This window comes from Neophocaena asiaeorientalis, unplaced genomic scaffold, assembly GCF_003031525.2.
Source record: "Neophocaena asiaeorientalis asiaeorientalis breed wild unplaced genomic scaffold, Neophocaena_asiaeorientalis_V1.1 scaffold67, whole genome shotgun sequence".
Lineage (NCBI taxonomy): Eukaryota > Metazoa > Chordata > Mammalia > Artiodactyla > Phocoenidae > Neophocaena > Neophocaena asiaeorientalis.
In genome coordinates this window covers 2,976,704-3,048,792 of record NW_020173731.1, presented here as the reverse complement: position 1 = coordinate 3,048,792, position 72,089 = coordinate 2,976,704, and the positions used below count along the sequence as shown (strand labels likewise).

General features: G+C 40.2%; 1 protein-coding gene across 1 annotated transcript; it reads left to right on the top strand.

The window, feature by feature from the left end:
* The first annotated feature begins 12,936 nt into the window (after nucleotides 1-12,936).
* Nucleotides 12,937-71,510, top strand: CENPF (centromere protein F). The gene is made up of 20 exons (XM_024751105.1): nucleotides 12,937-13,053; nucleotides 15,696-15,894; nucleotides 16,904-17,100; nucleotides 21,635-21,756; nucleotides 22,171-22,262; nucleotides 24,747-25,038; nucleotides 26,160-26,362; nucleotides 34,745-34,870; nucleotides 36,039-36,167; nucleotides 38,950-39,072; nucleotides 45,160-45,295; nucleotides 47,472-50,866; nucleotides 52,161-54,902; nucleotides 56,130-56,282; nucleotides 59,414-59,590; nucleotides 59,928-60,089; nucleotides 62,363-62,525; nucleotides 63,746-64,222; nucleotides 65,662-65,840; nucleotides 70,533-71,510. The coding sequence occupies exons 2-20, from the start codon at nucleotides 15,733-15,735 to the stop codon at nucleotides 70,734-70,736; spliced, it is 9,234 nt and encodes a 3,077-aa protein (XP_024606873.1). The 5' UTR covers nucleotides 12,937-13,053; nucleotides 15,696-15,732; the 3' UTR covers nucleotides 70,737-71,510.
* The last annotated feature ends 579 nt before the right edge of the window (nucleotides 71,511-72,089 follow it).

Below are 72,089 nucleotides of genomic sequence, written 5' to 3'. Positions count from 1 at the left end.
CATGTGCCTAGAGCCCGTGCTCCGCAACAAGAGAAGCCACCGCAACAAGAAGCCCACGCACTGCAACGAAGAGTAGCCCCCCGCTCGCTGCAACTAGAGAAAGCCCGCGTGCAGCAACGGAGACCCAACACAGCCAAAAATAAATAAATAAAATAAATTTTTAAAAAGAAACAAGTATATAAAAGGGACTTATCTGACAGTCCAGTGGTTAAAACTCCATGCTTCCGCTGCAGGGGACATGGGTTCGATCCCTGATCAGTTACTAAGATCCCGTAGGCCACTCAGCATGTCCGAAAAAACAAAACAAAACATATATACCCATGTATATTAAAGCAAACTTTTGGAAACATTTATATTGTTTATCTGAATATTAAAAATAATATGAGCAGAATAGTTGTTGGTTTATACTTATATACTTTCTTCAGTTTCTTAGCTGTATCATTTGCTAATACTCTGTTACTGACATATTTCTGAAGAATATATTGTTTTCAATATGATCTTTTTTTTTTTCATTAAATTGCCACAATCTTTTCCAATGGACTCTTCTCTGGAGCCCACAATATTTTCAACTGAGAAATTATTCTTCAGGTGGTGAGACTCATGGTAAGCTCAGAATAAATTCTGCTAAATGGACGGATTCTCAATTCTATTTTTAAAATTTTGAAATGCGTAAATTTTTCAGCCAAGGTTTTTTTCACAGGTGCCTTATGTTTGCCTCCAGACAAAACTTGTCAGTAACTTGTCTCTATTTATACTTCTTTAAAATATTTTGTGTAATTTAGATGCTTCAAAATTGTTAGCTTTTGCAGTTTCGTTCTCTCTGAGACAGAGTATACATTTATGAAATGAAAGAAAGAGGCTCTGTCAAAAGATTATTCCACAAGTCTGAGTATTCCAAGGCACAATGGTAGAATTTCAAAGATAAAACTTGTAAATTGATTATGCTCTCATTGTTTAATTTGTTCAATATTTTCCCAGTTTCCAAATTTTGTTTTTAAGAACTGTAATTCTCCAAAAGCTTCAAAGAACATTTCTGCTCTATTTCTTATTTAGCAAGAAATTTATTGATAAGAGACAGACTGTATGTAGAACTTGTACTCATATGATCCTCACAAAACAAATAACTTTATCTTTAAAATTAAACTTCTTGGGACTTCCCTGGTGGTGCAGTGGTTAAGACTCTGTGCTCCCAATGCTGGGGGCCCGGGTTCCATCCCTGGCCAGGGAAATAGATCCCACATGAATGTCACAACTAAAAGTACACATGCCACAACTAAGGAGGCGGTGAGTCACAACTAAGGAGCTCACCTGCTGCAACTAAGACCTGGTGCAACCCAATAAATAAATACTTAAAATTAAACTTTTTAACTGAATTTACAATAGTATTCACAATAAGATCTGAAGAACTTTTTTTTACTTTGATTCCATGAATTTCATGAAAAAATGAACAATTACTAGAATTAATTTTTTAATTTGAAATAATTGGTGACACAAAAAATGAGTCATTTAACTGTCTGCAGAGTTCTTCTATTAATTAAACCAAACACATTAATAGCTATTTCTTCATCGTTCATACTTATCCAAGATAATCTTAAAATAACGTCTAAGATTTAAAGCAAATTCTGGGGTTTTAAAATTTTTTTTGGCTGCGTTGGGTCTCCATTGCTGTGCGTGGGCTTTCTCTAGTTGCGGCGAGCAGGGGCTACTCTTCGTTGCGGTGTGTGGGTTTCTCATTGCGGTGGCTTCTCTTGTTGCAGAGCACAGGCTCTAGGCACGTGGGCTCAATAGTTGTGGCTCGCCGGCTCTAGAGCACTGGCTCAGTAGATGTGGCACACCGGCTTAGTTGCTCCGCGGCAGGTGGGATCTTCACGGACCAGGGCTCGAACCCGTGTCCCCTGCATTGGCAGGTGGATTCTTAACCACTGCACCACCAGGGAAGTCCCTGGGGTCTTTATAGCATATTTATGCCTTCTAGTTTTAGTTACTACAGGTCCCATGGTAGATGGTAAATGTTGGCAAACATTTTATGTATGTTGTACATTTAGTACCAACTTTACTGAAAAATAAAAATTCTGTACTCAATTTTCACTAAACATGTGTTTTTGTTTTGTTTAGCTTTGTTTCTTGAGCTCATTGCTGCTGAGAGGGTTCATTGTAAAATCTTTAAAAATTGTTACAGCAATAAAGTAAATACAGGTTTCCCCTGCTTTACAGAAGTAGAGTGTTCCTACGAAATCTTTCGTAGGAAGATAAATCCAGCTAAAGCACAGATGCTCACAGACACAGTTCAAAGCTATGGCGGCTTCATGCTGAGATGCTGAGTGTGGTCCCTGGGGAAGGAGTTGGTGACGCCTCACCCAACGCTCCAGGTATGCACCGCCTCTCTATGGGCTTCTGCAAAACAAACACAAAATGCTATTTTTGCTTCTTGCCCTTTTTTTGTGAAAGCAAAAATCCTCTTCAGATTTGTTTCAGTTAGCAAAGAAAGGTACTAGAAGTGGCGTAAACCGAACGTTCGAAAAGCGGAGGATAGCTATAAATTGTAGATTTACAACAATTTGGCTAGTATAAGCAAAAACCACTTCAGCAGGATGGCTCACACTTCTCTGTACAAGCTCTACTGCAGGCATGCTTCACCCCCACTTCTCACGTTTATTTCTCATGCACCAAATTTCTGATTTCCCACGTTTCAAAGTGATACCACCCACTGGGAGACTGGCAGCCTACTTGACTTCCTCATCTCGCAGGCCTCCCTCTGAACTAAGGCACAACGACTCATCCACCAGATGGCCACCAGGGGCAGAAGCAAACACTTCTCCCACATCACTGGGGACCAGAAGTTAGTTGTCCCAAGCCACCTGCCCTTATGCAGCCACACTTTATCAGCCAGCATCCTGTATGCTATCCTTAAAGTGGTGGAGTTAGTTACCAGTGTCAAGACAGGTTTTGAAAAAGTGAGGGGGGGTTATCACTCATGGTTCAGATATAACCACTTGTTAAATGCTGGACTCTGCTTACTGCACATGCAGCTCACATGCTACTAAATAAGGCCATGGTAGAATATGGAAGTACAAAGTGATCTACCAAACCCAGCCTGGCTTATTTTAATACAATTATTTTTAACAATGTTTCCTTAAAAACAGCAGCAACGACAATTCTGGGACACATGTTAAACCAGAGGGAGGCCAGGACAATTGAAGTAAATCAGAAAGTATATTCATCTTATCTACTGACCACAGGGGTGCTTCATAAAATGGATTTCTGTACTCCACTCGAAACCTGTTAAATCAGAACAAGGTTTAGCCTCAAAATTTGCATTAAAAAAAGCTCTCCATGATATTCTTGTTTGTTTGTTTTTAAATTTATTTATTTAATCTTTTATTTTATTTTTTAATTGAAGTATAGTTGATTTACAATGCTGTGTTAGTTTCAGGTGAACAGCAAAGTGATTCAGTTATACATACATATTTCCTATTTTTTTTTCAGATTCTTTTATAGGAATATTGAGTATAGTTCCCTCCATGATATTCTTAGGGACACTAAAGTTTTACTCCTGGTTTAGGGAATTCCTTCACCTTTCATTCCAAGGTGTCAAGCCCCCTTGTCAGAGAGGGCTGGAGAATCAAGCGCTTTACTCCATGGCTAATCTAACACCTGGATCAAAGCTATTATTGAAAATGAGCTAGAAAAAAAAAAAAAAGAAAATGAGCTAAAATTGAACTTAAATTCAGTCACGTGATAAAAATATTATGTCCTTGAGCAGACTTGTCTTGCAAGTTGAAAGATTTATTTTTGGCTATATCATCTCTTTTTTTTTTTTTTTTTTTTTTTTTTGCGGTACGCGGGCCTCTCACTGCTGTGGCCTCTCCCGTTGCGGAGCACAGGCTCCAGACACGCAGGCTCAGCGGCCATGGCTCACGGGCCCAGCCGCTCCGCGGTATGTGGGATCTTCCGGGACCGGGGCACGAACCCGCGTCCCCTGCATCGGCAGGCAGACTCTCAACCACTGTGCCACCAGGGAAGCCCCTCGTCCCCTTTTGGGGAACTTGGACCTATACCAGCCACTTTCTTTCTTTGAGGTTCAGGTTTACAGCTAAGGAATAGATAATATAATGAACATTGATTTTAATACTTTGGAAGAAATAAACACTAGGTGAGCCTTTTTCCCCATAAAAAATGCTACTAAAATTTTTAAAACATATAAATTATTTCATTTCATTCATAAAAATTACTATTGTAAGGGTTGTAAGAATGTGTTTTGAGTTTCTGTAAGGTGGCTGATACCAGAATGATGATGTTTTATCTGTTTACACCATTTTCTTAATTTGCATTTAACAGGGGTGGGGTGTTGGGTTAGTAACTAGTTGTCTGAATTTTTAGAAATATCTTGATCTCACTGACCTCAACTACAAAATGATCTAGTCTGGTGGATGGTCAATGCTCATTCTAGTTTCCTGAGTTTGTCTTTTACACTTTTTTGAATGTTTGGAATTTTTTTATCAGGTGCACATGTTATTGTTTTATTATTTTGTTAATAAGAAAGATTTTATACGCAGTAGGATTATGAGCTATTATTTTTTCCTTTTATTTTCCTCTACTTTAAACAAGCAAGTGTTATTTTGAAAAGAGAGTAAACAAGAACATTAGATACACTAAGGGAAGGTGGAGTGGGAGGTAGAAGGTTAATGTAGTAAACCAGGATGTATGAGACAGCAGTAATGGTTAAAGACTTTCTAAGGCATAGTATAGGGGATCACCTAGTGGTGCGAATAGAAAAAGCTTTTCAAAAGCTTAAGATCCTTTTCCTTGTGCTTCAGTACATGTTACTGAGCAAGTGTCCATGCAATGAATTTATTTAAAACATATGAAGATTTTGAACACATTTTTTGTGATCAACTTTATTTAAATCATGCTAATATGTTGAATATTTAAATATTTACCCCGAAGCCTCTCTTTCCTAGAGGGTTCAAAAATCCCCTAATATTAAGCTTTGAAAATTAATTCTTGTCCCAAAGAATGTGTTAATTCACGGTTCCATGGTCAAACAAAGTTTAGATATGCACAAACTAAGCATGAAAGCATGCCCCTTACCTATCAGAAACCCCTGGTCTAAAACCATCAACACCAGGCAAATGCATTATGATTGCACTTCTAATTTCACAGATGAGGTAGCTGAGGTTCTATATAAATAATAGAAGCTTTAAAACATTTGGGACCACGATGGAGTTTTCACCTGTTGAAAATAATAAATCATACGTGTATGGCAACTTCTGTTTAGGTTGAGTTCTGCCAAAAGCAGAGATTATGATAAGGATTTGAATGGAAGTAGTTTATTTGGGTGATGATTCCAGGAAGGGAAGTAGGGAGCAGCGAAAGTGAGACAGGGGAAGCGGAGAAGCCAAGAGAAGGGTGACAAATTGCAGTTGTTACTGTAGATGCCAGTGGCTTGATTCTCCCAGCATCTACCAGAATTGCCCATGGGGAAGATGGAACCCTTGGATGTTTATCTGATGCCTCCTGACCCCATTCATTGAGGATTGCTCCTGGGTACAGTGACTGTCCCCATGTTTCCAAGCTGTGCTGTGACCTCCCTCAGCTTCAGAGAAAGCCCTGGAGCAGAGAGGTGGAGTGACCTATGGCTTGTTGAGGTAGAAGGAGTCTGAGGCCACAGAGAACTGTCTACCACAACTGTGGCTGAAATCAGAGCTGGGCCAAGGGGATGTCATAAAGTATCTGCTATAGACCACGGCTTACACTAGTTAGATCCCTCTGTCCCCCTATTAAATTCGCTTTGTCATTGTGCCTTCAAAGTGGTGGCCACATTTCTAGAAAGGACTTTGTGCAGGAGAAACAGTGGAATAAGCTAATAGTGCCTGCTGGTCCCAAGGCCATGACTGAGATTCATCAACTTTCTTCTCTACCACTTATTCTAGATGACCTCATCCTTGGCCAGCATTGGCTGGTCGAATTTATTTGGCTGGTAGGGGATCCCAGAACTTCATCTGAGTGGTCAGGCCTTAGATTGCCTTGCCCTTGTCAGGCTGCGGTGGCCGCAATTGCTTGTTCACTATTATTATCAAATACACAAACACATAAGGGTACCCCAGTGAACCCCCTGAGTTCCAGACACATTCTTCCCTGTCCCCTTAACATAGTAACATTTCTAGCTTCTCATGATAATCAAGGTTGAGTAACCTCACCAGTATTGTAACTCCTTTCTTTGCCTGCTGTTCCACCCACATAAGGAAAACAAAGAGACGAGTTGTAGCTTCAGATTTTGTGGAACCCTTTTGTGTCACTGGGAGTAGTGTTCCCCACTCCCCACTTTACCCAGTAGAGCCCACACTAGAATGGGAAACACAAATGGGTTATTATGAGTGATAACGAGAAGGGCTAATCCTTGTTCCACTTTCTGGCATCTGGATCTGGATTTTCGAGCTATGAGGGACACAGCTTGATATATTGGTTCAGTACAGATAGTGCGTTATGGAGGATAGTTCCCCAGTTCTATAGGATGTTGCCTTAGCTGAGCTGTTAATAGGCTATTCCAATATGGTATTTTTTTAAAAGATTTTTTTGATGTGGACAATTTTAAAGTCTTTGTTGCATTTGTTACAATATTGCTTCTGTTTTGCTTTTTTGGCCGCGAGGTGTGTGGGATCTTAGCTACCGGACCAGGGATCGAACCTGTACCCCCTGCATTGAGAAGGTGATGTCTTAACCACTGGACCGCCAGGGAAGTCCCTCCAATATGGTATTTGTATTGGTTTCCTGAAGCTGATATAACAAAGTACCAACAACTTGGTGGCTTAGAACAACAGAAATTTATTGTTTCACGTTTCCAGATTCTAGAAGTTTGAGATGCTGTTGGCAGGATTGGTTCCTTCTGTTGGCTGTGAGGGAGACTCTGTTCCATGCCTGTCTCCTAGCTTCTGGTCATTTAGCAGCCATCTTTGGTGTCCCTTGGCTCGTGGCAGCGTAACTCTATTCTTTACAGGGTGTTCTCTCTGTGTCTCTGTCTCTGTGTCCAAATATCTCCTTTTGATAAGGACATAGTCATATTGGATTAGGGCCCATCCTAATGACCTCATCTAACTTAACGGATTATATTTGAAACGACCCTGTTTCCGATTAAAGTCACATTCTGATGTACTGGGAGTTAAGACTTCAACCTATGAATTTATGGGGGACACAATTCAACTCAAACAGTATTAGACCAGCTACTTCCAGAAAAAAGTAGCATATGGTAGAACCAGCAAATCCCATGGTCATGTACACATTTCTCAATAAAATAGGTCCCTTGGCACAAGGCAATCTTATGCAGGATTCTATGACTGTTATCAGGTATTCTATAAGCCCTTCATAGAGTATTTCTGGCAGAGGCACTGCAGAAAAAGAAGATAAACCCATATCAGGAGTGGGTATCAATTCCCTTAGACAGGAAGGGCTCCAGTACAATTGACTTGCCATCAAGAAGCTGGTTGGTTGTTTTTACTTGGGATACTGAGGACACAGTGTCGGTCTGATGATGACAGGTTGATTATGCAGCAGAAATAGTGGTTAGACCAGCTTTTTTGAGAGGGAGCCCATGCTGTTGGGCCCATCTATAGCCACATCCCTGACACCATGGCTATTCTGATGATGGGACCATTGTGCACTCGGGTGACTGAGGGCATCCACTGGACAATCCACCAGACCAATCATCCTGTCCATCTGGTTGTGTCTTCTCTGTGGTGGATGCTCTCTAGAGGGCATTGACATAAGACCCAAAGACTCAAACTCTTTGTTCTCTTTTCTGTAAGGTCTACCCAAAACCCTCTTCTCTAAAACTCTATGTCTCTAATAATTTCATCCTGCTCCTTCCAGGCCCCTGACATGTCAGCCAAATCATTTGCCCAGAGGTATATCCTGAACTTGGGCTACCTTTTCTTCCATGTGAAGCAGACAATCAACTGTTCTGCTCACAGCTCTGCACACTGGAATGCCCCCCTGTGGTGCTGTAGGGAGCATCGATTTGTTTTCAGGACACCCCAACATATGAAGCCAACCCATCTGTGAACGAGGATCAGGCATTTTCTCCTCTTTGGCTTGTTTGGGGAACCCACAATGAGACCATAGATGTGCATTGAGACAAAGCATTGGTGAAACAGAACAGGTGACTTGTGGCCACTTATTTATGTAAGTTATTTGTGGCTTGGGCTCCATCATAGAATGGCTTGCTGCTGCACCCACTAGAACCCCTGACTTGGTGGATCTGACAATACTCAGCTAGTGATGGACATACCTGATATTCCAAGGTCAGGTGCTCAGTCTTTAATAAAGCCGGTAGCACATCAGGAGTCTTTTTTCAAATCGTGAGTCATTCTCTACTGGAGGAAACATGGCTTTGCTCCAGGATGCTGGGGAGTCTGTGCAATGAATTTCTCCTTGAGGCTTGCCAGAGGCTTGGCCTTATTGGCCACAGTTATCTCTAGTATTATTAGGTTTGCAGATGATATGGCCAAACGCAGGGCCCCGCCTTGATTTTGCACGGTAGTGGCTCTCAGCTTTCTGCTGGGCCAATGCTTGAATCTTTCTGGTAATATAAATCAAGTGAAACCCAAGTGTGTTGGCCATTTATCTGTCACCTAGGAATACAATCCCAATCAAAATTCCAGAAGGCTTTTAGAAAAATTATATTCTTATTCTGAATTTTTTTGAAAGATAAAGGCCCTAGAATAGATGACACAATTTTAAAAAGATCATAATGTAAATCAAGTATATACATTACCTAATTTCATGACTTACTGTAAGACCTACAGTAATCAAGACTGTGATACAGGTGTAAAGATAGACATATAGATAAGTAGAACAGAATAGAGAGGCAGAAATATATCCATATTTGTATATTCAACTAATTTTCGATGAAGAAAGGATAACCTTTTCAACAAATTGTGGTAGAATAACTGGATCTCTATATGGGAAAATGTAAAGCTTAACCCTAACTTCACACCATACACAAAAATAAACTCAGAATGAATCATGAACTTAAATGTAAAAGCTCAAACTATATAATTTCCAGAAGAAAACAGAAGAAACAGTCTTTGCAAATTTGGGATAAGAGATTTATCCAAAAAAAAGCATGATGTATAAAGGAGAAAATTGAATAGGCTCCATCAAAATCAAATGTTTCTGCTTTTCAAAAGACATCATCAAGAAATTGAAAAGACAAACAATGGACATATATCTGAGAAAGGTTTTGTATCCAGAATATATGGGAAATCATACGAAGACCAGCTTAATAAAAACATAGACAAAATATTTTAATAGATACTTCACAAGATATACAACTAAATAATAAGCATGTCAAAAGATGCTCAATGTCGTTAATCATCAGAGAAATGCAAATTAAATCCAGTGTGAAATACACACACCAATTAGAATGACATAAAGACTGACTACCACATGTTGGTGAAGATGTGGATCAGAGATAGAACACTCATGTATTGTGGCAATGTGAAATATACAACCACTTTGGAAAAGACTGAGGATGTTTCTTAAAAAGTTAAACATCCATGGTAACTAGACTTATTGTGGTCATCATTTTGAAATGTGTAGAAATATCGAATCACTACATTGTGTAACAGGAACTGCTTCACAAAAATAGGATGTTGGAAATGGAAGCAGGCTTTTCAGTGCTTTTGTGGCAATCTCAGGATATTCCAACTTGACTTTAATCCAGAACGTATGAAGATTTGAAGTTGTCTCAAACATGCATTTTTTAACATTTATTTATTTTATTTATTTTTATATTTGGCTGTGTTGGGTCTTCGTGCTGCACACGGGCTTTCTTTAGTTGCGGTGAGTGGGGGCTACCCTTTGTTGCGGTGCGCGGGCTTCACATTGCAGTGGCTTCTCTTGTTATGGAGCACGGGCTCTAGGCGCACAGGCTTCAGTAGTTGTGGCTCGCGGGCTCTAGAGCACAGGCTCAGTGGTTGTGGCACACGGGCTTAGTTGCTCTGCGGCATGTGGGATCTTCTCAGACCAGGGCTTGAACTTGTGTCCCCTGCATTGGCAGGCGGATTTTTAACCACCGCGCCACCAGGGAAGCCCTGTCTCAAACATATTTTTAAGGCCACCGTCATTTGCGATCTCAAGCAGTTGATCCTCTTCTAGGACGGACAAAATCGATTCACCTGGCTTATTCACAAATGGGTCACGGATCCATTCCTTCCCAGTTCGGGGGTCTTTTGTGGTTGGGAAGTAACGCTCAAAGTCTTTTGAAAGCTGAGATAGCTGATCATGCACCAGCTGGGAGAAAGAAGTCCCTGGCTCAGTCTCTTTCAAAATCTCTGCTAATGTTTGAAACATGTCAAAAATCCCAATGTGCACTCATCGCCCCCAGAATTCCAGTTTGGCTTTGAATGAAGCCACTTGATCTGCTGACTTGAACACAGTTGTCGTTCTCCCCTGAAGTGACAGATTGAGTTCACTGAGCAGGTTGAATATGTCACACAAGTAAGCAAGTTTTGCGACCCATTCTGTGTCACTGAAATGTGCTGCCAGTGGTGACTCTTTCTAAAAGAAATCTCTAGAGCAGCTCTCATAACTCAGAAACTCTGGCCAGTGATCTACCTTTAGAAAGCCATCTCACTTCTGTGTGTAAGAGAAGACGTGTGTGCTCTGCGTCCATCTCCTCACAGAGCTGCGCAAACAGACATGAGCTAAGGGCATGTATTTTAATACATGATAATATTAATTGATAATAATATTGATAATTGTTCATTATCAACTTAATCACATCCTGCAAAACACTGTTAAGTTCAGTTGACATTTTTCGGCTAGCCAGCATCTCTCTATGGATGACACAGTCTGTAGACTCACATTCAGAGGCGACCTCTTTGACCCGAGTAGTGAAACCAGAAAGCCGTCCAGTCATGGCAGCTGCTCCGTCCATGCATATAGTGACACAAAATGATCAATTCAGTTTTCCTGGTATGTAATCATTCAAGGACTTGAATAATTCTGCAGCTGTGGTGTTGGTTGGCAACAATAGTGCACATAACATATCCTCATGCACATCCTCCTGAAAAATATATCGCACAAAAACAAGCACTGTTGCCTTGTTGTCAACATCGGTAGACTTGTCAACCTGGATTGCGTACCACGGTGACTCATTAATCCTCTCTAACAATTGTGCCTCAGTATCCTCTGCTATTTCATCAGTTCCTCTAGTTATGGTGCTAGCCAAAAACAAAGCTGGGGAAAAATAGAGGCAGGGGAAGGGAATCATAAAATTTAAGTCACAGAAATATCACTGAGGTTGCTACAATAGTCTCCATCACATAATTCCCTTGTCCAAGAAGTGAATGTATTTCTTTATTATTTATTATAGAATAGTGTAGCACAAAGCTTGGCTATGCAGTGGTCGCTAATAGACATCTGCTTAGTAATGAATGAAAGAATAGTAACTGCAAATTTCTCATTTAAACCTTGAGAATCCTCTATTACACGTCTTTCTAGTTCTGTTTTCCTTAGGCAGCTAATACATAGTTGAATAATTACCCTGGGAAGCAACATAGTTGGAATTGTTGTTGGCGTCAGAATTCGGTTCAAATCCCCAAACAGCCAGATACTAGACTGATAAGGGAGAGTGTCTCATAAAATTCTCTTCCCTGACCTGCTCCCTCCTCTCTCCTTGGGGCTTCAAGGAGACTGGAGAACAAGGCCTTTCTCCAGCTGGCAGTTTTACTTCCCAAGATAATTTTATTTTTAAGTTCTATGTGTAAAATTACTCGGGAGTTACTAGGGATGCAAAGATGAATTTAAAAAGATTTTAATCTACAGGAATTTCTGAGTCTGAAGGGGAGCCAGACGTAAACATAGATATCTATATGTATAACTATATTTATCTACCCATCTATTATAAGACACGGCAAAAATCCTAAACGTGAAGTATAAACCAAGCTCTAGGAAAGGCCTAGGAAATTATTATTTCTAAGGGGTGGGTGGGAATAGCGAAATTTTAAGAAGAAAGTGGCATTTGAATGGTGTACTGAAGGATGAGCGGAATTTCAGTGAAAGGTAAGGGGCTGCAGGAACGGTCTAATAAAAGATAAAGAGAGGGAGACAGAAAGATTGGAATCTATTGAGGAAGACAACAGCATCAGAGATGTATTAACTTAACAATTCATTGTTTTGCTCCTGCCTTTAGAAGCTTATTTTTAGTTGAGAGAAATAAAACGGGTACATAAATACCCACAATACTAGTGAGCTTCATAGAAAAGGAGAGGTTGCATCCTGTTTCGACGATTTTTCTGGCTACGGTGTTCTCCCCTGGAATCCCAGCTAACAGATGTTCAGAATCACCTCTTTAGAATATGATCACTAGAGAACAGCAGTTAAGAGTGAGATCCTGCATGTTCTAGATTCAATTTCAAATGACTTAGCTTCTATGTGCTTCAGTTAACTTTTAAATAAAAATAAGAATATTTTCCTCAAAGAATTGTTAAGAATGACACGGGATGAAGAACACATGGCAGCACAGTACTTATGTCCTAAGTTATATATTTAATAAATAAGTAGATATGTGTGTACAGTATTGAGTTTTCACCAGACAGCACACTCCCGCGGGCTGCAGCCGATAGGCCTCACCCTCCTAATCAGTCTGCCCATTCCTTGGCTTTTGCGGAAAGAGCGGTTCATGACGCCTCCCAGCCTCAGCTAAAGCACGTGGACTCCGCCTCCCCACAACAACAAAACACCCTGTAGCACCAGCACCGGCCGCTCTGCTCCTGCGGCTTGATTTTTTTTTTTTTTTTGGTGGCTTGATTTTTAAATCCATCCGAAAGGACCAATCAAAGGCGGCATTCCGAGTGCACGGAAGCGGATTGGCTGACAGCTGATGACAGTGACCAATAGGCTTTGAGATGAGTTTGGTCTGGGCCGGAAGCGAGCGAATCGAAAACGGGTGGCGGTCGCGGGCAGTTTGAGTTGGAATCTGTGCTCCAGCCCGCGGCGGCTGTACTAGGGCCCGACTCTCTGAGTCGGGTTTTTCCCGACTCTGCCAGCAAGGTGAGCGTTCTGCTTGGGTCCCGGCTCTGGCGGCGGGAGTGAGGGAGCTGTTGGCCTTCTGCAGGGGATTACTGGGCGGGGATGCCTGTGGAATCGCCCTCCTAGGCACTGAAGGTGCAGCGGGCCGCCGCCTCTTCCCTTCTGACGGAACTGGGGAATCGGCCCCGGGCCAAGTTCTTTGTGGTGTCGGCCCCCCTCTGCTCCTGGTAAAAATGGGCTCGCACTAGTGTCCGGAGGCCCTGCTCGGTCACGGGCTTGCCCTTTGGAGGATCAATTTCCTCCTTTGTGAGGTAAAAGACTTGGGAGATCAGCAGGTATTTACTAGCAGCCTTCCGCCTATTTGAAATTTGGACATCGGTCCTTTGTTGCGTGGAGGACATGCAAACTTTAGTTTTGAGGGTTTTGATCCAGGCAGCAGGTTGGTGTGCCTATTGTTAGTTGCGAGAGCATTTCTCTCACGCCTTCCACGTTCATTTGGCTGCGCCTGTGTTCCTGGCTCCGCTGTGGGATGAGGACTCAGAAATAAATGACTTTGAGCCTGGTCTAGAGGAGCAGGCAGAGTTTTCATTCACAGGCTCCGCGGTGGCACTTTAGGCGGGAACTTGGGTTTCTTGGTGGAGATGGGGAATTCTGATAAAGGGAAAGCGCAAAACGGGCCTGCCGTGCCGGGGGTGGGCGAGTCACAAGGTCACAAAAGAGCTTCCTCGGGCACTTTCTGGGGTTGAGTGATTCGGGCATGGAGAGTGTCCTCCCCACGGTTAAGACAGAAACAGTATTTTCTGGAAGGAAGATAGTCCTGCAGATCTTTTTTGCAGGAACCTCGATATCCAGGGCTTTTCTACATCACCCACCCCCGCCCCCCACTCCCATCCCTTTGCCCCTCAGATCTTTGAGGATTGCATTTTTTGTCCTTTTCTCCCAGTGGCTCCATAGAGATTGTTGAATGGTTGATGCCTTAATCTGTCAAAGTCCCCTCTAATCAAAATTAGCTTGGGTCTGGTGATTGCTTTAACCATTTATTTGTTGCTGTGTCTTAGACTTTAGAAATGGAAAAGCATTTAACTTGCCAGTCTTCCTTCTGTTTATTTCCATCATCTCTATCATCTTTTTAAATTGCTCCTTTTAAAATTTTGTTCGCTATGGTGTATGGATGTCATGATTTCAGTGGCTGGCAGAATTGTTCAGGAGTTGTAGTTGTGTGCCTCTGAGGTATGATATACCCACCCGTGAACCCCTGAATGAGCAAGCTAGTTTGGAATAGGAGTAGCCTATTGGGGCAGTGAAAATTGTCCTTTGTTGGTGGAGCGGCATGAGACTCCTTTAAGTAGTTTTTGGGTAAATGGGAATGGTTTCAAAGAACTAAAAGGGTGGGGTGGGAGGTGAGAATGGCAGAGAAAACAGCTCTCCAAGGCTTGATACTAAAGTATGTGTTTTCTGAGACCCTTCCTTCTCTTTTAATATTTGGAAAAAGTTTTATTATACTTAGTACTTTCATCAACTATTTATTAATTGTTCTGATAAAAAATGTCATTGATAAAGTCGACTGAAACAAAACGCTAAAAATGGTTGTGGACTTCATTTAGTAAAAAACGGATTCTCATCCTGTTGCTAAAGGAACTGGAAAATGAATGCTTTTTCTTTCATTTAAGTTCTAAAGGCTAATGAATAAAGAATAATTGCCATACTTTTCTTCCAGCTGATTTAAATTTTCTAAGATATGTCTGAGAAAGAGGTAGGCCATTTCTATCTTGGTGCCATAGGCATCAGTATACAAATGAAAAAGCGTTTTCAGTGACTAATACAATCGCTAATATGTATGGAAAGCTTACCAGGAGATACTGTTCTAAAGCTTTAGGGAACCACCACCATTATTATTCGCATTTTACAAATGAGGAAACCAAGGCACGGAGGTGTTAAATAACATGCCCAAGGTCATGCATCTTGTAGGCTGCTGAGCAGGGATTTGAATCACTAAGGCTATATACCTGATTCCTGGTCAGGGTCTCTCTGGAGAATGACTTTACTGCATTTTGCAGTGATTCTAGTGCTAGTATGTCATTCACCCTTTGTTCATGCATGCATTGACTCAACAAATGATAACCTCTTGGGAGGAAAAGGAGGTACCTGTGCCATGAGAGACTCTGATGGGGAGATATGACCAGATTATGATGGTTGTCCTCAGGGAAGGCTTCCTGGAGGAAGAGGGACAGAGTATGAGTGGGAATTAATGACATGAAGAGAGGAAAGAAGAGCATTTGCAAAGTAACTTATCATGCATTTTATTTGTCCTGTAAGACCTATTTCACCAGAAACCTTATAGCAAAATATTCATGTCTTGTACAATGAAAACAAACTGAGTGGTAGAAAGCAGGTAGCCATATAAGAGTCAAAAATGAGATACAAGAAAACCAGAAAGCAAGGGGAAGCCAAACAAGCATACTGTGTACTATTGACACTTCACAGTCAGTTATTAGTAGTCACCTTGCAGAGGGTGGAGAAGATGGATGTTATACTTTGTTATCTTTTGAAACATGAAGTTTTGAAACTTGATTCTTAGAGGTGGTTATGTAGATTAGTTAGTCTCTGAGACTGTAAGTTTCTTTTTACTATAGTAAGACCAACAGGTTGTTTATTCTTTTCAGTTTATTTATAAATGTTTGAATAATAAAGGAGAGCAAAATGAGCTGGGCTTTGGAAGAATGGAAGGAAGGCCTGCCTACAAGAGCTCTTCAGAAAATTCAAGAGCTTGAAGGACAGCTCGACAAACTGAAAAAAGAAAGGCAGCAAAGGCAGTTTCAACTTGAAACCCTGGAGGCTGCATTGCAGAAGCAAAAACAGAAGGTATCACTGAAATGCTGGTATTTAAAACTGTTATCTCATTATTTGGACGAATGGTTTTGTCTTGGTCTTTTCAATTTAGAGAAAAATGATTTTGCCATCTTCAGGTGGTAATCCCCCCTCCTCTCCTTTATTGAATCTTTTTTTTTTTTTTTTTTTTTTTTTTTGGCCACACCGCGTGGCATGTGGGATCTTAGTTCACCGACCCGGGATGGGACCGCGCCCCCTGCAGTGGAAGCTCAAGCTGAGTCTTAACTGCTGGACCACAGGGGAAGTCCCCTCCCCAATTGAGTCATTTTTATTTTAATTACCTCATTTTCTCCGTTCTTTGTTTTTATTTCTGCTTACCTGCTAATGTGTAGGGCTGCTGAGTTCCATTTTCACTTCTGTTTAGGACAAAGAATTGGGCATTGCTTTTGCATTCTGCACTAAAATGGCCGAAAATCTCTGGCTCCGAATCTGGGATCAATATTAGAGCACTTTGCAGTCCAAATAGATATTGCTTTCTGAGAGTGAGCTTTTCACCTTGGTATTCCCACCTCTCTCCAGGACTAGTAAATGGAAACTTAAATAGTACTTCTTTCGTATCTTTGCATTAGCCAACCCATAGTAATACAATTACTGCTCCTAAAATGTTTTTGCTAGTGGGAGAATTTTTCAGTTTCTTACAGTAACTGGCTTTAGCAGCTGAACTTGAAAATGAATAGCTAAGGGAGGGTTTATAAGATTTATTTTTGATTTTTTTTTTAATTCTCGAAAGCCTATTAAAGCCTCTCTTTCTAGGATGGGTTTGTGTAGCCCTAACCAAAGACTGTAATACATGACTTTGCAAAACTTTTCTATCAATAGGCTTCAAAGTGAGATCATCTAACATTTCGGTGTACATCAAGCACTGACTTCTGGACTTTTTCAACCATATCTCAGAAACTTAGTCATCAGTGTTAGATTAACAGATACTATTTGGTAAATTCATGAGTAAGAGACCTAGTTCCTTTTGAATAATCTGCATTAGGTTGAGAATGAAAAAGCTGAGGGTACAAACCTGAAAAGGGAGAACCAAAGCTTGATGGAAATATGTGAAAATCTGGAGAAGACTAAGCAGAAGATTTCTCATGAACTTCAAGTCAAGGAGTCACAAGTGAATTTCCAAGAAGGACAACTGAACTCAAGCAAAAAGCAAATAGAAAAACTGGAACAGGAACTTAAAAGGTAACTTTTTGGGGAATGGTATTTATTATAGATGTCTTTGTATATATTCATCAGATGCGGCTATCTTTTCCTTTTATGGTGTAATTATTACACATTGACATTTTTTCTTTCCAGTGGAATGAACAATGATTTGAGGAACATTAATTCTTTTTTTATATGCTTCAGTCCTATTGTTGCATGGCTCAGTACTATGTAAATTCATTAAATGGTTGCTAGCTTATTCATTATATGTTTATTAATCTGGTTCATGTGCCAGGCACTGTGTTTGTTACTAGGGTATGCAATAATAAATAATACCAAAACTATCAACAGTGGTTACTGAAAAAATGGAGGGAAGTTAAAGCATGGCTTATATTGATGGTTTCTGTTTTCTCTGCGTGGAAAAGCTGTTGTAGAGAATCAGAGAACTAGGGAACTTCAAAACGACTGAGGAGCACTGAGGGCTCAGTTGAGATTGGAGGCCAGGAATTTATAGTGGGACCAATCTATAGTGTTTAATGAGTTTTTTTTTCTTTTCCTTTCTTTAGCATATAAATGCTGAGAAGGTATACAGGAGGATCGATTTAGGGTTTTTGGGCGAGGGTGATGGGATAGAAGACAGTGGAATAATTGAGGATATTGGAAGAGAGTGATTGAAGTTGGGTGCCATGGAATCTCAGCTGGAGAGGAGGGAAGTGAAGTCTAGAAGACTTTCCTACTGAGGTCCCCATCCAAGAGACCCATCTTCCATCTTAAGCATTACATAATCAATTCACCAATATCAATTCCATATTTAGGCAATAAAAAAAGGTGCTTATTACTACTTTTCCATTAAAAAAAAATCCCCCAAACAACTAGAGGCATTATTCAAAATAAATTTAATGGGACTTGAGCACTGCTGGCTTATAAATGGAATCTTCTTGTTCTAGTAGTGGAATTTTGTCAAAATAACAAGGAGTGATAAACACTGAAAGCAAAAAAGACTTTAGCAAATTGCCCTATTGTTAATTCCATGAATATACACCCAAAAATTTTAAGAAAGCATTTTGTTTTGAAATAACTTTAGACTTCCAGAAACAATTGTTAACATCTTACATAACCAGAGTACAATGACCAAATCAGAAATAAACATTAATTCAACACTATTAACTAAACTACAGACTTTATTGGAATTTCACTCATTTTTCCAGTAATGGCCTTTTTCTGATCCAGGATTCCACACTGCATTTAGTTGATGTTTTCTTACTTTTTTTTTTTTTTTTTTTTTTTTTTTTTTTTTTAGTATTTATTTGGCTGTGCTGGGTCTTAGTTACTTTTTTTTCTAAGCTCTGATGGTTTCTTGTCTTTTGTGACCTTGACATTTTTAAAGAGCACTAGTCTCCTTTATTGTAGAATAGTCCTCAATTTGGGTTCGTCTGCTGTTTTTCAACAATGGCAGAACTGACATTTTGGACTGGATTACTCTTTGTTGTGGAAGGCTGCCCTGTAGGCTGCATTGTAGGATACTTAGAATTCCTGGCCTCTACCCACTAGATGCCAGTAGCACTTACACCACCTCCAAATTTTGACAGTCAAAAATGTTGCCAGGCATTGCCGAATGTCCTTTGGGAGGGCAAATTCATCCCGGATGGAGAATCACTGGGTCAGATTGAGGTTATGAATTTTTGGTAAGAATACCACAGAGGCAGTGACACACCTTTATAGTGATGTGTATAGTAGTGACATGCATCATATCAGAGTGTACATGATTTAATTTGACTTTTAAACCGATCGCTTGTTAGGGTGTTTATCTGGGTTTCTGCATTATAAAGTTACTGTTTTTCCATTTGTAATTAATAAATATTTTGATGCCAAGAATTTTTTTTCCTGGCATAGCTGCAATCTTAATTCTACCTACAAAGGAAACATACTTTTGAAAGTTAAAACGTTTAAAAATTACAGTTTGCCCTCCATATCCATGAGTTCTGCATCCACAGATTCAACCAACCAAGGGTCAAAAATATTTGAAAAAAATTCCAGAGAGTTCCAAAAGCAAAACTTAAGTTTGCTGCGTGCAGGCAACTATTTACATAGCATATAACCTAGAGATGATTTAAAGTATACAGGAGGATATACATAGGTTATACGTAAATACTACATATGTGATTTTATATGAGAGTTGAGCATTTGCACATTTTAGTATTCAAGGGGGTCCTAGAACCAATCTTCTGCAGGTAGATTGTTAGGGACAACTATATGCTTGTCTTTTGGTGAAGCTGATAATTTAAGTGCACAGAAATCTTTTTCTAATTTTGTTTCCTATCCATGTGGGAAGGTGGCTATCTATAATTCGCAATGTTAGAATGATAAATAAATTTCTGTCTTGTTGAGTTCTTTGTTTTCCTAAACTCTATCCTGGTCTGTGTTGTTCATCACTGTATTCCTAGCGCCTGGCAATTGTAGGTCCTCAAATATTTGTTGAATGAATGAATGAAAGAGAGGCATTTGTTTTGGAAAGCAGGTGCTCGGGAAGTAGGAAGCTCACTTCAGTATGCTAGAATAATTATTTCTTTGAAAAGAACATTTTGGCTGCCAATGTTAGAAATATTGGTTTAATAATTTATTTATTACTTCACCTCAGCAAATTATTTTTGAAAAGAAAACAAAAAACGAACAAACAAAAACAAACAAATAAAGACTGGTGAATATTAGCAATCTCATATAGTTAAATTAGACCTAGGAGAAAACAGCTTAATTTTGTGTTTTTTTTGTTTGTTTGTTTTGGTGCTGATGATTTGTGTTTTTTCTCTCCCTAGGAGACAGGAGATACAAAGGTTTATAAAAATAATAGGGTATACTTTTATTTAATAGTTAAAATTAATAACCTTTTTTTTTTTTGTTTACTGAAAAGATGTGAATTTGAGAGGGCAAAGAAACATTAGTTTTGCAAAGTTCTTCAGAATTCATCTCTGGAGTTTTACCAACGTTTTTACACCTTTGGAAGTCTATAGACCTGCAGTGTCCAATATGGTAGCCACTGGTTACATGTGGCTGTTGAACACTTGAAATGTGGCTAGTGTCAATTGAGGTGTGCTGGAAGGACACAACCCAGTCCAAATTCTGAAGATTTAGTACAGAAACATGTAAAATATCTTATTAATGATTTTTGCAATGATTATAAGTTGAAATTACAATATGGAAAATATTGAGTTAAATATTAAGATTAAATTCATTTATTTCTTGTTACTTTTTTCATGCTAATACATTTCTGTTGGAGGGCTCTTACCTGTTATAAATTCGAATGTGACAATTTGATTTGCTGAGCAGCCATTTTCAGCTCATACATTGCTTCTTCCTTCCCGGATTGAATTTGGAGCAGGCAGAGCTAGGGCACTGAGGCACTTTCTTCACTACTTTCTTCACTCCCTGCTTTGAGTAATGTGTCCTTGGCAAAGAGAATGGTGCACATCATTAGCCATTCTACTAGGGTGTTCATTTTATTTCTTGTGTTAAGTTAAACTCAGAGACATTGGAGACTTGCAGGAATTGAGTCCTCTCTTAGGTTTGCTTCTGAAGGGTGTTACAACTGAAATGGTAGGGATACTCTGTACACATATACAGTACAGTCGGCCCTCGTATCCACAGGTTCTGCACCCACAGATACGGAGGGCTGAGTGTACGACTGCTGTTTTATATAAGGGACTTGAGCATCCCTGGATTTTGTTATCTGCAGGTGTCTTGGGACCAACAACCCACAGATCCCAAGGACGATTGTATATAGCTCACTTTCTCCAGTTCTTTGGATCTGTTTCCTGCCAGTATCTTTTCTAGATGCATTACGTTAACTTGATTTTTAATATGTGTTTTAAAAATATCACAAAAGACGTGATATGTATATCAAATCTCCGTTTGTTTTTGGTTTTTTTGCGGTGCGTGGGCCTCTCACTGTTGTGGCCTCTCCTGTTGCGGAGCACAGGCTCCGGATGCGCAGGCTCAGTGGCCATGGCTCACGGGCCAAGCCGCTCCGCAGCATGTGGGATCTTCCCGGACTGGGGCACGAACCCGTGTCCCCTGCATCGGCAGGCGGACTCTTCAACCGTTGCGCCACCAGGGAAGCCCCAAATCTCTGTTTTTATAATGACAATATTATAAGTCATGCCATCCGGTTTTATGATTTGAGCCCATGCTCCAATTTCCTCCTATGTTTCTGAAATTCTGGTATTTTGTAGCACTGTGTCTTTCTTTGGCCTAGAATATAAAATTTCATTGGAATGTGTCCCAACCCTCCCAACTCTTCCTTGCTACTGTGGTGGTTATTACAGATCTTCATTATCGTCTTTATCACATTGTAATTACTGGTCTATATTTCTGTTTTCCTAACTAGACTGAGTTCCTTTGAAGACAAAGAACTGTCTCATAAATTAGTTCTTATTAAACGTCTGTTGGATAAATGAAGTGGTAAGAATTCTTAGAGGGTTGGTTTTTTTGTAAGTTTATCGCTTTCTGAGAATGTGTGGTGTTGGTATTCTACAGCTGTTGCTCTGATTTGCCATCCTCTCGGGTCCTTTTCTCACAGGTGTAAATCTGAACTTGAAAGAAGCCAACAAGCTGCACAGTCTGCAGATGTCTCTCTGAGTCCATGCACTACACCACAAAAAATTTTTGCAACTCCACTCACACCAAGCCAGTATTATAGTGGTAAGGATATTTTCCCGTTGTATAAATAGCTCTTTTATTGAGATTTTAATTCTGCCAAAGAAATGAATTCATTCAACTTTGAATTCAACTTCTAATTTTAGCATTAAAAAAAAAGCAGCCATTAGTTACATATACATTTGTGTATCTGTTGAAGTATGTTGAGCCATCAGTAAGCCTTTAAACTTTTCACTTTATCCTATGGTGTTTTAAAACATAATTCAGTTTTGGAATATTTAAAACACCTATGTTTCCATGTATTTTGATATTTGAGTAATTTGATCAGTATCCGTTGCCTTAACCAAAATGTTCTTTCTATCTGATGTACTAAGATACTCATTTCTAGGCGATCTATCATAATGATTCTTTGCAAAATCAGTGATCGATGTAAAACTGTATCTCAATATCTGTGTTTAGGTTCCAAATATGAAGATCTAAAAGAAAAATATAATAAAGAAGTTGAAGAACGAAAAAGATTAGAGGCAGAGGTGAAAGCCTTGCAGGCAAAGGTAAATTAATTATGGACCTTTTAATAGAGTATGCAGTTGAAGAAGTACTTGGATATAGGATGCAACAAGGATAGAGAAAAATCTGCTTTACATAGGGCTGGCACATTTTTATTACACTGAGAAAATTAAGTTCCTGGCTCATTGGTTATGGTATTTTTAAATTTTAAAATAGGTAAGAGTAGAGTAAAATAGATTGGGGAGGTGACTTTATCCCTAAATATTAAATGTTCACTGAATTCCGTGGAAACTCTGGTAATGTAATTACTTCTCTGTTAAGATCTAATGATAAAGAAGAAGTTTCAAGAGGGTGGGACCAGAGTCATAACTGACACTCACTAGCTTTGGAACCTGGAGGCGATTGCTTCCTGTTCAGGCCTTCTGACGCAATGTGGTGATTGCTACCAGGGACGTGAGGTTTGGGGGTCATTATTAATGAACTGTTTATTTCAGGTGAGAATGTTATCAACGTAATCTCCCCAGTTCTTTTAAATAAGTTGCTGACAAGTGTTTTAAATTACATTTTGATAGGGGTAAAAAAAAAAAAAAAAAAAAAAAAAAAAAAAAAAAAGCAGAGAGAGGTGGGTGAAAAGATTTGTTTAACATCAATAAAATAAACAAAATGCGTATTTTGGAAACCCCAGCTTTTAGTTTCAGGACTGACCCAGAAAATACCTGGTGTCTATAGAATATACCTTTCCCATTTCTGTGCACGATGTTATTTATTATTTATTTTATTATTATTTTTTTGCAGTACGCGGGCCTCTCACTGCCGTGGCCTCTCCCGTTGCGGAGCATAGGCTCCGGCTGCGCAGGCTCAGCTGCCATGGCTCACGGGCCCAGCCGCTCCGCGGCATGTGGGATCTTCCCGGACCGGGGCACGAACCCGTGTCCCCCGCATCGGCAGGCGGACTCTCAACCACTGCGCCACCAGGGAAGCCCGATGTTATTTGTTTTTTAAAAAATTCCAGTTTGGCACTTAATGGCACAATTCTAAACATATGAACTTGGTGAGATGGCACAACTTAGCAAACAGTTTAAGGCTGAATTTATAGTAGATGCCTTAAATACTGAGGATCAAAAAAATACCTGTTAGAGCTTTAACAATTTAAATTCTTTTTACGCCTTTAACCCTTGTTTTGAGATCACCAGGGTTTTGATATGTAGCAAAGGCATTGCTTACAAGATGAATAAAATTAAACAATAATTCTCTGGTCTGACTTGGAAATATGTGCTTTGTTATCCTGTTCAGTCATTGGTATCAATTCTGGCCCTGACGTCTGTTCCCAGAGTTATTTTGTGGAGGACTATGAGTCTCCAGAAGCCTTAAACCTTTCCCTGTGGCAAGAAAAGCCTTTGCTATCAAAAATTTAACTTGGGCTTCCCTGGTGGCGCAGTGGTTGGGAGTCCGCCTGCCGATGCAGGGGACACGGGTTCGTGCCCTGGTCCGGGAAGATCCCACATGCCGCGGAGTGGCTGGACCAGTGAGCCATGGCCGCTGAGCCTGCGCGTCTGGAGCCTGTGCTCCGCAACGGGAGAGGCCACAACAGTGAGAGGCCCGCGTACCAACAACAAACAAACAAACAAAATTAACTCAGCTTCTATAGCCACACCTTGATAGTTTTCAGAATGCAGGCAGAGAGAAGAACAAAAAGAAGAGTTCAAAACAGCAGAAAATCCACAAATGTGTATTATATAATAAAAAATACGTCATACGACATTTTTTGGGGGAGAGTGTTATGGTGGAATGTGAGATTCTTGAAAGAGTTCTTTAGGTTAGTATTGAAGTTTGAGTCTCAGTGTGCAAAGCTACGGGGGAGGTGACCAAGGAGGGGCAAAGTAAAATCAAATTTCAGAATTCAAAATGGCAGTGAGTACTCACATGTGTTTTTATGAAGTATATGAGGGATGCAGAATAAATACAAAAACTGAGCCCATTTAAAATAGATTGGACCTCAGATGGTACTGATTTCACCCTTCAGTGCCAAGTCTGACCATTAGAACATTTCCTCACTGGTTACTGGGACCCAGTGGTTCCCTTGACTTGATGAATGTTCTTTCTTGGTACACAGTGGAAGTGTTACCTTCTTGGCATGGCTTTATGTTCTATTTGAAAATAAGTACATAATCTTTTTTTTTTATTGCAGTATTGCTGATTTCCAATGTTGTATTAGTTTCACGTGTATATAGCAAGGTGATTCAGTTATATATATTATATATACATATATACTTTTTCATATTCTTTTCCATTATAATTTATTGCAAAACATTGAATGTAGTCCCCTGTGTGTAAGACCTTGTTGTTTATCTATATTATATGTAGTAGTTTGTATCTGCTAATCCCAAACTCCTCATTTACCCACCCTCCCACCCCCACTGCTTTCCCCTTTGGTAACCATAAGTTTGCTTTTTTATGTCTGTGAGTCTACTACATAGTCTTAAATATTTTGACTTCTAAAGGGCTCTAAAGAGTTTCTGTTTTTACAGAAAGCAAGCCAGGCTACTCCCCAAAGCACCATGAATCACCGGGACATTGCCCGACATCAGGCTTCATCATCTGTGTTCTCATGGCAACAAGAAAAGACCCCAAGTCGTCTTTCATCCAATGCTCTAAAAACTCCAATTAGGAGAGATTTCTCTGCATCTAGTTTTTCTGGGGAACAAGAAGTGACTCTGAGTAGATCAACTTTGCAAATAGGGAATAGAGATGCTAATAGCAGTTTCTGTGATAATTCTAGCAATTCTCATCTTTTGGATCAATTCAAAGCCCAGAATCAAGGTAACTTCTTGAGCTAAATTAAATTTTCCTGAGATAATTTTAGAAGTCTAGAAATTTCTAGACATTTTTAGCCCTAGAAAGTGCTCATGTGTTTTGTTAGACCCATCAGTGATCAACATCCCAGCCTGGTGATGTGAAATACTGTCTTTGGGATAATGAGAAAAGATATCACCATTTGGAAAGGTACCTTTATTTGTACTATAAAGCTGGTGCCGTGAAGACTTGAAAAGTAGGGTGAGTGGCTTTGACTTTACAGAGTGGGGCAAGTAGGTGGGTTACAGTTGACACTCCCCACAGCTCTCCCCTGGCTCTTTTGTGGCCCAGGCTCTTTTGTGGCAGAGGTGTGGCATGTGTCTGTAGGAGAGCTTTGCTGTGTGCTGCCAGGTTGTGTGTATGGGAGAAACCTGTAACCTTGGCTGCTGCACCACGCTGCTGCTGACAGCCAAGGGTGCCAGGTGGTGTTTTGGAATCTAGTCTGCAGACTATGATAATTTCCAGTGCTATGGTAGATTGAAAATCACCATCTGTGTGCACTGGTGAGACCTGTCACATGGCCAGTGCCATTGGAACCAATATTGTGTATATGTGGGGAAAAAAATGAAAAAAAACATTGTTGTTAATTTTGGCAATAGAGGAGGTTCACACTGTCTTGTTCTTTACTGGAGGACAAGCTACTAGAGAATGTGGTAGGGTGAATTTTTCACTGCTTAGCACTCATTTGCATTGATATGGGCACAAAAAATGTATTAGTTTGTGGGTGTATAAAACCAAGTGGTAATTTTAGTGCAGGCTGTTATATGTGGTACACTTTTTGCAGTCTTGATAAGATACTATTCACGATTTTAGAAAAACATTTCTGCCCCCCCAAGTTTCTCTGTGAAAACTTATGAAAATTTGTTTCTCCTGCTTTCTGTAGGGTTTTTGAATACAAATAACAATAAAGACTAAACATTGAAATTAAATCCAATTAAGGTGGCTTCTTTGTTTAATGTGAATTGATTTATGTTTGACTCACCAAAGATTTCAGAGAAGAGTAACATTGATACATTCTGAGTTTAGTTGTAAATGTCTTTGTGAAAAATATATGTTAATTGAAGTGTGGGTTTTGTTTGTGATTTAAGAGCTAAGGAGCAAGATTAGTGAGTTGGAACTACGTCTGCAAGGACAAGAAAGAGAAATGAAAGGCCAAGTGAACAAGCTTCAAGAACTCCAACTCCAAGTGGAGAAAGCAAAAGCGGAATTAAACGAAAAAGAGAAAGTTTTGAACAAAAGCAGGGATGAACTGGTGAGAACAACTGCACAGTATGACCAGGCATCAACCAAGGTACTTGACTTTTCATGAGTTATTGATAAATCTCCATTTTTTTCATATCATTCTTTGGAAAGAGTACTCTGCACTTAGACTTGTGAAATAAATATTAGTAATGAACCTTATTATATACTAGGCGGTATTGATGCAGTTGAACAGTAAGTTCTTTTAGAGTTGGGTAGATCTGGGGTCAAATCCGGACTGCACATTTTCTCAGCCAAGGGACCTGGGCAAGTCACTGATCTCTTTTATATCTCAGAGGGTGGTGAAGAATAAAGATAATGTATGTACAGTGCCTGGCAGGTGCCTAATATATAAAAGAGGCACTTAAAGTCATGGAGCTTTAAAAGGTTTAGGACATACGATAGAATTGAATAGACCTACTCCTGGGATCCAGTGTATACACTCCTACCATTTAATCTAAGGCTCTAATTAAGGCCAAACTTCATAGGCTGTTATTTGGGGGTTGTCTTTGTTGTTGTTGCTTTGCCCCCAACCTACCTCTCTAGTCTTTTCTTCTCTTTTTCTATTATTCATTCATTCACTGACTCATTTGACAAATATTTATTGACCTTCTACTGTATGTCAGCCACTGTTCTAGACCTGGGGATGCAGCAGTGAGTAAATAGACAAAAAGAATGGCCCTTGTGGAGCTTCATCATAATGGGGGACGTAACGTAGATGTACCAGTCACGTAGATAGTGTGCTATATGGAGAAAAGTGTAGAGCAAAACGAATTATCTTCTAGGACCAACTGCAGTTATTTGGTGTTTCTTGAACCTAATCGGTGTCTGGGTCAGTGTTCTGCTCACATTTGCCTTTCTGCTTGGCATACTCGCCTCTTGGAATACTCTTGACATGCTCCCCATCCCGTGAGCTCCTTCTCTCATTTCTTAGTGCGGTGAGGTCTTTTCTCCTGGCTTCCATCCCCATTATGACCCTTTTATTGTCGTTATTTATGTTCTAGCTCTTGTAGTTCCCACACTTGGCTAATTGTCAGAATCACTGAGAACCTTGCAGAATTAATCTTCTTAGACTCATGTCTGAAGTGGGCCTATGGAATTTACCTTTAATAAAATCTCTAGGTAAAAACCACTGTATCTTCTATTTGCTTCCTGGGAACAGGCTCTTTCTTTTTTTTCAAATTAATCCTTTTTATTTTAAGATAATTATAGATTCGTGTAGTTATATAAAACAATAGCTTGTTAATGTAATGGGTTACAATGATTGCTTTTCAGATATTTGAATGTCTTTCATCCTTGGAATAGACCATACTTGGTCTTGGTGTATAATTCATTTTATATATTTCTGACTTTTATTTGCTAATAATTTGTTAAGGATTCTTGTGTCTATATTTGTGAGGGATGTTGTTCAGCTGTTTTCTCTTTTTGTACTGTCTTTGTCTGGTATTTGTATCAGAGGTAATATACTAGCTTCATAAAATACATTGGGAAGCATTCCCTTCTCTTCTCGGAAGAGATTGTGCAGAATTGGTGTTATTTCATCTTTATACATTTGGTAGAATTCTCCATGAAACTATCTGGGCCTGGAGATTTCTTTTTTGGGAGATTTAAAATTATAAATTCAATTTTTAAAATAGTTACACAGCTATTAAAATTATTTATTTCACACTGGATGAGTTGGGTTAGTTTGTGATTTTAGAGGAAGTTTCATCTAAATTGTCAAACTTGTGCATGTGGAGTTCATAGTATTTCCTTATTCTTTTGATGTCCGTAGGTCAGGTTTATTCCCTGTTCATTTCTGATATTTGTCTTCTCTATTTTTCTCTTTGTCAGTACTGCTAGGAATTTGACAGTTTTGTTGCTCTTTTATTGATCTTACCAAAGAGTCAGCTCTTTAATTCATTGATTTTTCTCTATTTCCTATTTTCAATTTCATTGATTAAAAAATTTTTTTTCCTCTCTGTTATTTCCTTCTGCTTGCTTTAGGTTGATTTTGCTCTTCTTTTTCTAGGTTGTTGAGGTGGGGAGCTTAGCTTACTGACTTGAGACTTCTTCTTTTCTAATGCAGACATTTAATGCTATAAATTTCCCTCTCAGTACTGCTTTAACTGTGCTCTGCAAATTTTGATATATTGTATTTTTTAAAATAATTTTTAAAAACATTTATTTATTTATTTTTGGCTGCTGTCTTCGTTGCTGTGCACAGGCTTTCTCTAGTTGCGGGGAGCAGGGGCTACTCTTTGTTGTAGTGCGTGGGCTTCTCATTGTGGTGGCTTCTCTTGTTGCAGAGCACAGGCTCTAGGCGCATGGGCTTCACTAGTTGTGGCATGTGGGCTTAGTAGTTGTGGCTCGTGGGTTCTAGAGCACAAGCTCAGTAGTTGCGGTGCATGGGCTTAGTTGCTCCGCAGCATGTGGGATCTTCCCAGACCAGGGCTTGAACCCGTGTTCCCTGCATTGGCAGGCAGATTCTTAACCACTGCACCACCAGGGAAGTCCCTGATATATTGTATTTTAATTTTTATTCTTTAATGTACTAAAAAAAATTTTTTTTCTTGGAACTTCCTTTTTGGCACATTGATTATTCAGAAATACCTTGTTTAGTTTCCAAGTGTTTGGAGCTTTTTCTCTTTTTGTTATTGGTATCTAGTTTGATTCCACTGTGTTCAGAGAATATACTTTATGATTTCAGGTCTTTTAAATTTGTGGGAGTTTTATGGCCTAGTATATGGTCTATCTTGGTATATGTTTCATAGGCGCTTGGAAAAAAATGTATATTCTGTTGTTGGATGGAATGTTCTAAAAGTGTCATTAGCTCCTGTTGGTTAACGTTCTTTGTTGAATTCCTCTGAATCTTTGCTGATTTCTTGTCTAGTTGCTCTAGCAATTGTTGAGAGAGGGATATTGAAGTCTCCCATAATTGTTGATTTGTCTATTTCTCCTTTCTGTTCTATCAGTTTTTGCTTCACTTATTTTGCAGTTCTGTAGTTTGGTCCATACACATTTAGGATTGCTATGTCTTCTTGGTGGATTGACCATTATCATTGTGCAATAGCCCTCAGTGTCTCTGGTAATTTTTTTTATTCTGAAGTCTACTTTATCTGGTAGTAATATAGCCACTGTAGCTTTCCTTTGGTTTATGTTTCATGATATATTTCTTTCTGTCTTTTTACTTTCAGCCTATCTATGCTATTAAATTTAAAAGTATGACCTAACTATAAATTAAAAAATAGGCCTAATGTGAGTTTTGTGTGGACAGCGTATAGTTGGGTCGTATTTTTTAATCCACTCTTTTAAAACACTATTCCCTTTTAGAAACACTATCTGTCTTTTAATTAGTATATTTAGATCACTGATATTCAATGTAATTATTGATATGTCATGGCTTAAGTCTTCCATCTTATTTTTTGTTTTTTATTTCTTTCATTTTTCATTTCTCTTTCATTTTTCCTGCCTTCCTGTAGGTTACTTGAACACTTTTTAGAATTCCCTTTTGAATTATTGATAGCGTTTCTGAGTGTATTTCTTGGTAGTTTTATAATGATTGTTTTAGATAATGTATATATAAATACAATTTATCACAGGTTATTGGTGTTGTCATTCTATCAACGCTAATAAATTATCGAAAATTTACTTCTCTTTCTGTCCTTATACCCTCCCCCATTTATAGTATAATTTCCTTCAGTGTTTTCTCTACATACATTTAGAACCACATCAGACAGTGTTATAATTTTTGCTTCACTTGTCAAACATAATTTAGAAAACTGAAGAAGAGATGGAAAGCCTATTGTCTATATGTTTATTGTTCATTAACTTATTGTTCCTTCCTTCATGATTCCTTCCATATTTCCTTCTTTCATTATTTCCTTTCTGTTTAGAGAACATCCTTTAACCATTCTTTTAGAGTAGTTACAAATCCTCTAAATTTTCTTTTGTCTGGGAATGTTTTGATTTCCTCTTCATTCCTGGAAGATATTTCTGCAGGGTATAGGATTCTAAAGGTTAACAGTTTTTTTCTTTCAGCACTGTCTTGTTTTTTCCTTGGGCTCCAAAGTCTCTTGTTAATCTTCTTTCTTCTCTTTTTTCAGAGCTTTTTTATGTTTGTTTTAATGTAATGTGCAAGGTTTTGGATTATTCTTGGTGGGAGGTAGAGGGAAATGTTCATCTCTTCCATCTACCTGGAAGTGGTAGTCCAGGTTCATTTTTAGAATTCTTCTAGTGCAGTGCTTTGCACCGAGAAATTCTTGGTAACTATGGCTTAGATGTATGAAGGAACATGATCTCCCTTGATCCATATATTTATTCCCTTTGTGCAGTCTGGGTTTGTAATTTGGTTTTCTAAGTTAGAAAGACTTGGATTCAAACCCTGGCTCTACTACATCCCAATTGTGTTGCTTTGGAGCTATTTAATTAACTTCTGAACTTCAGTGTCCTAATCAATAAAATGGTGTTAATAATAATGCCTTTGTCATAGGATTGCTGTAAAGTTTGTGATAATTTTTTAAAAATATTTATTTATTTATTTTCCTTGTTTTTTCTGGCTGCATCGGATGTTAGTTGCAGCACACGGGGTCTTTGTTGAGGCATGTGGGATCTTTTCGTTACGGTGTGTGGTCTGCTCGGGTTTCTCTCTCGTTGTGGTGCACAGGCTTCTCTCTAGTTGTGGTGTGCGGGTTTTCTCTCTCTAGTTGTGGCACGTGGGCTCTCTCTTTGAGGTACGCAAGCTCAATAGTTGTGGCACGTGGGCTTAGTTGCCCCATGGCATGTGGGATCTTAGTTCCCTGACCAAGGATTGAACCCGCGTCCCCTGCGTTGGAAGGCAGATTCTTTACCACTGGACTACCAGGGAAGTACCTGTGATAATTTTTATAAAGGTTTTGGCATATAGTGCCTGGCACATGGTGAACTTATAATAATAATTGTTATTATTATATCAATAAAGTTCCTTGTCAGTGAAGCTCATTTTCAGTTGCATTTCTGCCAAGTCACGCCTTCTCATATAAGAGAATTATACTTATCCTTTTACATTTTGTCTTGTTGGTTTTGGTGTGACAAGGTCACCAAATGCTTGTACTGACTAGCATATTTGATGAAGTCTCTTCTTACCAGATCATGAATTAGAATTTTTGACTAGGACAGTGCTGAGAATATAGCTCTGGCTTTCCTTCTGTTGGAGACGCCTCTCCAAGTTCTTAAGACTCATTCGTTCAATGCTTTTTGTATTCCATTTTTTTCCTGTAAATTACAAACACACCTAACTGAAAATTCAGTCCACCTTTCTCCATCTTGTCTCTAAAGATAATATGACCTTGTCCAATATGTTGCTGAAATCAGATTATGCTTTGTTTATGCTATTCCCTGATGTACCATTAGAACTACCTATTAAATAAAATGGAGCTAATTTAGCCAAAATCAATACCATGTGCTTTAGTGAACATACGCTGTTTCTCGTATGCTTGTTTTCCAAGTATTTACAAACCGTGTGGGATGCAAGGTTTGAACTCATGTAGAAACAGAGTGCTGGGGCTGGCAGCAAAGCTAGACTTCAGCACCCGTATTTTACAGCTAAAAGCTCATTGGCCCAGAGCACTGAGTCTCCAGGGTCATATGCTGTATATTTTTAAAGGACTTGAGCTCGGGACCCTTTTTTAGAGTATTATGGAGCATTCATGACACCTAGTGGCCAGGTACTTGCACATGGATTGTGCATCATAAATATCAGCATAAAAAATAATCTAAATAAAATATAAGTTACTCTTAAATGCTCTTTTTTAAGCTACTGTTTCTAATAAGAAAGAATTGATTGATCCTGAGATCCTATAGTGGAATATGTTGCAGTTTGACGGAGTGCCAGCAGAGGGTGCCAAGGGTTCATTCATCTACTCTGCCATGCATTTTTTTTTTCCCCCTGAAAATTGTCAGAATTTTATTTTTATTTTTTATATTTATTTATTTATTTGGTTGTGATGGGTCTTAGTTGTGGCAGGTGGGCTCCTTAGTTGCGGCTCAGGGGCTCCTTAGTTGTGGCTTACCGGCTCTTTAGTTGTGGCATGTGAACTCTTAGTTGCGGCATGCATGTGGGATCTAGTTCCCTGACCAGGGATTGAACCTGGGCACCCTGCATTGGGACCGCAGAGTCTTAACCACTGTGCCACTGGGGAAGTCCCTGTCAAAATTTTAGACCATCATTTAGGCAATGATTTTTGTCTGAGTTGTTTACTGCTATATCCCCAGTGCCTAGCATGGTGCTAGACATATTTGTTGAGTTCATATTTATTATTATTAGAAATAATTTCTTTCATACTTTTCCTTAGGGATTTAAAAATTCAAGAACAATAAGGTTAATGACAAAGGTGTCTTAATGTTCAAAGCAGTGGATTAATTTGAACAACTGCTCAATATTTTACTTTTTGAATCCGGTATTTTAAAGTTATGATATTTGCAAAATCAGACCAGCTTTATCTTTTCATCTTTGGTTAGTTAATAGTTGGTGTCTGGTCTTCCAGGAAAGTCTTACATAATGTTTTCTTTTCTTCTGAATTCTCTGTTAAATTTCTAATAGTTCTAATAGTTCTAAATCGGACTATAATGATTCTCAGAGAAATACATTAGTGGAGAGATTTGCCAAATTGGGGCACATTTCTTTTGGAACAGGAATTCTCCCCCACTAATGTGAGTTGTTCTTATTCTTTCCTGGGAAGTTAGAGTTGCTTTGTAAGGCAGTTCAAGGATTTGAACACCACAGGGAAGCATCAGAGGAATGGGTTTTAACACTTGAAGATTTAATTTTAGAAGAGCATCCTAAATTTTGATGTAGTTCATGTTTTAAAAATTATTTTAGAGATAACTGGCTATGCATAAAAAAGAATGAAATAATGCCATTTGCAGCCACATAGATGGACCTAGAGCTTATCATACTAAGCGAAGTAAGTCAGACAGTGAAAGACAAATATCACCTGATATCACTTATATGTGGAATCTAAAAAATGATACAAATGAACCTGCTTACAAAACAGAAACAGACTCACAGACATAGAAAACAAATTTATGGTCATAAAGGGGAGAGTGGGAGGAGGGATACATTGGGATTAACAGATATACACTACTATATATAAAATAGGTCAACAGTAAGGACCTACTGTAAGGCACAGGGAACTATATTCAATATCTTGTAATAACCTATAATGAAAAAGAATCTGAAAAAGAACATATGTGTGTGTGTAACCAAATCACTTTGCTGTACACCTGAAACTAACACAACATTGTAAATCAACTATACTTCAATTAAAAAGAAAAGATAACTGGCTATGTAAAAAGGCAAATGCATGTTCTTCGTGTTGCCTTTGGCAGCTTGGTTAAAACCCATTGTGATATTCTTTGGAGTGCTGTGAACCTCCAGACATTTAAAATGGCATAGTGGGAGCGTTGTGGAAAGATGCATATTAATATTTAAGTTTCCCACAAAATCTGTTGTCCTTGAGAAACACTATCATATGAGGATAATGGGTACCCTCTGGTTATTTTATAGCCTCTAAATTACGCAGGTCAACATCACTGTTTTTTTTTTTTTTTGCGGTATGTGGGCCTCTCACTGTTGTGGCCTCTCCCGGACGCGCAGGCTCAGCGGCCATGGCTCACGGGCGCAGCTGCTCCGCGGCATGTGGGATCCTCCCGGACCGGGGCACAAACCCGTGTGCCCTGTATCGGCAGGCAGACTCTCAACCACTGCGCCACCAGGGAAGCCCAACATCACCGCATTTTAACCTCTCATTCCCGTGCAACAAAACATAAGGTGAGGGCTTCCCTGGTGGCGCAGTGGTTGAGAATCTGCCTGCTAATGCAGGGAACACGGGTTCGAGCCCTGGTCTGGGAGGATGCCACATGCTGCGGAGCACCTAGGCCCGTGAGCCACAAGTACTGAGGCTGCGCGTCTGGAGCCTGTGCTCCGCAGCAAGAGAGGCCGCAATAGTGAGAGGCCCGTGCACTGCCATGAAGAGTGGCCCCCACTTGTCACAACCAGAGAAAGCCCTCACACAGAAACGAAGACCCGACACAGCAAAAGTAAATAAATTAATAAACTACCCCCAACATCTTCTAAAAAAAAAAAGCAAAAACAAAAAAACATTAGGTGAATCATTATTCAGACATGCTGGTTTCTTTTTTCATGGCACAAGTTATGAAGTATTTATTTAAATGGTCTAATGCTTTACATCCTTGCTAATATTTCCCAAATATAAATTTTATGTGTGCTAAAATAATTGTAGTGGTTTTGGTACTTGACTAATTGTTTTAAACCCAACTTTTTATGAAATAAAAATGTCAAAACACTATGTTAAACTTGAACCAGATCATGGGACTAATTTTTCTAAAATTCAAAATGTTTGCTTCTTTCCAAGAATAATTTTGTTTTGTACTGAGTGTCTTAATTTGTTGTTAGTGTATTGCTTTGGAGCAAAAACTGAAAAAATTGACTGAAGATTTGAGTTGTCAGCGTCAAAATGCAGAGAGTGCCAGATGTTCTCTGGAACAGAAAATCAAGGAAAAAGAAAAAGAGTTCCAAGAGGTAAGGTAAATGGATTCATGAGGAGTTTGTCCAGAAGGCTCTTGTCGGCATTTCCTAGTTTGATCATTTGAAAAGAGGAGTGTCTGTCATTATTTGGGATGTTCCACTAGAGGGGAAATGCTTTGTGCGGAAAAGGCATTATATTTTCCTTCACACTTTTCCATCGTTTAGTTTTTGACTGGAGAAGGGACTTAGAATGTTCTTTTTTATCCACATTTTCTGATTTGTTTGAAATTTGACACCAAGTAGGAAAGGATTGCATTTCTTAATTTCAAACACTCTGTGTTGTAAAGGAAATTGTATTACATTCACCAGGTGTTTTTAAAGGCTGTGAGTTGGCAAATACATTAGGAAGGTAATTGATGGGGAGGGGAATGAAGTTGGCAGACAAATTAGGGCTGAAGATGCCCTTGCATAAGGCTTGGTATCAGTTTCAGGTGAGTTAGCCTTGAAATGGGTCTATAGTCTTTCAATGAGAGTGACTGGAAATGTTAACCTGGTGTCCCTGTGTGATTATCCAAGTTAATTGGTGGCATTTCCTTCTTGTCATTCTCAATGGTCAGTGGCATAAGCTATTTGACATTTTAATTTTTTTTTTTTGCGGTACGCGGGCCTCTCACTGTTGTGGCCTCTCCCGTTGCGGAGCACAGGCTCCGGACGCGCAGGCTCAGCGGCCATGGCTCACGGGCATAGCCGCTCCGCGGCATGTGGGATCTTCCCGGACCGGGGCACGAACCCGTGTCCCCTGCATCGGCAGGCGGACTCTCAACCACTGCGCCACCAGGGAAGCCCTATTTGACATTTTAAACTCCATTTTTGAGTGTGTTGATTTCTCAGCCGAGTTGTGACCGGCTACAGCTCAGCTCTACTCTTTTGCCCCTGGATACTTCAGAACAGAGGTGATTCATTTAAGTCGGGGATGAGGCGGGAACAGGCCAGTTTCCATGTGTTCTCCTGGCGGACTCCTTCCTCTTCCGCTCAGAGACCCGGATCTGATGCCCGGGACCCGTGCTATGGCTGCCTATATCAATCATCAGGTAGTCGCAGACCGGCTCCCATAATCTTCTGCTCTTACAGAAGAGTATTGCCTGGGGGAAGAATGGGTCTCGCCCTAGGCTCTCCCTTGTTAACCAGCATCAGTTTGATGCATTTGTCTTTTGCTTTTTAGGAGCTCTCCCGTCAACAGCGTTCCTTCCAAACCCTGGACCAAGAGTTCACTCAGACGAAAGCCAAGCTCACCCAGGAGCTACAGCAAGCCAAGAACATGCACAACATCCTCCAGGCTGAACTGGATAAAGTAGGGTGCTAACTGATTTCTCCCTCCTCCTTAACCTCCCCACCCCCTTTTTAATACATGTCATTTCTATACCACAGCAGACATATGATATCTTTAAAGAAAGAAAAAAAAAGCTCTATCCTCACTTTCCTTACATATCAAAGTGGAGAGCAAACTGAACCTTTCTGGGTCTGGGTTTTCTTGTTTAGAGAAGGAGGGCAGTGAGTGAGGATCTCAGATCTGAAGGTCTGTGGGCGTCTGATATTCCAGTGGTTCTTGGTCATGCCACCAGCTGGGAGCTATCCCAAGTATTTATGCTTCCAAATAGTCAAAGCACTGAAAATTATAATTTACTTATTTAACACTCCCTGCACAAATGATCTCATCTGCTTTTATGGCTTTCTGTGTCATCCATGTGATGATGACACCCATGTTTATATCTCCAGCCTGGATGTCTGGTCTGAATTTCAGACTTGTGGGTGTGCATCTGATATTTCCAGTCACACATGTAATAGGCATCTCACACTTGAAACATGTTATTAATGGAACTCCAACTTTTTTCAGACTTGTTCTTTGCTTAGTCTTCCTTGTCCCAGTAAATAGCAATTCCATTCTTCACATCTCTCAGGCTAAAACCTCAGTGTCATCTTCACCTCCTCTTTTCCTCTCAACACCTCAAAGTAATCCATTAAAACTCTGCTGGCTCTACCTTTATTTATTCACACACGTGTGTATGCATGTGTATTTGTGTATATCTGTGCATATGTATATTTGCATGCATGAGTATATGTGTGTATTACATGAATAGCATAAACTTTTTTGTGTGTTAGAACACAAAATCTATATAGAACAAACGTACAACAATAAATTACTATAAGGCATGCCTCTCTTGTGACCATTATATATGTCAGAGGATAGAATCTTGTTGGCTACCCCAGAAACCTTTCATGTGCCACATACCTCCCTGCTAAGAATAAACCTGATTTCTCTGTCTTTATGTTTTATACTGGATCTGACTGCTTTCACCATCTCCAGCTCTATATGTGGTCTAAGACACATCATCTCTCACCTGGGTTTCTGTACCAGCATCCTAACTGGTCTCCCTGCTTCCACCCTTCCTCTTCACAGTGTGTTTTCAATCAGCAGCCAGAGGGAGTCTTTTCATCTTTTCAAGTATAGGTCAGATCATGTCACTCCTCTGCTCAGAAGTCTGCAGTTACTCCCCATTTCTCAGAGTAAGAGTAGGGTCGTTCCAAATGTATGCAGGAGCCTAGGTGGCCTTTCCACCACCTTACCCGCTCACCCCATCTCCCACTCTCCCCTTGCTTACCTGTCCACATGGCCTCCTTGCCATGGGGGGACACACCCAGCAAGTGGCAGCTTTGGGCTTTGCTCTTGGGGGTGCTCCGTCCCCAGACAGATCTGTAGGGTGTGAGCCTTCACTATCTGAAGCCTTGCTGCTCCAGTGTCACATTATGAATGACATCTTCCCGTGGTCACTACATAGACCCTTGCCCTCAGGTACTTTCTGTTTCTTTACCTTGCTTTATTTTTCTCCATGAGGTCTATCACCTGACATATAATAGAGTTATTTGTTTATTTAAATATTATCTTCTGGGGCTTCCCTGGTGGTGCAGTGGTTAAGAATCCGCCTGCCAATACAGGGGACACGGGTTCGAGCCCTGGTCCAGGGAAGATCTCACATGCTGTGGAGCAACTAAGCCCGTGTGCCACAACTACTGAGCCTGCGCTCTAGAGCCCGCGAGCCACAACTACTGAGTCCGCATGCTACAACTACTGAAGCCTGTGCGCCTAGAGCCCCGTGCTCTGCAACAAGAGAAGCCACTGCAATGAGAAGCCCACGCACTGCGACGAAGAGTAGTCCCCACTCACCGCAACTAAAAAGAAAGCCTGCACGCAGCAACGAAGACCCAATGCAGCCTAAAATAAATAAATTAATTAATTAAGAAAGATATTATCTTCCTTCCATCACTCAGATCTTTCCATGAGGACAGGATCTCGTCTGTTTAGTTTCCTGCTCTATCTGCAATGTGGAAGCACTAGATATCCAGAGCTTTATACTGTCAGAAGAAGCAATGTGGTCATTCATTCTTTTCTTTTCTTTTTTTTTTTTTTTTTTTTGGCCGCGCCCTGAGGCTTGTGGGATTTTAGTTCCCCAACCAGGGATTGAACATGGCCCTCAGCAGTGAAAGCGCAGAGTCCTAACTGCTGGACCGCCAGGGAATTCCCAATTCACACTTTCTTGATTACCATTGAGGTTATTTCTTTCAGAAGGTGATTTGCCATTTGTATCTTTTGTATAACATTTCTGTTTCTGTCCTTTGCTCTTTTTTTAAATGGACTTGCCTCTTTGTATATTGAATCATAGATATGCTTTATGTGTTGTATTTTGGAAATATCGTGTTTATTCTGTTGTATTTATTGCAAATGTGTTCTCCCAGTTTGTTTTCTCAATTTTTGTTATTTCTTATCTCATTTTTAAAAATTAGTTTATTACTATTTAGTTGTTTTATTTTTTTGTGGTTAATTGTTTTCCTTGTGGCTTCCTCCTCAAACCCAGCCTTTTTCATCAACATATGCTGCTGCCAAGTAATGTCACAGGTTGACATGACGGTATTTTAAGTTCAACTTCTGGGGCCTTATTAAGCTGTTATGTATAGTGGGTCTCAACCAAAATAGATGATATCAATTATTATATTCCATGACCTTTTTATTCTTTAAGAATACATAGTTATTTAAAAAGTAAAGAAACATGAAGCTTTGCTTTGTTTTCTACTTGTAGGTCACATCTGTAAAGCACCAGCTGGAAAAAAAATTGGAAGAGTTTAAGGAAAAGTTCAGTAGAACTGAACAGACCTTACAGGCGAGTCAGACCAAGGAAAATGAGCTGAGGAGAAGCAGTGAGGTAAGTGAGGGGTAGAGAAGAGTATTTGTCAACTTCTGTACAGGAGGAAGTGGGAGGGTTAAAGAATTTCTATACCATTTTCTAGTAGTTTATTATAGCTACATTTTTGTTTTTAATTTGCCAGAAGTATATATTACAGTGTTTTGTATAAAATCTATGACATAGAACATGTGGTTTTTTTTTTCACTTTCTATTCTGATATAACTTACTAATATACATCTAGCAATTATAGGAAAGCATGACTTACATTAAGACCATGTACTACTCTTTTGTTTTTTCTTAAGATTGTTTTAGACCACCAGTGAGGTGGAAGGATGGAAGAAAGCAAGGGATTTTCTAAATAGAAAGAAACAAAACTGGTGATGGGAGGTATAATTTAAATCCCTTTTCCAAGGGTTGGCTTTTGCATCATCAAATATTAAAAACCTTGTGCAAAGTAATAGACTTAAATATAAAATTTTTTACAGATAAAGAGTTTCTAGATTTCATATTGTTATAAAAACCTCAAGTAATTGTAAATTGTATTACTCTGGCTTCAGCAGTCAACATTAACTTTCATGTTGAGTGTGTGCAGGCATGGGTGATGGTGTCTTTGCTGGGTTTTTTTGGGTTTTTTTTGACCATGCTGCATGGTATATGGGATCTTACTTCCCCCACCAGGGATCGAACCCGCGCCTCCTGCAGTGGAAGCACGGAGTCTTAACCACTTGATCACCAGAAAATTCCCATGACGGTGTCTCTGGAGAGTCATGGTAACGATACAAAATTGTGGATGAGGTTTCCCAATGGCACAGAGTACAGGGCGTACCCTGATGTTGCTTCACCGATAGGATTTTATCTGTACTTAACTTTATTTATTTATTTATTTTTGGCTGTGTTGGGTCTTTGTTGCTGCATACGGGCCTTCTCTAGTTGTGGCAAGCGGGGGCTACTCTTCGTCGTGTTGCTCGGGCTTCTCATTGTGGTGGCTTCTCTTGTTGCGGAGCATGGGCTCTAGGCACACGGGCTTTGGTAGTTGTGGCACACGGGCTCAGTAGTTGTGGCTCGTGGGCCCTAGAGTGCAGGCTCAGGAGTTGTGGCACACGGGCTTAGTTGTTCCGCAGCATGTGGGATCTTCCCGGACCAGGGCTCGAACTCGTGTCCCCTGCATTGGCAGGTGGATTCTCAACCACTGCGCCAACAGGGAGGTCCCTGTACTTACTTTAATTTGCTTCTCTCTGAATATATTTAGTTGCTTGGAGTTTATTTTAAAGGGCTTAATTAAGAACCATTTAGGGACAGTTAATAGACTGAAACAATATGAATAGAGTCATAAATCTACATTGTAGTTTTATGAAAAAGCACCGCAGAACATTAGAGGTTTCTTTTCCAGCAAATGTCACAGGAAAGAATTTGTTTTCACTAATCTTTTAACTATTATGCAATTACTTTTTAGATTGTACGGGTTTTTTTGTTTGTTTTTTAAGTTCTCTGTAAAGAACAGTGATTTATCCAGGTGAGCCAAGTCTAAATATATTTATCCCCTCAGCTTCAAGGAGTGTATTATGGTTATAAAATCAGAATGTCTGTCAGTAGCAAAGAAGAGGTTGTTAAAGCAGCTATAGCCTCAGAGGGGTAATACTGCTGGAGAGAGGAGGCCACAGCCCCAGAAACCCGAGTGGAAGAAAACTTCATATCAGATGATGGTTTCATCAGCAAACGTTTTTAAATGAAAGCGTTTGTTTCAGCAAAACAAATGTTCGCCGTTTGGCCATTGGGGACCAACCAACAGATGCTTCTGCTAACATTTCCACAGGCAGACTGGCACTGAACTCTTCCCTCTGTGAGCTTCCCTTTCAGCCAGGAACTCTCCCGCGACTCCACTGGCTGCCTGGTGGAAACATTTTGTAAAATCGATCGACTGGTTAAGAGGGTCCAAACACTTTGCAAACGGTTTGCTTGGCGAAGGCTCCATAGTGGGCTGGACATTTCTTGCAGGTGTTTTTGAAGACCCATGCATCCCTGCAGGGCCTGGTTTGTCAGCTGTGGAGCTGTCCACTATGAACTCTAGCTAAATGCCCGTCATGTTGCACTTAATATTTCATTGATTTCTGTGTCCAGTGAGGGCAGTCATTGGAGGTGTGTAGCTCAGGGCCAGGGAATTCATTTAGTATTTGTCTTTAACTTACGTTTTTGTGTGTGTGCCTTCTTTTGAGGATGATATCAAGAATTCAAAGGGTTTAGCTGGCTCTTGCAGTTTGAATTGGGATTGGAATCAGAAAAGCAATTTACCCAGTTAGACTGGTGGTATAACTTCGAGGTAAAATTTTGGTGACTTTAAAGTGAGCGAGATCTGAAATTGCATCACTTTTCTGCCACCTCCCTGCTGTGTGACCTGGGGACAGTGATTACCATTTCTGAGTCTGACTTTCCTCATCTGCATATGGGGACTAATACTAACCCTCCAGAGCTGCATTAATGATTAACTTAAATATTGTGTGTCAAATGTTTAGATCCGTGCCCAGCAAGCACATAGGGGCTCTTTGGTCTTCACAACTGTTGTAACTTTTTGATGCTACCACTGTTTGCTCTCGCCCATAGGCACAGAAAGGATGGGCAAAGGAAAGGGCATTTGAGATTTTTCACATAAAATTGCAGCCCATTCTAGTCTTATCGTGCTGGGTATCTTTCTGTATCTAATTATAAGTACAAACAAGTTTAGCACGCTTATAGGTTTTGGATGCCAAAAAAATGAGACAGTTTTACTGAAATTTTCCTTGTCCATGTTTAGCAAACTAATATGCTGCTCACAGTGAGAAATTATCAGTAGTGGAAATGTGATTTAATGGCCCAATCAAGGGTAAAGTTAGCATTTAGTATCAAAGTGAATGGAAGGTTTAGATAAGCTGCTCATCCAGCATCCAGTGCCAACCCCATAGCATTGGGGTTAGGCAATCATATACCATCGTTTGACAGCAAAGATGAGGGAACACTTGCTTGGGGACCTTCCCGAGCGTGGGGACCTGTATTACAACAGGGTCCGCTAAGGGGCCTGGTCTGGCAGGCAAGAATGATGAGGTGGAAGGAGAAAAACACATCCTTTGCATCCATCCCTCGTCCACCATATAGACTTCGCCCAGCAGGGGACGTATTAAGCTTCATTCATGGATGGGATCATGAAATGCCACACAGTAACTGAAATTTGTTTTGTCTGGTCCTAGGAAATGATGCTTCCCTGGTTGCTCCTAAACCAAAGTTGATCTGGCTGGAATTGCTCGCTAAGCTCTAAGGCTGGCTTGTGGTTATAGGGTTTTTTGTTGTGTTTTTCCAGACTAGTGCCCAACTCTGCAAATCATGTGAGGTCGCAAGAGCTGCCTAGGAGAATATATCCTTGTATGCTTAACGCATCATTGGCAATGAGCCACCCAGTCAGGTCCTAAGTGGCTGTAAGCTGTGCAGAAAATGAATTGCTGATGGGTGGCAGCCTACAGCTCCATTTTCAGATGTTCATTTTCTAAATTCTGGCTTTTTAAAATTCTTGGGTTGGCCATAGCCATAGCATGATAAGCCTGCTGGGTCCCAGGATTGGCTGAACATTTCTTCATTTGAAACAAGTATTTATGGAACTACTGCCAGAATAGACAAAGACTTGTTAATCTTTTCATTGAGCTTAGTATTCATTTAAATGTCTCCAGTTATACACAGACATGGATAGAGACGAACAGACACATAAACATAAGTTGCACCCTCCCTCCTGGGGTCCCTCCCCACCTCTTCTCCTCCTTTTCACCTTCCTTTCTCCTACTGGGATGCACCCAGCTTTGCATACAGTGTCTTGTCAGCTTTCTTGTCACGCCTCTAGATGTACGTGCCATTTGATTTGATGATTTTTTTTAGGGTAAAAAATATAAGTTGCAAAATAAAAATGCTAAGTCAACTCAGATGGTTGCATTCTAGTTACTCTCTTATGTTGAGCTCATTTAGCTGATCTTAGCATTGATCACACACATCTAGCTGCTGTTAAATTTTAGGAAGAAACACTACTGATAATGCTCCATTACCCTTGTTAAAGTACGTTAAGGTATTTTTCCTTTCACATCTGTGATCTCATTTGAGTGGTGATTATTTTGGAGCCTGAAGAGCAAACAAGCGATTATAGATTCTCTAGTTGAATGATGCTAGTTTAAGTCAGTAACATCATTGCACTTCAGTGATCATTCTTTGCAGAATTTCACAATGACTGGTATGAACGTCAGTCTTGAGATGAGTTGGAGCGGGCTTTTAGTTCTGGTTGATCTCTTAATTTGATAGCTTGTCAGTTGAGCTCATGGAAGGGAGGTAGGATCAGGACAAAGGAGACAGAAATATAACTACAACAGACTCTGTCTTATTTTGATGATGAAATGAGCATATATACATGAGCACAGCAGCTGCCAGCAAGTTTTCAAGTACTTTCTACCAGCCAGATTCTCCCTCTTCTTGAATTTGGCTTTGCTACGTTGGTACCCATCTGCTGGTAGTAACCAGACTGATAATTGAAGGCAGGCTTCCAGCACTGAATTGCCAGGGCCATCTGTTTTCCAACAGTGCAGTAGGGTTTTGGAGGATGGGTCTTAATTGTTTCTTTAAGATTAAAAAATTTCCCCTACTTTTCAGCTTTTCAGAGGGATATTTTTTAAGTGTGTGTGTGTGTGTGTGTGTGTGTGTGTGTGTGTTTTAAAGTCAGGCTTATGAATCCCCCCCCCCACCACCACCAAGGATGGGAGTTGCTTGATTCTGTCAGTTTGTAATGATATATGCCAATTCCCAGTGTTCCAGAGGGTGGCATATAATATAGGTTGAAATACTTATCAGCTGTAATGTCATTGAAGGTTGAACAGCAGGTTGAGGAATATGGATAGAGGATTTATAATATTTATTATGCAAGTCATGTGGTTAATAAGAAGCATTTTTATTCAGCATGAAAATATTTCTTCATTTTAAGACTCAGAAAAATAGACAGATCTCCCTAGAAAATAGTATGGGGCTGCATATGTGTCTCTGCTACTCTATGGCACATCGATGCATGGGTCCTTCATTTAATCAGGTACCCAAAGGACCTTTTTTCACTGTGAAATCTCAGATTCCTCCACCTAGAATTAATTCTTCCATGCTCCAGCCCTCTGATTTCCCATAGGACACTTCATCTCTCTTGAGGATGTAGTGCATCTTGGTGTGTATTAAGTGATTGGTATTACATCGTCCCCCACTGGCGGGTACCTGGTCCTGGGGGCAGAGACTCTCTTAATTTGTAGCTGCATCTTTCATAATGCCCATTCCAACATCTTTACATTGCAGACTTTCTTAATGAACATTTATTAAAGGTAATTTTACTCAAAGACATTCCCATAACAGTGAACCTTAAGATGGTTTTATAACGAAACATCAAAATTTGTCACGTGAATTTTTTGTTTCGTTAGCACCTCAGAACTTTGCAAATATATGTGTGTGTGTGTGTGTATATATATATATATACTTTTTTTGTTTTTTTGGTTTGTTTGTTTGTTTTTTGCGGTACGCGGGCCTTTCACTGTTGTGGCCTCTCCCGCTGCGGAGCACAGGCTCCGGACGCGCAGGCTCAGCGGCCACGGCTCACGGGCCCAGCCGCTCCGCAGCATGTGGGATCCTCTCGGACCAGGGCATGAACCCACGTCCCCTGCATCGGCAGGCGGACTCTCAACCACTGCGCCACTAGGGAAGCCCGCAAAGATATATTTGATCATTCAGGTGTGATGGGGACTTGGAGCATTTGTGCTTTGGGGGAGCTTGTAAATAGGCTTTTCCTTATGAACGAACACTTTCACAACCATAGGGACATCCAGAAAGTTCAAAAAATATATTTCTCGAAGTAAAAAGATTATCATCCATTTTGGATTCTGTGCTTTTGACTTCTATTTATAAAATCATTTTATTGAAGTAAAACTATGTAACTTCATTGCTCAAAGGGAAAGTGTGATTCCTCCCCTAGTGAGATACACACACAGTCCCATTAGGGACCCTCAGCAAGGCAGAAGTCCTGAGTTGCTTGAGCATCTGCTTGGGTGATAACTAACTAAACCTGTGCTTTAGGAAATGAAGAGGGAAAACAGCCTCCTTAAGAGTCAGTCTGAGCAAAGGGCCAGAGAATTTTGCCACCTGGAGGAAGAACTGAAGAAGGCCAAGCAGCGTTTGAGTCAGAGCCAGAACTTTGCAGAAGAAATGAGGGGTGAGTAAATGTAGCATTTTTGAGTTCTTTCTCTAGGCTAATGTTCCCATGAGGGAGGATGGATATCATTAGAAGCTTCTTTGAATTTTTCCATATCTTCTCCCAGAGAGATGTCTGCAGTTGATGTGGAAAAAGTTTTTGCTTTTCCACTTTTTCGTTTCCAGAGTGATAGTTGGACTTTTTTTTTTTTTATTGGAACACACTGAGTCCCCAGATGCCTGGTTTTCAGCACTTTGAAACCAGAAGGGTAAATATTTTCCACACAAAAGTAAATTGTTGGGGCTGTCTCTCGCCTCAGTGCTATTTTGTGTCTCAAGTGTGTTTGTTAGTTACATCCAGACGGCGCATCTTCTCACCCATCACCATTTCCCTTATAATGGAAAATCCTATGTTAAATGCATGTTTTCCCAGCCCTTAGTGACCATTGTTTTGGGATGGCTTACTTGACTGAATGATTTTATTTCCTTATTCTCTGTATAGCCATAGAATGATGCTGTATACACCAAATGAATCCACTGTTCATTTCACATTTATGTATATATAAATGTGAATGAGTCTTTCCTTACATTTATGTTCTCCCCTGAGGTATTTGCACATCTTGGATTTCTTTTAACCTGACTTGTGGAATGGGTGTCACACTTCTCTGTGACTGTTTTCTTTTTTAAATTCCAGTCTCCCTAAGACAGCTTTCAGTTTTTCCATGGCAGGAGGTAGAAATGTCAATCTTCAGCTTTTTTTAAAGAAAACTATAGGAAAAGAAAGGGTTAGGGCGTTTTTCAGTGTTGGTCACCAGTATCATTGTTTGAGGTCCTCACACGCGAAGTGGACTGATATCCCCTGTGGCGCTATCTCTACCAGCCTTCCACTCTCAGTATGTAGACTGAGATTAGGGGGCTAAAAATAGGAATGATTTCTAGTTACATCTGAGTTTATAATACATGCTACTTTTTCATCTACTATTGAGATTCACAACTTTTATTCTTCTTCAACATACTTGGGAAGCCTTCCCATCATTGTTGAATGAAAGCAGTGTGGTTATTCTCAACTAGCAGGGGCCAGTGGGCAGAGGGGAGTTTTTAGGCAGAGGACAGGTGGTAATGGAGTTTGTGACATCTTCCTGATGATTCTCATCTTCACAGGCACCACCCTCACTGTGAGGGGCCGGGATGTGGGGGGATATTGCTTCCCAGTGATACTCACACGTAGGCCTCGAGAGTTACTAATATATAGCACCATATACTATTAAGATATATATATATATTACTTGAAGTATAGTTGATTTACATGTCAGTTTCAGGTGTACAGCACAGTGACTGTGGTTTTTGGTTTTTTTTTTTGCTGTACGCGGGCCTCACTGTTGTGGCCTCTCCCGTTGTGGAGCACAGGCTCCAGACACGCAAGCTCAGCGGCCATGGCTCACGGGCCCAGCTGCTCCGCGGCATGTGGGATCTTCCCGGACTGGGGCACAAACCCGCGTCCCCTGCATCCACAGGCAGACTCTCAACCATTGCGCCACCAGGGAAGCCCAATGACTGTGTTTTACACACACACACACACACACACACACACACACACACACACATATATCCCTTTTTCAGATTTTTTCTCCTTATAAGTTATTACAAAATATTGAGTATAATTCCCTGTAACACTTTATACTCTAGTACTTATGCCTGATCCTATGGATTTTTTGGCTAAAATGGTGAAGACGTTATTTACTTTTCTGAGAAATCTGGAATACTCCATAGTATTCCTGAGATATTTCCATTTTAGTGCTGCTCTTGTCACACTTTTCTCTCCTTGAATAAGTATTTCCAAAGGGCAAAAATATGCATATACATAAACACATACAAGGAAAAAGAATAAAAGAAAGTTTCATGTGCTTAGGAAAATAATCCCTTGGTATTTTATACAACAACACTTTCTTAAGCTGCTGAGAAAGGAGATAAACAAATGTACTGCCATCCTGAAAAGGACCATTTTCCATTGTCTTTATATAAGCTTAGATAATTATCAGGCGATCTGTTTTCAAGGAGGTATGCAGGCAGTAATGCCAGTTTGTACAGGACTTGAGAAGCTGTTAGTTTGTTTGGGTTTTTTTTTTGAGAGTTTAGAATTCTTGTAGAATAAATATTTATTAAAATCATGACAACTTAAAAAATATCTTTTTTAATAGCTAAGAATACTTCTCAGGAAACCATGTTAAGAGATCTTCAAGAAAAAATCAATCAGCAAGAGAATTCCTTGACTTTAGAGAAACTGAAGCTTGCCCTGGCTGATCTGGAAAAGCAGCGAGATTGTTCTCAAGACCTTTTGAAGAAAAGGGAACATCACATTGAACAACTGAATGAAAAGTTAAGCCAAACAGAGAGAGAGTCCGAAGCTTTATTGAGTGCTTTGGAATTAAAGAAGAAAGAATATGAAGAATTGAAAGAAGAGAAAACTCTGTTTTCTCGCTGGAAAAGTGAAAATGAACAACTTTTAAATCAGATGGAATCAGAAAAGGAAAGCTTGCAGAGTAAAATTAATCACTTGGAAACCTGTCTTAAGACACAACAAATAAAAAGTCACGAATACAATGAGAGGGTAAGAACATTGGAGATGGAAAGAGAAAATCTGAATGTCGAGATCAGGAACCTTCACAATGTGATAGACAGCAAGACTGCAGAGGCAGAGACACAGAAGCAAGCTTATGGAGAACTACAACAGAAAGCCGAGTTCTCAGATCAGAAACATGAGAAGGAAATAGAAAATATGTGTTTGAAAATTTCTCAGCTTACCAGGCAAGTTGAAGATCTAGAAGATAAGCTTCAGTCACTGTCAAGTGAAATAATGGACAAAAACCAGCGTTACCAAGACTTGCACGCTGAATCTGAGAGCCTCAGGGATCTGCTAAAATCCAGAGATTCCTCTGCGGTGACAAGTGAGTCTCATCAGAGAAGTCTTTTGGCATTTGAACAGCAGTCTGCAGTGAATAATTCCTTTGCAAATATAATTGAAGAACAAGAAAGCGTGCCTTCAGAAAGGAGCGAATGCCATTTAGAAACAGACCACAGTCCTAAAAGCTCATCCATGTTACAAAACAGAGTCGTTTCTCTTGAATTTTCATTAGAGTCTCAAAAGCAGATGAACTCAGATCTGCAAAAGCAGTGTGAAGAATTGGTGCAAATCAAAGGAGAAATTGAAGAAAATCTCATGAAAGCAGAACAGATGCATCAAAGTTTTGTGGCTGAAACAAGTCAACGAATTAGTAAGTTACAAGAAGACACTTCTGTTCATCAGAATGTTGTTGTTGAAACTTTAGCTGCCTTGGAGAGCAAGGAAAGAGAGTTGCAACTTTTGAATGAAAAGTTAGAAACTGAGCAGGCAGAGATTCAAGAATTAAAAAAGAGCAACCATTTACTTCAGGAATCTCTAAAGGAGCTACAACTTTTGTCTGAAACTCTGAGCTTGGAGAAAAAGGAAATGAGTTCCATCATTTCTCTTGATAAAAAGGACATTGAAGAGCTGACCCAAGAGAATGGGACTCTCAAGGAAATTAATGCAACCTTAACCCAAGAGAAGATGAACTTGCTCCAGAAAACTGAGAGTTTTTCAAACTGTATAGATGAAAGAGACAAAAGCATTTCAGAGTTATCTGACCAGTACAAACAAGAAAGACTTACTTTGCTCCAAAGATGCGAAGAAACAGGAAATGCATTTCGGGATCTTAGTGAAAAATATAAAGCAGAGCAGGAAAAGAACTCTAAATTAGAATGCTTGCTGAATGAATGCACGAGTGTTTGTGAAGATAGAAAAAATGAATTGGGACAGCTAAAGGAAACATTTGCAAGGGAACACCAAGCATTTGTATCACAATTAGCATTAGCTGAAGAAAGAAACCAGAGTTTAATACTAGAGTTGGAGACAATGCAGCAAGCCCTGAGATCTGAGGTTACAGATATCCAAAGCAATTCCAAGAGGGAGGCTGACAGCTTAAAGCAAGAAATCATGACTTTAAAGGAAGAACAAAGTAAGATGCAACAGGAAGTTAATGCCTTATTACAAGAGAAGGAGCACCTGATGGAATTAATGAAGACGAAACATGAGCATCAGCATCTAGAATTGGAACCAATTCAAGACTCTGTGAAAGTAGCAGAGAGGAAGATAAATACACGTCACGTTCAACTTCCGATGGACCTTGAAGTTAAAGATGCTTCTCTAGACAGTTATAATACGCAACTGGCACAAGTAGAAACTAAAGTGAGAAACATGGAATTAAAACTTCAGGAGAGTGAGAAGGAGGAGTACCTACAGCACGAATTACAAACTGGAGGAGAATTAGAAACTGGAGATGTGCAACAAGACATTCAGTCACAAGATATTAGTGGCCTTGGAAACTTTGAAATAGATCCAGAGGAAAAATACATTTCGGTGCTTCACGAGTTATCAACAAGTCAGCAGGACAATGCCCACCTGCAGTGCTCTCTACAGACGGCAATGAACAAGCTGGACGAGTTAGAGAAGATGTGTGAGGCATTGCAGGTGGAAAAGCTTGAACTCATATCTGAGCTGAACGACTCAAGATCAGAATGTGTCACAGCAACTAGCAAAATGGCAGAAGAGGTAGGGAAACTAGTAAATGAGGTTAAAATATTAAATGGCGAAAATGGACTTCTCCAAGGTGAGTTCGTGAAAGAAACGCCAGAAAGTGAATTTGGTGAACAGCAAGATGAGCAGACGTCTGTGTCCTTAAATCCTTTGGATGACAGTAATTCCTATGAGCACTTGACAGTGTCAAACAAAGAAGTTCGCATGCACTTTGCTGAATTACAGGAGAAATTCTCATCTTTACAGAGTGAACACAAAATTTTACACGATCAGCACTGCCAGATGAGCTCTAAGATGTCAGAGCTACAGTCCTACATTGACACGTTAAAGGCTGAAAATTCAGTCTTGTCCATGAGTCTGAGAAACTCTCAAGGTGACTTGGTAAAGGAGGTGATGCCAGGACCCGGGGAGAAGCATTTTCTGTCCTTGTCACTCTCTGGTGTGACTGACAGCCCTGGCAATGCAATAGAATCCTCTTTTTACAAAGATGTTTTAGAGCATATGGGAGAAACATCCCTTTTGAATAATTTAGACAGGACTGTTTTGGCAAACCAGTCCAGTGTAGAGAAGGTCTCTTGCAGTAGTCTGGAGGAGGAGAATCTGACTGAGAGAGAAATCCCCTCTGCCCCGCTGAGGAGCGTTGAAGAACTTGAGACCGTCTCTCAGATGTACCTGCAGTCCTTCAAGAAGCTAGAAGAGAAAATTGAAAGTCAAGGGATTACGAAAAATAAGGAAATCGAAGAACTCGAACGGTTACTAAGTTTTTCAAGGGAAGAGCTTGACTGTCTCAGGAAGCAGTATTTGTCAGAAAAGGAGCAGTGGCAGCAGAAGCTGACAAGTGTGACAGCAGAGATGGAGTCCAAGTTGGCGGCAGAAAAGAAACACACGGAACACCTTACTCTTGAGCTCGAAGTAGCGCGACTCCAGCTTCAAGGTCTGGACTTAAGCTCTCGGTCTCTGCTTGGCACCGACATAGACGATGTAAGTATGTGGGACTGACATGCTATTTCTCTAATCGAGTGCCTAGTGGGCACGCAATCAATGTTTGTTGAATTGAAATCGAAATTAAATCTAAACTAAAATATTTTTAGGGTTCAAGGACATAAGAACAGAATATACCAAAAGCTTTGAAGAAATAAACCAGAACTTTAGGAAAGTGAGTCAACTTTATTTGAGGAGTAAATTTCTATCATGATTATCTTTAAACACTATTATATTGGACATTACTAAAGATGTTTTTTAAAGACTCCTGGAGAAAATCATGTTACAGTGTCAGAACATGTTCTTCAGGACGTTTGTGTGTTTTCACTCTTTGTGAGTTAATAAAGCACATTAAATATCAAATTGGAACTTAGGAATGGTAAGGTGATATGAATTTTAACCTCTTTTGCCTTTTTCAGACTGTTTTTAATGTTAGAGTTATAGTCGTGAACCTAAATATTGGAGTTTATTATGTATTTCTGAATACTTTTCTGACAATTGTCTTGGTACAAATTTGGATATCAAATCTCTGATTTGATATCAGTCATTCAAAGAGACATTTCTTTCTTTACAGAATATGAAATTGTTCGGTTACTTACACCTTTCTCTTTTCTAGTCTACCAGCTAAACTAGTAATGGCGTACAGACAATGAGACTCACTTAATTCCCTCCCTCTACCTCTGTAAGGTAGGGAGGGCAGGTGAGAGGTGACAGCACTTGTAGTCAAAGTAGCAGATCCCTATTTTACAGAGAAGAGAAAGTGAGGTTCAAACATGTGATTTATCCAAGAATATAGTAAGTGCTGGATCTGTGATTAAGTCCTTGGGCTGGGAATCTGGTCATGAAACCCTACTGCCTTCTCTTATCGAAGAATATCATAAATGCTGAAGATGGAAGCCGACCATTTTATGTGGAATTTGTTAGCCTCTTATTTGATAATCCCAAAGAAAATTTCATATTTAGGTTACCTACAATATTGCTAGCAAGAAAAAAATTTTGAAATGTAACTACATCACAATTTAGATGATCACGTAACTGACCCTGAAGGGTTTGTGTTCATGATAAATACCCAGTACCTTGCCCACAGAAAACACTTACTGAATGTTTGTTTAATTGTGTTGAATATTTCGATGGAGAGAGGTGAATTTGGTGGGAAGAATGCCCTTTGAAGAGATGTGTTTAGCAGAAGCAAGTAGCCAGTTTCTCAAAAATAATACTATAATTCAGCCTATTTATTCTATTTTGATTCTTCTTGAAAAATAAAGTGGCTTCTCATTATATCTTACAACTACAGGCTATTCGGGGTGGAGACGATAGCTGTGAAATAAGAGAATTGGAAGACTATACTTCAGAAACTAAAGAGAGGACACCAAAGCATGAGATTCATCAGATTTGTGAAAAAGATGTTCAGCAGGACCTCAGTCTAGAGATGGAGAAAATAACTGAGACCAGTGCGATCAAACTTATAGGAGAGTGGTCCGGGGAGCAGTCCCCAGAAACCAGTCATAGGACCCCAGTGGAAGACACAACCCAGGGCTGTTCAGAATGCATTTCCGAATTGTCACTTTCTGGTCCTGATGCTTCGGTACCTATGGATTTTCTGGAGAATCAGGTAACCATTCAGACTCTCCAACTGCAGGTAAAAGAGACATCAAATGAGAATTTGAGATTACTTCATGGCATAAAGGAACGTGACCAAAAAGTTGAAAGCTTGCTAAACGAAATCAAAGAGTTAGACTCAAAACTCAATTTACAGGAAGTACAACTAACTACCAAGATTGAAGCATGTATAGAATTGGAAAAAATAGTTGAGGAACTTAAGAAAGAAAAGTCAGATTTCAGTGAAAAATTGGAATCCTTTTCTCGTGATAACCAGAGAGTAGAAAGTTCGAGAGGCCTCACTTCTAACTTAGAAATGGGCACAGATAAATTGTCACATGAAGGTATTGAAGATGAGGTAGCCGAGGTGGCTGACAACTGGAGAGAGAGATGTCTCAGTGTGGAAAATGAGCTGCAGAGGATGAAAGCTGAGAGAGGAAGCACAGAGCATCACGCCCTCTCTGCGGAAGCCAACTTAGAGGTAGTTCAAACAGAGAAGCTGTTTTTAGAAAAAGACAATGAAAATAAGCAGAAAGTTATAAACTGTCTTGAGGAAGAACTCTTGGTGGTCACAAGTGAGAGAGACCAGCTTCGTGGAGAATTAGATACTTTGTCAAAAGAAAATCAAGAGCTGGATCAGATGTCTGAAAAGATGAAGGAGAAAATACAAGAGCTCGAATCTCATCAAGATGAGTATCTACATCTCCAAGAGCAGCTGCAGAGTTTGGAAAAGGACTCTCAGGCACTGTCTTTGGTAAGAAGTGAGCTGGAAAACCAAATCAGACAACTGAATAAAGAGACAGAATCACTCGTAAGGGAATCCGAGAGCCTGCAGACCAAACTGAGTGAATTGGAGCATGAAAAGCTGACCGTCACCGAGGCCTTGGAGGCTGCACTGATGGAGAAAGGCGAGGTCGCGGTGAGGCTGAGCTCAACGCAGGAGGAAGTGCACCAGCTGAGAAAAGGCATTGAGAAACTTAGGGTCCGCATTGAGGCCGATGAAAAGAAGCAGCTCCACATCTCAGAGAAACTGAAAGAAAGCGAGCGTAGGAACGACTCGCTTCAGGATAAAGTTGAGACCCTTGAAAGGGAATTGCATATGGCAGAAGAAAACCAAGAGCTGGTGATTCTTGATGCTGAGAATTCCAAAGCAGAGGTGGAGACCCTAAAAACACAAATGGAATTGATGACTGAAAGCCTGAAAGCTTTAGATTTAGACCTTGTCACCATACGGTCCGAAAAAGAAAATCTGGTGAAACAACTACAAGAAAAACAAGGTCAGGTGTCTGAATTACACACATTACTCTCTTCATTGAAAAATGTATTAGAAGAAAAGGAGCGAGAGAAAATACAGATGAAAGAAGAATCTAAAGCTGTGGCGGAGATACTGCAAACACAATTGAAAGAGCTAAGTGAGGAAGTAGCAGCCTTGTGTGATGACCAGGAGACCTGGAAGGCGGAAGAACAGAGTCTGGACTCCCCAGTGCAGGAAGTACATCAGCTGAGAAATAACATTGGAAAGCTGAAAGTCCACCTAGATACTAATGAAAGGAAGCAGCTCCATATCTCAGAAAAACTGAAGGAAAGTGAGCATCAGGCAGCTTTGCTTAAGGATACAGTTGAGAACCTTGAAAGAGAACTAGAGGTATCAGGAAAAAACCAAGAGCATGTGATTCTTGAGGCTGAGAAGTCCAAAGCAGAGGTAGAGACCCTGAAAGCAAAAATAGAGGAGATGGCCCCAAATCTGAGAGCTTTGGAGTTAGATCTTGTCAATACAAGGTCAGAAAAAGAAGATCTGACAAAAGAATTACAAAAAGAGCAAGGTCGAGTGTCTGAATTAGAAACATTAAACTCTTCATTTGAAAATCTATTGCAAGAAAAAGAGCAAGAAAAAGAACAGATGAAAGAAGAATCTAAAGCTGTGGTGGAGATACTGCAGACACAATTGAAAGAGCTAAGTGAGAAAGTAGCAGCCTTGTGTGATGACCAGGAGACCTGGAAGGTAGAAGAACAGAGCCTGAGTAGTCAGGTAGATTCCCTTGAACATGAGAAGGCTCAACTGCTACAGGGCCTTGACGAGGCCAAAAGTAATTACATGCTTTTGCAGTCTTCTGTGAATGGCCTCATTCAAGAAGTAGAAGATGGCAAACAGAAACTAGAGAAAAAGGATGAAGAAATCAGGATACTAAAAAATCATATTCAAGACCAAGAGCAGCTGGTCTCTAAACTGTCCCAGATGGAAGGAGAACAGCAACTTTGGGAGGAGCAAAGAACAAAACTGGAAAATCTGATGGTGGAATTGGAGCAGAAGACCCAGGTGCTGCAATCCAAAAATGACACTTTGCAAGACACCTTAGAAGCTCTGCAGAATTCTTCCAAGGATCTGGAGAAAGAGCTTCAATTGACAAAAATGGAAAAACTGTCCTTTGTTGAAAAAGTAAGTGGCTTTATCTCTGTACATTTGAATGTGTTGTCATGCGGGAGGGTCAACCACTGTGTCAATTCTCTTTCCTTCTGGACAGCTTTTGCAGTATTGGACCAAACTTTGTAAAGGCTTTTGGGGTCTTGAATTGTGGGGACATTGAGTTGGCTCCAGCAGTGGTGACCCTTTGCTTTGGCACACACTTCCATGGGGCACCGGTATGGATTGGCATGGTTTTCACTGTGGCACCTGGACAGGGCAGAAGCTTTTGGGTTGTGCATGGTTCCTTTCTCACAGTACATCAGAATAGTAGCCCCCATACCCATACCCAGTTGAGAACCACTGCTGTAGAGAGTATAACAGATATCAGTTCGAATCAGTAGGGATCCCCTTTGCTGCTGCCCTGCCTTTTTTTTGCCTTTAGGAGAAAGAACTATTAAAGATACTGATACAATTGTAACTGATAGAACCCTCGTGGCTCCCGGGGCATGTCCTGGGGATTTTGTGCTTTCAGCCCCTCTTTTGTACCTTCTCTTTGGGCAGTCTCCTGTTCTGTTAGCTGATGTTTAAAGGGGAAAATCTGCCATCTGGAAGCTCAAATATTAAAGAAAAATTACGTTTTTGCCCTATACTTACTGACCTAGGAAAGTGATTCCTTCAAATTAAGTTTTTACTGGACAAATATTAAGAGACTGTCCAGAAAATACAATCAATCATACCTCTGTATTTTCCAAGAATTTCAAGTTTTTGTATGGCAGTTATGGGTGGAGACAGACAAACTATACCAGGCTGTTTCAATCTGATATAGGGACGAATGTAAACAATACTGCTTTAACTGGTTTTAATGAATCATATTCATGTTTCTTGCATTTTAGCATGGCATTGGAGAATTAGCAAGAGATCCAAGAGCTGATAGATGAAGTCACTGCCTCATACAATCTCTGATATTTAAGTTTAATTCAAATCTTTACTTCTATGAAGGATTTTAAGACTTGGTAATATTATCTTTCTTTGTCATTCCTTTCCTTATTGTTTTCTTTTATTAAATCTTGCAGAGAAGAAAAGGTAAGCTTACCAGTAGGTTTTGAGAATATTAGTTGAGTGGATTAGTAAAGGGAGAACTAGCTGGGTTTTATTTTATTATTGGAGGCTAAAGCGACTGTCGTGAATATGCCATATAAGAGTGATTAATTTGATCAAACAGACAACCATAAGCAGATCCTAACGAAGAGGAAATTTCAGGTAAACACAATGACTGTGAAGGAAACTGAGCTGCAGAAGGAAATGCTTGCGATGGTACAGAAAACGACGGAGCTGAAAGAAGAATTTAGTAGGGAGAAAAACAGGCTAACTGAAGATTTAAAATTAGTGTCGGAAGAAATGAAGAGCAGAAAAGTAAGTTTCTCTGTGACAGATTCATTACACTCTGATAATTCTTGTGGGCGCTCTCCTTGTTTGTTTTTGTTAAGACCTTCTGTAATGTACTAAACTTTTTTTTTAGCTTTTGAAAAGAGTAACCCAAGCTCATGTCACGATCAGACCTGCAGTAATTTTCGCCATCCAGCACTGTCATGAGCCCAGAAGGAGTCAGGCGAGGCCCCTGAACACATGAAAATACCTGTCATGGAGCCCAAATATTTTTTTCATAGAAGATGACCCTTGTAACTACATTAATGCATACCAGAAATGGATTTCATGCTGCTTTCAGTAGGCTGTTGTCCTAGCCTGCCACAGATTACAAGCCAGAACTTGCTAGAGACAAATGCACTGATCTTGCAAAGAACTAACAAAGTAACAGAAAGAAAGTCATAGTAAGATGTAAAGTTGGAGCAGTCGTGGGGTGCTACTTTAGGGCAGGTTGTGGCAGAACTATAGCGTTTGGGCTGCCACTCCCACTGCTGGTCCCCTAATACACATTGCTGATTCATGCGCTTTCTCCTGAATCTCTTTAACACCAAGTCTTAGGTAGCAGCTACCATGCATGCAAATGGTAAACACTCCTATATTCATGTAGTCCTTGTGCAACTTCATCCCTAAGTAATTCTCAGAAAAGGACAGCAAAATATAATTGTGATTATGACCCAGAGTAATCACAAAAAGTTGAAACGGTAATTGTAATGGCCTATATAAGGAGTTGGGGAAGTTAGTTCTTTTCTTTAAATGTGGTATTTAATCTAATGAACATTGAAAAGCTTTGGCATTTAATCTCAGGAATTGGCTCATGGAATTTTCCGGCAATGCTGTGTGGAAGGAGTTCCTATGGATGATATTTGAGTCCTGCATCTGCTAAAATCTCCTTTGGTACTGAGCAGCTTGGGAGTATCTCAAGTATATTGTTATTTGTCTTTCATTTATAGGCTCTACTAAAAAGGAAAGCTAGGTGTTCAGCCTCAAGGCCATACATATGAGTTTGTTAGTCTGCGATGGCTTTATTCATTCTATAAACACGGCTAGAGTCAGAGGATAGAATAGAGGGTGATAGCTGTCCTGTGGTTCTTCCTGCACCCATAGAACTTACCATCTTGACATACAATAAATCATTAAATAGGAAATATATCAAATAATCATAAACTGTTAAGTGCTATAAAGGAAACAAGATTCTTCACTGCAGAATATTTGGGAAGTGGAGTGTGGGGTAAGGAAGAACCTAATTTAGATGGCGTGGTCAGAGAATGTCACGTGCAAGGCAAGGCGTCAGCCACGTGGAGAACAGGGCAGACGAAGAAGCCTTCTAGGTCTAGAGAGCAGAGTGGTAGAATCTCTGAAATTAGAAAAATCTTTGTACATTTTAGAAATGGAAAGGAAGCCATTGTGTCTGGAGTCAGATGGAAAATAATAGGAAAGAAGGTTGGAGCGGTAGGAAGCCATGGTAAAGAACTAGAGTAGAATCTAAAGTGACACCAAATACATGAGGTTGGAGATTGAAGGAAACGTTTAGGGTGGATACATGAATTGGGCTAGTTCAGAATATAGGTAGTGTTTAAAAAATTATGGGAATGGTAGAAAACATAGATGGAGAAGAGAAGATGGCTCAGGGCCTAGCCCAGATGCCCTCCAGCATGTAGGGTGAGGAAGAACCAGCAAAGAAACTGAGAAGACAAGATGAGGCAAACCAGGAGAGTGTCATGTTCTAGAAGCCACGCATGGAGGCTGTCTCAAGACCGAAGGAGTGATCAGCGGCAGCACATTCTACCTGGAGGTCGAATGAGATGAGGGCTGAGGAGTGCTCCTGGGATTTGCAACATGGAGCTTAACGATGCCGTGAAAAGCCATTTCAGGAGGAGCTGGGATGAAAGCAGGTTGGAGTGGGTTGAGGGTGAACGGTTGCTGAGGAAGTGGACACAGCATGTATATAAACACGTATAGAAACATCTATTTGGGTTCAGGCACGGAGAAGCCAGATACCTCTAGGGCTGCAGTTTTGTTTTGTTTTGTTTTGTTTGCGGTACACGGGCCTCTCACTGTTGTGGCTTCTCCCGTTGCGGAGCACAGGCTCCGGACGCGCAGGCTCAGCGGCCATGGCTCACGGGCGCAGCCGCTCCGCGGCATGTGGGATCCTCCCGGACTGGGGCACGAACCCGCACCCCCCTGCATCGGCAGGCGGACTCTCAACCACTGCGCCACCAGGGAAGCCCTAGGGCTGCAGTTTTGATAGTCCTGCACAGTGAAGGGAGAGAAGGGCAGAAGAGTGGGGGGCCTTTGGAGGGAAATTCTTAAACTGATAGAAGATGGAATCTAAGCTGGCCAAGGAAGAAAACGTAAGTCTGGAGGGGCTTGAGTGTGAAGGTGGTGGTGATGCTGCTAATGAGGTCAAGAAATTACTGCACTAGAAGTACTTAAATAAGTGAGCCTGGGAGCCTAGGAGGGTTTGGTCCAGAGTGTTTTAGTAGCGAAGTCCAGGTTTCAGAGACTCTGTGTTCCCCGTGGATGTAACCTTGGGCTGGAGCAAAGGAAATTGCCACTGGAGGTGAAATCGCCATTTAAAGTGAATACAGTCATCCCTTGGTATCCACGGGGCATTGGTTCCAGGCCCTCCCCAGATTCCAAAATCCGCAGATGCTCAAGTCCCTTATATAAAATGGCATAGTGTTTGCATATCACCTGCACGCATCCTCCTGTATACTTTAAGTCATCTCTACATTACTTAAAATACCTAATACTACCTAAATAGTTGTAAATACAATGTTAATGCTGTGTAAAAAGTCGCTGGTACACAGCAAATTCAAGTTTGGCTTTTTAGAAATTTCTGGAATTTGTGTTTTGGAATATTTTTGTTCTGTAGTTGGTTGAATCAGTGAATGTGAAATCTGGGGAAACAGAGTGTTGACTGTACATTGCTAAGGATTTATAGCACTAATTCTATATAGATTGTCTTGCCTGTAAACTATTACAGGCAAGACAGTACTCAGTATTTTCTAGATATAGATATATATATCCAGTACTCAGTATTCAGTATTTTCTAGATGTTGATATATATATCCAGGCTCTTATTTATCTTCCCATGATTTTATTATTTTTCTCATTAGGGTCAACTGAAGGAGCTCATTCTAGAAAACGGTGAACTGAAGAAGAGTTTGGATTGTGTACACAAAGACCAGATGGAAAAGCAAGGGAAGATGAGAGAAGAAATAGCTGAATATCAGCTACAGCTTCAGGAAGCTGAAAAGAAACACCAGGCTTTGCTTCTGGATATAAACAAACAGGTAAAAATGTGTGGTCTGGTGACTGGGGGAACTGGAGAGAGTGTGTTGACCATGGTGATGAGGCATTTTTTCCAAGAAGGTCAGTGTTCTGCATTATTATTATGATGTATAATCCTGTGAACATCCCATCCTATTAAGTTTCCACCAGTTACTTGTACATGTCTTATTTTATGGCTTGATTTTTTTAAAAATACATTTCCGTCTTGGAGTAGAATAGTAAGGGAGTTGCAAAGACCATTTGAAATGGTCCCCGGATCAGCAGTTTTCTTTCTTGTTTGTTTTCTTTACAATATTTTCACCTGAGCCTCCTGGCTAAAGTAACATTTTTCTGCCCTAGTATGAAATGGAAATCCAGACATATCGAGAGAAATTAACTTCTAAGGAAGAATGTCTCAGCTCCCAGAAGGTAGAGATAGACCTCTTAAAGTCCAGTAAAGAAGAACTCAATAATTCTCTGAAAGTGACCACTGAGATTTTAGAAGAATTGAAGAAAACCAAGGTATGTTCACTTATCATTACTTCATGACTTAGAATGGTTCATACGTCTAACAGTGGTTTTAACAGTATGAAATTAAGTGCTTTCATTTTAATTTTCATGAAAAAAGTTTTTTGTTATCATAAATAATACCATTCATCACTTGTCTGCTGAGTTGTTTTTAAAAATTAGAGGATAGCCTGCAGTTCCATAGCTTGAATAAACTTCATTCATTGCTCAGTGAATCCTTTCAGAGTAGAGGATGTCAAAGACTTCTTGAGATGGATATGAAGAGCAAGCCAATAACAGATCAGGGCAGGCCCCTCCAGGTGTGGTTAATAATAATTTGGTGGTGAAAGTCTTGCATGACTGGTCTTCAGGTTCACTGCTGTCACCAAACCCACTTTACCATGGCTTATGGGGAGATCAAGCACTTGGTCAGGTACACGTATGTGTATGTTCTCCTTTTCTTTTCCCTGCAAGGACCATAAAACTTTTTTCTTTATAAAAAAAGGAGGTGAGCCCTCATCTCAGTATTGTGAGACTGTAGAAGGTGCTACAGCAATTCTACCTGGAGAGGGAGGCTGTTTTGATACCCACAAAATTCTTTTCATAAAACAAATACCATCCAGAATGTACAATATGAACCTGGAAAATAAATATTTTTCAGTAAAGGTCAGAAAACTAGGTATAGATTTCTTATGTTTACAGCTCTTATACAATGATCAAGGTGAAGGAAATATACCAGTAAAATACAAACTAAGTGCAAAATAACATTAATGACCCATAATGTCCTGTTGCTACAAAATGAGAGATGTTAGGTTTAATAACAAGACAGAAGTAGCTTCAGGTCTAAGTTTTAATTTACTCACTTTCTCCTTTTTTTTAATCTTCGACAGTTGTACTGTGGGGAATGTCTATTTATATATATGCCGTGTACAAAGTGGTACATTGTTAGTTGAGTCTATACAAATCTTATATAATTTTAATGAAGTAGAAGTTGATAAGCATTGCTTTATTTATTTATTTATTTTGGCTGCGCTGGGTCTTAGTTATGGCATGTGGGATCTTCGTGGCAACATGCAAGATCTTTAGGTGTGGCATGTGGACTTCTTAGTTGCGGCATGCGGGCTTCTTAGTTGTGGCATGCATGTGGAATCTAGTTCCCTGACCAGAGATCGAACCCAGGCCCCCTGCATTGGGAGCGTGGAGGGCTACCCACTGGACCACCAGGGAAGTCCCAGCATTGTTGAAATTGAATTAAATCTATCTCTAATCCAATTACTGTTGGAATCAGAAATAGAAAGTTCTGAAAGCGCAGATTTACATTGCTAATAAATTATTTCAAGGTGAAATGTGCGAAGAATGAAATCTACTTGTAACATGAATGCGATGCTCAGGTTCTTCTTTTTTTTTTTTTAATAGTTTGGTCTGCCTTTATATGTTCATGATCTCTTATCAGAAACTCTTAGAGCTAGATTGTTTTACAATTCTGCATTTCTTAGATATTGCATAATACAATGCATATGCCACATATTACATAATGTCCCATCAGAATCTTGGGGTAATGCTTCATAATCAAATTCATATTTCTACAGCAAAATGTATGAATATTTTTCAAGGTGGGATAAATAAAGGAATAAATTCCTTCATATCTGTTCAAGTCAAGTTTTGCCTGGAAATCATTTTCAGATCTTTTTTTTTTTTGATCTTGCAGTTGTGCTTAAGGAACTGTGAACATGTTCTACTGAGAAGTGCTTGATGACATAAGTCTGCCACCATTCTATTCACTTTTTGTTTGAGCTGCTGTAAAATTTAAATTTGTATTGTAAACCATAATATCATTTGGCCTTAAATTTGTGTTGTGAGCCATTGGTAGTGTCAATTGGTGTGACGAAACAAATGCCATCTTAGGTATTGAAATTGTGCAACAGCACAGATCACAAAAGGGAACAATTCTGTCATCTAGAGTGTTTGACCTACCAAGAATAAGTGCATGGACCCTTGGCCCCTACCTCCCGGTGTGATTCCTATTGGATAAACACAGACATAGTGGGCTACTTAATAGGACATTATGTTAAGAACTGTGACTGATGCTTGCTGACACTAAGAAAGGGAGTGACAAAACCACAGTGTCTACTGGGGGGACTTAGGACACTGTGCAGAGAAGATGAATTGTTTTGAAGATAATAGTTCTTAGATTTACAGCACATGATTCTTAATTATATCTTATTATTTTTCCATATGCTTATGAAAAGCAATTCGAGGTTTTAAGTGGAATTACTTCTGTTTTGTAGATGGAAAATCTAAAATATGCAGATAAGTTGAAGAAGGAAAACGATCGTGCCCAGGGGAAAATAAAGTTGTTGATCAAATCCTGTAAACAGCTGGAAGAAGAAAAGGAGATGTTGCAGAAAGAGGTATCTCATCTTGAAGCTGCGCAAGAGAAACAGAAAGCAGGTCGGTGTTAACTGGGTACATCAGTGAACCCAGACTGTTTTCCACTAGTGAATCATACATTTACGGTGTGTCTGCATGGGAAGTGTCGTTAGTGCTCTGTTCTATGACTGCATGCTGATTTTCAGCAGTTAGCCGTTTTCAGCATTTTCCAATTTCAGAATTTTGTGCTTAGCTTGGGGTCATTAATAGGATTCAGAATGAAGCCTGCATTTTAAAAACAGAATTATTGCATCTTCTGTTCTATAAAACATACAAAAAACTGGTAGCCCTTTCTGCTAATGAGCCTTTCCAAGAAGAGTTTTTCATGTGGATGTCCATGATGTAGTTCTAATGTAAAGGAAGACTGGCATGTGAGCTGGCATTGGTAATTTATAAACAGCTGATTCTGGTTGTCCTTGGCCCATCCTGGTGGGTCAACTAAATGGAAGGGTTGGGGGCTATATTTTTGGGTATGGAGGTGAAATAAAAAAGAAATGACAACTCTTCCTGCCGCTTTTCTCCACGTATGCCCCCAGAGTGGAATGCTTTTTCTGTGTGGATAGATGATGGCAAGCATAGTATAAGTGCCTCTTTTGGACCATATATAAATTGGCACAGGTGGGAGGTCAACAGTCTTGCCTCCTGAGAAGAGTACTCAGAATGGATTGGGGCTCCAGGGAGTGTCTCTAGTGGAATCAGTGCCAACCAGGCAGCTATAAGTTACTGAGACCTCTTCCCTTATAGTATCCCTCAAGCCCTTGTCCATCAGATCCTCCATTGCCTCCAAATGGTTTTCAGAACTTCTTTGGCCTTGTCTCGTCACTGGCCCTTTCCTATCTCCCAAAGCCATTACAGCAGTGACTTTATATTCTCTTTCGACTTTTACTGTTCATTCCCTTACAATAGAAAGGACGGACGGGAAAATCGGGGATGTAATAAATTAATTCATTTGATGTCGTATGATAACTACAAGAAGGTTTGATGGATTGGCTGAAATATGAGTTTGAGATTTTGGTGGGTTATGTTTAAGCTATCCCAATAAGTATGTAACTCAGTAGAATATGTATGTTGATATGATCCCTCCCAAACAAGAACTATAAGAACATATACAGATAGACCGTCTGCCACTCTTCCTAAAAATAAAAATCAAGAAGCAAGTCTAAGGTTATCTGCTTGCTGATGCCCAGTGTTAATCAGAGAAGCGTCAAGTTACAAATGATGTGTCGCTTTATTTTTGACAGGTACTGTTGTGGATGCTAATGTTGATGAATTAATGACCGAGATGAAAGAACTGAAAGAAACCCTTGAAGAAAAAACCAAGGAGGCAGACGAATACCTGGATAAATACTGTTCCCTGCTTATAAGCCATGAGAAATTAGAGAAAGCCAAAGAGATGTTAGAAACACAGGTTGCCCGTCTGAGTTCACAACAATCTAAACTTAATCTTCGAAGTTCTCCTTCGCTGAATTCAGTTGTTCCAGGACCATCCCCAGTCCCTTCTGCTACTGAAAAGAAGTTATCATCTGGCCAAAATAAAGCTTCAGGCAAGAGGCAAAGGTCCGGTGGGATTCGGGAGGATGGGGGAGAAACCACACCTTCTACACCAGAGAAATTTTCTAAAAAAAGCAGGAAAGCAGTCAAAAGTGGTATTCATCCTGCAGAGGATGCAGAAGATGCTGAGCCTGAGCCAGAGGGACTTCCAGAAGTTGTAAAGAAAGGTACTCATAATTCAAAAAGTATTTGTGTTCTTTTGAAAGTGCTCATAAAAATTCACATACAAAAAGACAGAAGCATTTATTTTTTAGGTTATTGCGTAACAGTACTCGTTGACCTTCAGAAGCAATAGTCCACTGTTAAATTGGTAAGGTATATACTTTCTTTTCTGTCATGAGAGAATGGCTAAGATCTAATTACTCATGTCACAGTACCAAAAGTACTAGGAGATTTGAAAAATGGCTGTCAAAAACCTGTTTAGAAATTGGCATTTCTGCGTTGAAAAATCCCCAAGTCAAAGACACCCTTTGAGCTTTCCCACCTTCAGTCCTGTGTGACCCCCAGGTAGTGGGTGAGCTAGAGGATGGGCCTGATGATGCTGGACCCCTGGCTGAAGCCACTTACCACTTTTTCTTTTTGAAACCCACTGGTGCTCCAAGTGCGGCCCAGAGATTGGGGCCAGTCTAGGAACTTTTGTTACTGCTCCATGATCAAAACAATGTATAGAAATCAAGAGTAAGAGTTTGAAATTTTCATAGCCCTTTGCTATTGTTGCAACATTCAAGCACATAATCGGTTCTCTATTAGATCCATTCTTATTGTACTATACAAAAGTATCATTCCACAGCAGATGGGAAATTACTTCCCACCCCTCCCCCGCAAAATATCAAAACCAATTTTTTGCCATAGATAGTTTGAGAAGTACTGCTCTGAGTAACTCTAGGCTTTAGGAAATCAAACCCCTAAATAGTTAGCTATCTCTTTCTCGTTTCTGTTTTTTATTTGTAGTTAAAGGGTTAAAAACAAAGCAAAACCACATGCTGCTGTAGTTACTGTAGTTATTTTAATGCTGTGTGTGACATGCTTTCTTTAAGTATTCTTGGCATTGCCCTTCACCTCTCAGTCATCACAGGTCCTGTCAGTTCCCTCTGTGGAAGGAGATGATGAGCGCAGAGCAAGGTCAAATCTCTCCTCCCACATAGTTTTTCTGCCTGAGAGTAGTTACCTCAAGTAGCTGCTACCATTTCACATTTTCCTCCTTTCAACAAGAGCAGACCTTTTCTTTTATCTCTTTCCTTTCCATTTCACCCATTGTTTCCTCCTCTAATCCAAATCTTTCAGGAAGGCCTGCTGGTGTGTTCTTCTTAGAAAAGTGCGAGTTAAGACATCCACATAAAAGAAGCAGGAAAATTTTTTTCTGTTTAATGTTATTTTCCCCACGTGGTTTCTTACGTTTCTAATAAGAAAAAAACCTGTTAGTGATTTATTCAATTTGATGACTCCAGGGTAACTATGAATAAAGTGTGTCCATTGTCCACTGTGGCTAGGAGAAAGTGTTTTCGGAGTCACCCTTATCCTTGTTCAGACTTTACCTAGTGAGTAGTACTCCCACCGTAGATAGAATTGGAGCCAGCAGTGTTGACAGGCAGCTTTTTGCCTTTAGGGTTTGCCGACATCCCAACAGGAAAGACTAGCCCATACATCCTGCGGAGAACAACCATGGTGACAAGGACCAGCCCCCGCCTTGCTGCACAGAGGTTAGCACCATCCCCCCTAAGTCTCGACAAAGAAAATCTCGCTGAGACCTCCAAACCAACAGCTGGTGGCAGCAGATCACAAAAGGTAAACCACTGTGAACATGTATCTACCGTTTGAAATCCAGGAAGTGACAGCATTATCTGGGCAAGGGTTTGACACTGCGCCCTCTGACTCAGGAGCTCTTCAAAGTCTGACCTTCCCCCTGGGGTATAAAGAAGTCAGTGGTGAGGAAAGTCGCGAGCAGATGCGAGGATAAACATCACATTACCCTGCCGCACAATCTTGTCCTTGACCCAGCGGGCCACTTGTAAATCGTTTGGCGGGAATTGGCGTTGTTAGATCAGAGCTCAGAGGGTCTGTAAGAAAGTTTCGGGCAGTACCATCGAAGGATTTGGCATGGGTACTGGTCATCGCTTGCTTCACAGGTTTCCCTCTCACCCGTCTGCCCCCCAGCTGCTGACTCTTTGTGTTTTATTATTCCTTTACTTTCTACAAAAAGCACATATTTCAGTAGATATCTGGAGAAAGTAGCTCTGTTTATGGATGTCTCTAGTTTGATTGTTGAGGGTAGGGAGGGCTGGGATCTCAGGGACCTCTCTGCACCTTCAACAGCCCAGTCACGTTATTTAAAGCATAGAGGATATTTGCTTCACAGATCTTTGTCCCGTTACAATAATCCATACCAGCATCTACCACTTATGTATGCAAAGTATATGTATTTTATGGAACTCAAGTTTTATTTTCTTATTGTATTGTACTCTCCTAGTAAGTAGTATTATAAAAGGAGGAAGAAAGTAAGACTTACGAAGATTGAACCTGCCCAGACTTAACACCTACTCTCTCTCTCAGCTCCAGTCTTAATCTTTTCCCATTGTTTCTCAAACTAGGGATTGCAGGAATCTTGTTGGAAGTTTCTAGAATGGCTCACAGATTTTTTTTTTTAATGTCGTGATTTTACTTTGATTGCTTACTTGTCAGAGTTTAAGTATTCAATGATTACCTTGAACCAGCCAACAAAGCTTTGAAAGTGTAGTAACCCTATCTGTGTAATGTAGTAATTCTTAAGTGGGCAGGCATGTTCCTCAGTGGGATTTTAGACACCAAACACAAAGACACTGGTGATTAGCTGCATCAAAGCAAGAACGTATACGCACATGTTTGCTATGTTGATGTATAAGGGCTTTAAGGATTAAGGAATTTATGCCTACTATTAAGTTTGTTCATAACTTACATTATAATAAAATTTTGATTAACTCAGGAGTGAGGAAGAAGGGTCTGAGGTTTTCTTTCACTTATTAAAATGGGCCCATTCATGACTTGTATTAGAAATATTCTACTGTTTTGTGCAAATTTCTTCCCCATCCCCACCCCTCCACCCACCTTTTTATCTTTTTTTTTTTTTTTTTTTTTTTCCTCACTCACTCACTCACATTTGGATTTAACTCTTGGATGCTGGTAGCAATAGAACACTGAAGAGTACACTGGAGTAGGTCCTGACTTTCCAAGGGACAATAAGAACAGCTTCTTTTCCATAAAGTAACTAGCACCTTTAAAGAGTGAAGCTTCCAGGTTTGACTAAAGCTATTAACCGCAAGCTAATTCCTGAAATGAAGTATTTGGCTCTTTTAAAACAGGAAATCATGATACATAGGTAGTACCCTGTACCTCCTGCTATTTCACGGCAGCTCACTTTACTGTAATTACTCGCCTAAATATCTGCCTTCTGAGTTCCAGTATGACTTCTGTGATGTTCCTGGGTATGTTTACAGTTACCTGTGTCCTCATGTCTAATAGAGATATTTGTTGAATGAATGGAGCTGTGGATGTCCTGAAGTGATTGCAATAATAGATGTTTAAAGGTGTGTTAGGAAATCACCTCATGAAATCATCATATGGGTCATTTTTCCCTTCTTTTATGAGGAATTGATGTTATTTAAAGCAGTTTCCATGTGGAGTTTAGACTTACTATCTAAGAAAGAGAGCTTTGCACGCTAGGGGGCCTGCTCTCCACGCTGCTGTCGCATCTGCTGAGGACAGAGCAATAACCATGGTTGCCTGCAGACTGTGTGCTTGCTTTAGCTACAGGCTGCAGTAGGCACCAGTGGTTATGAATTGCTAAGCAATTTTGTGCACTTTTGCACATGAATGGAGGGTGGTTCCTCTTGAAAGAAGGTTATAGGGGACTTCATGATTAGATGTAAGCCTTTGAAACCCGGTCTATTGATTTTTTTTTTTAATATATATAAATTTATTTTATTTATCTTTGGCTGTGTTGGGTCTTCGTTGCTGCGTGCGGGCTTTCTCTAGTTGCAGCGAGCGGGGGCTACTCTTCGTTGCGGTGCGCAGGCTTCTCATTGCGGTGGCTTCTCTTGCTGTGGAGCACGGGCTCTAGGCGCATGGGCTTCAGTAGTTGTGGCACGCGGGCTCAGTAGTTGTGGCTCACGGGCTCTAGAGCACAGGCTCAGTAGTTGTGGTGTATAGGCTTCGTTGCTCCGCGGCGTGTGGGATCTTCCTGGATCAGGGATCGAACCCATGCCCCCTGCGTTGGCAGGCGGATTCTCAACCACTGCGCCACCAGAGAAGTCCCAGCCTATTGATTTTTAATTTAATTCAGCATTTTCTGAATCACCTTATAAAATGCTTGCCTCATTTGTTGAGCATATTTCATCATTCAGTTTGAAAAAAGAGAGAGCAAGGTGTCGTTTCCTGAAGCAGTTGCTTAGAAACTTGGGATTATGAGCCTTTGCCTGAAGTCACTGGCTGAGTGTTGAGAGATTTCCTAGATCGTTTAATGGAACCTTTAGTGACATCTGACAAGTTCAAAGGGGAACATGGGTAAAATGCGGATTAGGTGAGGATCCCTCTCTGTTATGTCTCTGGGGTGAATAAGCCCAGAGCTCCCAGTTTGCTGGGAACGAGGGAGTTGTGATTGTGTGTAAACTTGATCTGAACCTAGGGTTGGTAGTCAGCTCCAGAGGACCGTCCACTAATTGTAGAAGATGATGGTGAGGCCGTCACCACAGTCGGTCAGCAGTTTCTTGGGGTCTTAGCTATTTTTTCCTACTAATGAGATTCATTTCCAATGAGCCATTTGCATACCTGCCCTCTCCCCACTGTGGCTGCAGACACAGTTTGTAAGACAGTCAGGGTATGGGTGCACTTAATAGCTTAAGTACCTGGTAAGTCCGACCTCACCTAGTTATGGGTGAGTCTGAGGCTAACTAACCACCATGAGGATCAAATCCATAGTGTAAACTCTGATCACCGGCTACAGTTTCGTCAATTCAGAATCAAAGAAATTGAGTCTAGAGGGGGAGGCCAAAGGGTGGGCCTTGGCTATTTAATTGGGTTTCAGGAATTGAGCAGCTTAAATTCTCTTTCCCCAGCTTGATCTCTCCATCCCCCTGCTTTTAATGGTGAATCTAAAGGTTTGATTCTCCTGCAGCTGTTGGGTTCAAGGGAAGTGTGTTTTTGTATCACTTTCTACTTTAAAAAAAAAAAAAAGAGGAAAAGAAAAAGGAGTGCCAGTAAAACTCTGGGTTTTTTTCCTTCAACTTTCCATGGACAGTAATTTTCCATTAAGTCCTAATTCTTCAAGGCTGCTCCTTTTAAATGTCCTGCACATCCTCTGAGGTAGAGGCAAGCTTTCCAGGGATCTGATCTGTCGGCCAGATTTACTATGTTTTCTGTAATGAAGAGTATTTAGCTGCCTTTTAAGACCACGTACTTCCTATGGAAAGAATATAAACAGGGAAATAATTTCCATTCTTTCTTCTTACTGCTTCAGAAGGAGGTCACCGGCAGTCCGTTGCGCAGGGAGTGACGTGTTCCATAGCCGCTTATCAGGCTTGGTACTGAGCATGTTTGTGCTGAGCACCCTTGTTAAGAGTCCTTCCTCTTTCTCTTTTACAAATCTTCCTACCTGAATTGTCTACTCTTGCCTTTCACTTTGGTTAAGTGACGTTTTTTCTGTGCTTCCTCTGTCGTGCTCTTCTTTCTCTTTCCCGACCCCATATCTTTTTTTGCTACCATGGAAACCTCAAAAATATCTCGACTTTACCAGCTACCCTGCCCTTTCATCTACTTCTTAAAGTCTCGCATTTTTGAGATTCCCTCTTTCTCTTAAAAGGCAGGACATCAGAAAGGGAATTTACTTTTTTCTGGACTTTATTTTTAGATAGCTGCCCTTCTGCCATAAACCAAATATGGGAATAAAACAGCCATGTAAGGGGAATGATTAAAATGCTGGTATGTGAGGAAGAGGTTCTAGGTCTTTTAAATGTTGTAAGTAAAGCTTCTACTCTGTGAAGGTGGTATTACTCGTTTGGAATACGTTCATTTGAATGACAGCAGGGGCTCAGTTAAGATAAAGGGAAGCTGCTTTGGGTTCTTATTTAGGCAAATATTGAATGTTTGCCAGGTAGGCATATTCTGGGCACTATGCATGCAAAGGTAAAGAGGACATAGTCTTTGCCCTCAAAGAGCGTACCTTCTGACCTGAGAATGTCACACTGGCCTTGGGAGTGAGTTTGCGGCCGTCAGAGGTGTCAAGGGAAGCTTGCAAGGCGGCTGGCTGGTCAGAGATTGTGTCCGACTCTTTTCTCTAGCTTCTCTGTTAGATGGGGGCCTGTTTTCGGGGAAGAAGAAATAGTAAAACTGTGTACAACTCCTAGAAGAAGAATTTAACTTCAAATTTGGTGATCTAAGTGCTTGATTTTTCGTGTTGTAAAAATGTGAATGTGATTTAAACCCCTAACAACGACGCTTGTGTTGCAGGTCAAGGTTACTCAACAGAGCCCAGTGGATTCAGGCACTGCCCTCCGAGAACCCACCACCAGATCTCTCTCCATCAGTAACCTTCCTGAGAGAAGTTCGGCTGACAGCCCCAGGGAGGGCCTGAGGGCCAAGCAAGGCCGGCTGGCTCCCAGCCCAGAAGCTGGCCCCGAGTCCAAGGGCAGTGAGAACTGTAGGGTCCAGTAGAAGAGCCCTTGTGTGTCAGCACCCCTGGAAGGTGGCTGTAGTTGAATAGAAGGCAGTGTGTCTGTGGGGTTTTTCTTTATTAAGGGAGCACATTATCAGAGGGAAGAAAACTATTCCTTATAAATCTAAATATGTTGGACTCTTTAGATCGCCCCTGTATAACAGTTAGAAAAGTTTGGAAGCACTGATTACCTCTTCATTGATATTCCTCTTCTGTAATGTATAATAGTCCTGTATAAAGCTTTCTGGTAACGTTAACACAAATGGCAAGCACTATATAACAACTCCTGTTTTTATACGGACTTTTACACTAAAAAATTGCAAAACATTTTTTACTTGCAACAAACAGCTCCCAGGAAAATGTAAACTTGCTTTATGGTATTTCCTTGGTATAGTGTTAAGCATAAAATAATTTTAGATCAAGAATTTCTTTGAGTTGAGTAAAACAAAAGAAAACAATGTTGTATGTGTTCAAGGAAAACATGCACACAAATACATATGTGGGTGTGTCCCTCCTCTTCCAATGTGTTTTCTAAATCTTGGCTTATATAACCTGTACATATTTGTGTGTGGGGTAGTGGGAGTTGTGTGTTGATTTCCGATTAGCCTGGTTGCAGACTCCTCAGAGGTGTAGCATATCAAGTTTTCTGTCATTGTGCTGTTTCTGTTGAAGACCAATTTGTTGTAGTATTTTGGTATGCATTCTGATAAATGGTGGTCTTCTATTAAAATATGGCATCTTTTCTATTAAAAAATTCACCTTTGTTTTCTGTAAAAATGATTCCTAAGTACAAATATACTATGAACATTGGTACCATTTCTTGCTAACTTCACCAGCCTCTTATAATAGTAAAAATGTTTTAACAACCGATATTACTAGATTTAGTGAATGTATTCAGTTATATTAAAAGACGTGATTTGGAATATGGGTCATGAAGATTATGTAGGCATATAATATGTCCAGCCAGCGCTTAGCACATTGTGTGTACCCATTAAATCCCATCAGCAAGGATACAAGTATGTGGTATTTTCCAGCTCATTTACGGATGACAGGGTTTTGAAAATATGCAGGCATCATGAGCCATATCAATTCCACAAACTTTGGAACAAGTCCTTGTGTCCTTGAATCGGGGTAAAGATGTTTTCCAGGACATGAGCTAGTAAAAGATAATTTGCTCTTGACTTCCAGTTCAGATTGATGTGTAAACCTTGACAAATACTATCGTTTATATTTTAAAATTGTCCTTTGCCAGATGGCCTCTATGGTTGGATAATGCTTCAATAATATTAAGCTACTTAGCATTCGTCCACTGAAAGTGGTATCCTGACTTTCCTCCTGTTTTTTCTGTCGCT

Excerpts from the sequence above, each read along its gene's own strand:
- CENPF (XM_024751105.1), top strand. The coding sequence starts at position 15,733 with ATGAGCTGGGCTTTGGAAGAATGGAAGGAAGGCCTGCCTACAAGAGCT. Across the intron at positions 45,296-47,471 it reads CTTTGCAGAAGAAATGAGGG|CTAAGAATACTTCTCAGGAA; the intron begins GTGAGTAAATGT and ends CTTTTTTAATAG. Across the intron at positions 62,526-63,745 it reads GCAAGAGAAACAGAAAGCAG|GTACTGTTGTGGATGCTAAT; the intron begins GTCGGTGTTAAC and ends TATTTTTGACAG.